At 39.3% G+C, this 51,457-nt stretch overlaps 3 protein-coding genes, 1 long non-coding RNA gene and 1 pseudogene across 4 annotated transcripts; 3 read left to right on the plus strand and 2 right to left on the minus strand.

Annotated features, from left to right (window-relative positions):
* Positions 1-2,697: 2,697 nt before the first annotated feature.
* LOC121748637 (remorin 4.2-like) lies at positions 2,698-4,828 on the minus strand. Its single transcript, XM_042143110.1, has 2 exons — positions 4,176-4,828; positions 2,698-3,151 (listed from the first exon to the last, which is right to left on the minus strand). Exons 1-2 carry the CDS (start codon positions 4,671-4,673, stop codon positions 2,960-2,962), a joined length of 690 nt encoding a protein of 229 aa, XP_041999044.1. The 5' UTR covers positions 4,674-4,828; the 3' UTR covers positions 2,698-2,959.
* A 7,378-nt stretch (positions 4,829-12,206) lies between these two features.
* On the plus strand, positions 12,207-16,112 carry LOC121748631 (calcium-dependent protein kinase 32-like). The gene is made up of 9 exons (XM_042143105.1): positions 12,207-12,465; positions 12,557-13,253; positions 13,725-13,848; positions 13,939-14,082; positions 14,283-14,435; positions 14,547-14,662; positions 14,755-14,922; positions 15,124-15,354; positions 15,606-16,112. Exons 2-9 carry the CDS (start codon positions 12,774-12,776, stop codon positions 15,750-15,752), a joined length of 1,563 nt encoding a protein of 520 aa, XP_041999039.1. The 5' UTR covers positions 12,207-12,465; positions 12,557-12,773; the 3' UTR covers positions 15,753-16,112.
* A 2,111-nt stretch (positions 16,113-18,223) lies between these two features.
* On the plus strand, positions 18,224-21,587 carry LOC121748640. The gene is made up of 2 exons (XR_006039501.1): positions 18,224-18,588; positions 21,398-21,587. It is a non-coding gene; the product is annotated as an uncharacterized LOC121748640 (long non-coding RNA).
* Positions 21,588-37,171: 15,584 nt separating this feature from the next.
* LOC121748639 (probable galactinol--sucrose galactosyltransferase 2) lies at positions 37,172-45,898 on the plus strand. The gene is made up of 12 exons (XM_042143111.1): positions 37,172-37,393; positions 37,511-37,755; positions 37,873-37,953; positions 42,245-42,254; positions 43,335-43,383; positions 43,482-43,573; positions 43,650-43,760; positions 43,895-44,017; positions 44,114-44,666; positions 44,749-44,951; positions 45,041-45,347; positions 45,436-45,898. Exons 1-12 carry the CDS (start codon positions 37,203-37,205, stop codon positions 45,766-45,768), a joined length of 2,298 nt encoding a protein of 765 aa, XP_041999045.1. The 5' UTR covers positions 37,172-37,202; the 3' UTR covers positions 45,769-45,898.
* Positions 45,899-47,004: 1,106 nt separating this feature from the next.
* LOC121748638 lies at positions 47,005-49,561 on the minus strand (annotated as a pseudogene).
* Between the last annotated feature and the right edge of the window lie 1,896 nt (positions 49,562-51,457).

Consider the following 51,457-nt stretch of genomic DNA (forward strand, 5'->3'; position numbering starts at 1 on the left):
GTGGCTATGGGTTGTGCCTGGATGAGCCCCGGTTAGGGTCGGGCCCTGAAGGACTCGGGTTAGAGTCGGGCCCAGGATGACCCAGGGGCCAGGGCTGGAACGACCCATGTTCGTGTCGACTGCGTTCCCGATGTGGTCTCGGTTTGAAGGGAGGTTTGTTGGGGTACAAACCCATCCCACATCGGATGAGGGTGGGAAGTTGGAATGTGTATATAATTCCTGTCCAACCCCAATTAGTTTGAGGCCTTTTGGGAGTGACCCAAAAACAAATCAGTGCGGGCTTGACCCAAAGCGGACAATATCAAACTAATGTTGCAGTCGGCGATCCTAGCAAGTGGTATCAGAGCCCAGGTGGCTATGGGTTGTGCCTGGATGAGCCCCGGTTAGGGTCGGGCCCTGAAGGACTCAAAGTTAGAGTCGGGCCCAAGATGACCCAGGGGCCAGGGCTGGAACGACTCATGTTCGAGTCGACTGCGTTCCCGATGTGGTCTCGGTTTGAGGGGAGGTTTGTTGGGTTACAAACCCATCCCACATCGGGTGAGGGAGGGAAGTTGGAAGGTGTATATAATTCCTGTCCAACCCCAATTAGTTTGAGGCCTTTTGGGAGTGACCCAAAAACAAATCCGTGCGGGCTTGACCCAAAGCGGACAATATCAAACTAATGTTGCAGTCGACGATCCTAACAAGTGGTATCAGAGCCCAGGTGGCTATGGGTTGTGCCTGGATGAGCCCCGGTTAGGGTCAGGCCCTGAAGGACTCGGGTTAGAGTCGGGCCCAGGATGACCCAGGGGCCAGGGTTGGAACGACCCATGTTTGTGTCGACTGCGTTCCCGATGTGGTCTCGGTTTGAGGGGAGGTTTGTTGGGTTACAAACCTATCCCACATCGGATGAGTGAGGGAAGTTGGAAGGTGCATATAATACATGTCCAACCCCAATTAGTTTGAGGCCTTTTGGGAGTGACCCAAAAACAAATCCGTGCGGGCTTGACCCAAAGCGGACAATGATGAGGAGGAGGCCGATCCTCCTCCTTCCGCAGGACTTAGTATGCCCATATTCCACGGGGTGTTTTGACTTCAAATGGCGATGGAGAGTACCATATCCCCCACCGATAACAAATGGATAGACTTTATCGCAATAGTTGCAATATGCTTTGAACTCACTTGTCTCCACGGTAGTGGTCATATCATTAGGATTTGAAATTACCACCGGGACCTTCTTGAAATATTTGGTGAAAATCTCGGATTTCAACTTGGGAGGCATCTTTTTCTTTTGTCGTCCTGCGGAAGGAGGAGGATCGGCCTCCTCCTCATCATTGTCGCCAACTTGGCCGGTGCTAGAAGAGGGGAATTGATGCGATCCATCATCGCCTTCGTCCGACGATAGATTTACATCATACTCGAAATGCGAAGCCGAATGTGAATGCCCCCTTGTTGGTCGTCGTCGGCGAGGGCAAGTAACAAGGCCGCATTTCGATCTTATTCCTCCTATGAAAATTATACAACTAAGTAAAAATACTAACACAAAAATAAAACACATAGACACATAGATGTTGAAAAATGAAATTATGAATTTAATAAAAATGAATTAACAAAAAATTAAAACATATTATAACTTACTTGAGCTCGAAGAGCGGCTAGCCTTCCCACCTCCTCCGCAACTTGTGCTCTAGAAGGGGCACGCCGACGACGAGTACCACTTTGACTTTGATCTTGGGCAATTCCCTTGCCCCGATCACCACCACGACGAGATGAAGACATGATATAAATATTTATGGAAACAGAAAGTGAAGAATAGAGAGTAGTGTGATTGTGTGAAGATGATAACGTGAACAACGTGAGAGTAAAGTATGAGCGCAAATAACGTAAACAACTTGAGAGAATGAGGATGGAGAATAGAGAAATTGAGATTGAGAGAGAAATTCTTATTAACACAAGAATGGGGTGAGTAGAAATGAAGAGGATGAGGGTATTTATAGGGGAAAATTGTGATTAAAAAAAATTAATTTTTGAAAAAAACGGTCGAACCGCCGGAACCGCCGGTTTTCGGTTGGAACCGACGGTTTTTCGACAAATTCAAAATTCAAAATTTTAAAAAAGCCGTTGGAACTGCCGGTTTACCGCCGGAACCGGCGGTTTCGTCAACGGTTTCTGACCAAACCGGCGGCCGTGGGAGCGATTTCTGAAAAGGCTAGGAAGTAGGCCTGAAAAGGTGTCGGGAGGTGTTAGAACCGCCGAACCGGCGGTTCCGGCGAGACCGGCGGTTCGGAACCGCCGGTTACGGTTCTTCAAATTCTGCAAACCTGAACCGGCCCGACGGTTCGGGCGGTTCCGGTCCCGGTTTGAACCGTCGCCGACGGTTCCGGTTCCGGTTCGGAACCGCCGGTGACGGTTCCGGGCCGGTTCGTCCGGTTCGGTTCGGTTTGGAGACCTCTACCCATTAATAATATATACTTCAATCACTTTTATTTCTATCTTTTTCCAACTTTACGAATTTCGTATTGAAACTCATGCCGGCCTCAAAGTTCTATTTTCGGAGGCGGAGGGAGTATCAAGCGAAGATCTTACTAATTTTATTCATGGAGGTTTTCAAAACATCGTATATATCAATAGAGGTTCATGTCCATTATTTCACACGCTAGCTAATGGTTAAAGAGTTAAAAAAAAGGTTACACATTTTACTATCTATATACTAGTTTGTTACGATGATAACAAAACTGAACGACTACGTACTATTGAACTAGTAGAACTTATACATTATTATATACATTCTATTAGTACTATTCTCATACCATGGTTTAGTATTGTATTATTATGTTGTACATGCGATATGCTAAGTAAAAGAAATAAGGAGTAGAATGAGCTGTATTTAATCAGTGTATAGACCAGTTGAAGACGAGTGCACTCAAAACCCTCGGGAGTTGGTTTGCTATCGCGCCATGGCATACATGCGAGACGATGCTCAGAAGAAAGAGCGTTTGGACGGAGCTCGTCCCATGGCTCTCATGAAAGTGGCTATTTCAAGAACCCTAGCAATTTTAGTGCCTCTTTTGCCCTCAGCAGATGCCCTTTTCTCTTCGGCTTTTCTGTGGGCTTTTGCTATGTCATTTCGCATCTTTTCCAACGCTTTTTCTCTCTTTTCCTCTATGTTTCTCTGCAAGTTTAATGAATTAATTAATTCATTTTTAATCAACCTCCAATTTTGCATTTATTTTGTTTAAGAGGTGGAAAACTACGCAACCATGCATATAAAAAAGTCTAGTGATTTATCTGCTATATATAAGTTGAAATTAGTAATTAATTATAATATATAGCTGGACTATATAAATAATAGAATACGTGCCGTTTTGAATTAAATTTGGACTAATAAAAATCATCAAAATGATAATGAAAATGGCATGTTCCACAATGAAATCTCAATATGGTTGAGCTACAATCTGAACATCAAAGAGAAAAAATAAGCTCTAACCCTATATTACAAATCACAAACTTAAATTAAATTGGTGAGTTATATGACGATTGTGCTACCTAGAAAATGAAGAAATAAGCTGTAACAAAAAAAAAAACACCTAAATTAATCTTGATTCACATATGAATTTTTTGTGGATTTTCTTCCAAAAATTCATCTACATCATGAACATAGCTAGGATTACTATTATGCTTTAAGAGGAAGACATTGACTAGTTTTTAAGTAGGACGCGCTACCTAAATTCATCTCAAATCTTATATACTAAGGGAGTGTTCGGTTTGTACGATTGTATACCGGATTAAATTAGTAGTGTGTTTGGTTCATGAGATTTAGTTCCTCAACTCAATCCTAGATGGATAATCATGGGATAATTAGTCATACCTAACCCCCTATGACTAAAATAATCTCATAACTCAATCCTAAATTAAGATACTATAATTTCTTGGTAGTTACATTTCTCACTCCTTAATTAAGTAGCAGTACTAAAATTTGAAGTTGATTGTATTCTTTTATGATTGTTCTATCATTTCTTTTTTGACAAATAATAATAAATTTCTTCTCTCTTCATCTCTCTATCGTTTCCCTTTCTACTTAATTCTCCCTTACTTAACTCTTTTAAAACGATTTTTCTTACATTCTAGGCCGAAAAGAAACACTTCTACTACTACATAATGACAATGACGACGGAGGGAGTAAGTAATAGTATTACCTCAACATGTTTCATCCACGAAGAAGACTTATGCACTTGCTTATCTTCCCAACCGTTGATTACGGTTTCCTCTCTCTTAAACCGGTTGTTTATTTTCGCTATCTTCGCATTCTGCCACGCATTAATCTTCGTCTCCGCTTCCTCCTTCTTCACTCGCTGCACCGTCGCCACCTCTCGCGGCGGCGGTGGCGACTGCAGCGGATTGGGATCGAGGACGATGGCTAAGGGGTTGGTCTCGAGCGGCTCGGCCGAGTGGCGGCCCAAGCCGGCCAGGTCGGGTCCGGTCTGGTTCTGGTCAGCTCGGAAGCGAGAGCCGGCCAGGACTAGGGCGTTGAACTCGCGGCTGATGGTGGTGAAATTCTCGCCGGAGGCTGACGACGCCATGGATAGAGATGACGACGGCGGCGGCGTCAAGGCGTGGATGTCTCTCATGGTCGATGATTCATCGGAGTTGTCTTGATTGTGAGTGTTGTTTCTCGCTCTTTGCTCGTTCAACATCGAGAGAGAGACAGAGTTTAGTCATGGAAGAATGATGATCAAGCTACTATATATGTGGTCTGTAAATAAATTTAATTAGATTTTAATATTTATTTTGATTTGGTTATTTTGTGTATGAGGACATAATATTAATGTTGATTGAAGAGATACTGATTGCAAATATGAGGGTGCTTGAATTGATTGCTAGTGTTGCGACTTCCACACTTGATAGATTGAAATTGACCAATATCTATATTATACAATATTTGTTGTACTAAACTTATGAATAATCGTAATATTTAGTTTGATACTTGAACTGAGAAATGATATGATGGTGAAATGAAGTTAAAAACGACTTTTCTTATGGGGATTAACGAGTCACTTTTTTTATGTCTCAACAAGAATTGATTTATTTTATCTTGATCCACGTACTATTATACCCTTTGAACATTTATTTCCATATTAGGTACGATTTGATTATTTTTTAATACAATTGAGTCGTTGTGATTCTAGTTACGTGTAATTAATGAGTATTTAGTTAGTAGTACTTGTATGAAATGCCTATTTCATACTTGTATATATTTTTGTTTGCTTGGATATATGGTCTACCCGTCCATGAAATATTGTCCAAGTTTGACTCACTGCGAGTTTTAAAAAAATATGAAGAAAAGTGAATTGAAAAAAATTAGTAAAATGAGTATTAGTTTTATAATAGAACGTGAGTGTAAAGAGTTAGTGGAAAGTGGATCCATTTAAAAAAACTAAACAACTTTTCATGGAAGGACCAAAATGGCAAAACTGGACAACATTTCACGAACAGATTGAGTAATTTGTACCAACTTGGCTATTGATCTGTGGACGAACTATTATCATATCGTATATTGAAAAAATATATATACGATTGAATGAGTTGATATAAAATAAACTAAATGTCACGTTCAACTTTTGTCAAATGGATGAGTTGTCCCTCTAATGATTTTATCGATGATTATGCTATTGGTGGTGGATTAGTCATAATCGGCATTCGTGGCACAACATCCATAAATACAACACCTTCCATTATTGAACCATCATCCAATAATTCATCATTTCCTTTTTTCAGAAAGATTTAATTCTTTTTTTATAAATAATCCTTATATGTATAATGTGGTTTGAAGACTCTCAGTCTATTAAATAATATCTAATAAGAACAATAAAAATGGTGTTACATATGATGTAGTATAATCTACATAATTTTAATACATTTGATTGACGATGTTACAATCACATATTGAAAGCGTACGCATGAATATATTATATATGTGGTGAAAAATATATGCAGTGCACATCAGACGAGTTTTAATTACATCTGGTTCCCATTCATCTATATCAATATCAATGGATACTACATTATTATGGTGTCCACCAATAATTTTATCATTTTTAATAAGTAGTAGTATTACTATAAAGTTAAAAATTAAGTAATCCTAATTAATTTGTCGACAAATAAAAATTAAAACAAGTTTATATATGACCTAATTATGAAAACTGAAAGGGTTAACTCAAATCAATCGTCAACTAAAAATATTAAATTTAACCAAACTAACAATTACAAAATCAAACTAATTAAATTTTTTCGTGTGCGGTGGAAACAAATAGCATGATTAACATCAAATTCAAACTCTGTTATGAAAACATAAAATGCAAATTTAAATTAGTCACTCCGTACTTGACACATTTGTTTGGACATTCATTTACGAATTGATGTTTAAAACTTTAATGAAGAGATACTAATAAAATAAAATAAAAATAAAGTTTTTTATTAAAAAGTGATGTACTAACTTAGAACAAAATGGAAGTATATCTCAAATAACTTGGGTTAGGGAGAGTTTGTTGTCACCCATGGTTTACCATACAGAAAAACGATCAGAATCAGTCGGCCCAATATAACCGGGCCTTGTATTGGGCTTTGAGAAACCCAGCTGATTAACAATACCATGCAAACTTCTTCTAAACTAGTAATAATTAATGTGTATTACTCCCTCCGTTCCATAGTAGTGCAGATATTTCTTTTCAGCACAAAGATTAAGAAAAATTGTGTTAAGTGAGTTAAGTAAAAGAAGAATAAAGTAGGAAATGAAAAAAATAGAGAGATAAAGAGAGAATAAAGTAAGTGAGAAGAAATGTGTTGATTTTTACTAAAAAAGAAAATGACTCTACTACTAAAAAAGAAAATGACCCATAAACTTCTGACTAGGGATGTCAATCGGGCCGGCCCGTCGGGTTTCGGGCCAACCCTACTCGGGTTGCGGGTCAATTGGGTGCTGGCTAATCGGGTTGTGATTTCTTTCGGGTTATAAAAGCTCAGCCCTAACCCTAAAAGCTCGGGTTTCGGGCTAGCCCAGCGGGTTAATCGGGTTGCTATCGATAATATTAACATGCGATCAATCCAATAAATAATTATTAAAATTACCAATATTCATACAATGTAAAACATTTAATTATGATATATTTGAGATATATGCTTAAACGCGATCATAAACATGATCAAATACTAATATTTGAGATATTTCGTAGAATTTTAATGTATGTTTTAGAAATTTAAATATTTTTCTAGTGAATTTGAAGTTTTTAATTTATTTATCAATTATTATATTAATAAAAATTCAATATATAATTTGTATATTTAATATAAAAATTGAAAGTTATTTTTTAGTTAAAATTAATCAATAAAATGTCGAATTAGGAGTAAAAAATAGAATAATAGAAACTTTACCGGGTTTTCGGGTCAGCCCATCGGGTTTTCGGGTCTGACCCTAATGGGTTGCGGGTTAATCGGGTGCGGGCTAATCGAGTTTTGATTTTATCGGGCTAGAAATTTCCAACTCTAACCCTATAAATTTGGCAGCTATTCGGGTCAGCCCACGGGTTACGGGCTACATTAACATCCCTACTTCTGACTCTATAATCTTATTGCAATTTGCATCCATTCTCTCTTTTGTAAGCTAAGTTTCCATAGACGATGCCACTCGTTCAAGGTACAAGAATCATTCGAATGAATAACAAGAACTTAGAAGACGAAATGATTTATATATGTGGTTTGACCTTTCGAGTTGAGCTCTTTATGTTGTACTAAATTCTCTCTCTTAGAGTAACCAATGTAAGTAGTATAATGTGTATAATTGAGCCTCCAATTTATGAGTCAATTCGCCGAGTTTGACTCGGTGGCCGCCGTTCTTAAAAAATTAAATTCCAAAATAAGCAGCCATCCATTTCATTTTTATTTGTCACGTGTTATATTACACCCACCCCATAATATCTTTATATATAGTACACGTAATTAATAAATAACAAAAAAGAAAAATATCAACAACTTTTTTAGTGTGAATTGAATTATTCAAACATAAAAGTCAAATCAATGGCTGGAAAGTTCATGCAACCAAACAAAAAACAGTTGAGCAAGTGGCTTGCTTAGTATGGTGTGGACAATTTAAATGCTGTAAGGATATTATTATTATTATTATTATTATTATTATTATTATTATTATTATTATTATTATTATTATTATTATTATTATTATTATTATTATTATTATTATTATTATCTATACATTTATAAAAGACGAATTTTGGCCATCTTTTTGAATATTTATAAATTTTGGGCAAGATTATAAATATGTACTACTTAGTTATGAATCTTTTCAATATTTGTAGATAATTGTGTATATAATTGATAATAAATATTTTCAGTTATAAGTAACTGTTATTGGATTAAATATTGGAGCCCATTAACACGCTTTTAACACATTTAAATGGTGTTGGCCGGGGGAAATAATTTTGCATGGTTGGGTTATAAACTTTATAAAATTTTGCCGTTACATAATTTCACATTCTTTAGACTGGCGTTGTAATTAAAAGTTTTTAGCTATTACTTTAAAATTAATTATAAATATATTACACTATTTAACTAAAGTAACGGAATCAAGAAAATTTGTGTCTAATTACATACTCCATATAAAAGAGGAATTTTGGGAGAACTAATGCTAATTAAAACTATTTTAATGCATAAAATGAAAAGTTTTTTTGGGTTGTCATCATAATTAAGAATTGAATCATGTATTTGTGAGTGATGAAAAATCATTAAATTGCATAATTACGATATATAACCGTTGCTAATTAATAGTAGTAAAATTTTAATGACACACAATAACGCCTATTGCTGCATTCACCTTATAACCTTTGTCTGCGCAATATAAATAAATCTCTTTCCAACAACCGTATCCTTTATTTTCTTTTCTTTTCTTTTCCAAAAATACGAAGGCTTTCTTAAAGAAGCTTCTTGCAGTGTGGTGATGTTAGCAAGAAAAATGAAGTGAAGTTTGAGCTTAGCAGCACAACTCAAAGTGGTGGAAGAGGGGCCTAGCACTTGCTGGTATGAGTCATCGGAACTTCAATCTTGCAGGGGAAGATGTGGTTATGTTCTTCCTCCGTCCTCGCAAGACCATGCATGTAAGAGTTGACGGTGAGAGCATCTCCAATGGTTTTAGGCCAGCCATAGGCTAGCCACAAACTTCTCCTACCACATCATCAGGACAAGCAATAGGCTAGCCATAATAAACAAAATTATAAAAAATAAATAATTAACAATCACACAAAATACGAAATTAAATTTACGACACAAATACGGGAAAATTCAATATAATATTTAAATTTTAAAAAAATACATTAATTAAAAAAACCCTCTTCCGCACACGAGCCCCCGCCTCCGCCTCACTCCTCGTGGCCGTCGTCGTCGCCGCTATCCGGGACCCCCAAATCTGCGGCATCTGAGCCCGCGTCTGAGCCCCCCAACTGTGTCGAGGCGGCATCCAAATCGACCTGCATACTCTCGAGCATTGAGTGAAGAAACCTCTTCTCCATGGGGTCAATTGCCGCCCTCCATTCAGCTAAGATCTTGTGCATCTGAGCCCGCATTTATTGACGCGCGAAGAAGGCGAGCTCGGTTGGCGACGTGCCAACAGGGGGGATGCCGACTGGACCTCCTGAGACCTCTGGGCGACCCCCCTCGCTACCCGTTGCGCCCGTCTTTGACAACCGGGCGAGTGCGGCTAGTAAACGATGGAGGGGACGGGAACTCCTGAACATCCTCGGGGAGGTCGTGAGAACCGCCGCTGCTGCCGCTATAATCACCGGTATAGTTCAGTCGCTGCTTCTTCGGCCAGCCAGCATCGACACCTGCCCGAAACTTCTCGGAGTCCATCAGCACCTCATAGCAGTTCCAGTAGGTGAACTCCATATAAAGCCCGAGCACGGGGAAGGCTTCTGTGCTATCCTCCTGCAGTCCTCGTCAGTTTGCCCACTGGTCTACATACTGAGGGCGTTGGTGTACAAGCCCAAAAATTGGGAGACCGCGACCCTGATTCGGTCCCACCCCTTCCGGCACTCCTCCCGCTGTGTGGCCTCCCCTCCGGGCAAAATGCCTTGTAGGCTGCTGATATTTTAGCCCACAAGTTGACGATCCTCTGATTGTTCGAATGGAGGGGATCATCGCAAACACTCACCCAAGCCTTGGACAGCGCGACGTTCTCCGCATCCGTCCACTTCCTCCGTGTTGGGCTATCGTCATCAGCCGACTACGACGACTCGCCGACCACCCTTTTGCCCTTCCCCTTGCCCTTCTTCTTCTTTGGTGCGCCCCAACCCCGCCCTACCCTCTCCCCCGTTTGAACAGGAGTGTCCGCATCCTCGAGATCTATCTCCAACTCCTTTAAGGAGAAAGTATCACACCCAGTGAACTGCATCTCCGATGGGGTCGATGTGTGCGAAGAAGCAGTCAAAAAATCAAGACTGGGGCGATAGACATTGTCCCCCCCCCGGCGTCCCCTGCATCCCGGGCTGCCACCCCCGCATCATCTGCATCCCAGGTTGCATCCCCGGTACCCCCTGCCCGCCCTGCATCCCCTGCCATCCCGGCATACTACCCCCGGCTGCCATCCCGGACATCATCTGCTGCCAAGGGTACATGTTGTAGTACCCAGCCATCGGACCCCATCCAGCTCCCACGGGTACCGTGGGAGTTTGAAACCCGCTCGTCACTGGAGTAGACTCGTTGTTGTTCTCCATTTTGCTTTATTGCTCTTGTACATAAATTAAGTGAGAGAGAAAACTCGTTAAAACAAGCGGTGTGAATGAAAATAACATGCAAATCGTGTATATATAGTGTTTCGAAAAATAAAAAAAAATTGAGCTGGCCGATCGCTTGCCGATCGGGAGCCTGCAATGGCGGCCAGCCGACCGGCAAGCGGATCGGCCAGCGCCCGAAAATCGGCGTCGGGTTCCAATGGTTCGGCGAGTGGACCGGCCAGCGCCGGAAATCGGCTAGCCTGTCTGCTCGCCGCCATTGGAGATGCTCTGACATTCGACATCACTACCCAAGAAGGGGACCTTCTCCACTGTTGACGGTGGCACAACAATTAAATCTTTTATTTAATTTTTGAAATGTTGGATCCAAGTCCTTTGTTGATTAAATAGATAAATAAGGGAAGAGAAATATCGTAATGAAGAAGAAGAGGCGTGGCGGTTCTGATCCGATTATATGGACTAATTATGATTTCAATAGAGGGAATGGAATTGAAATGGAAGATGCTTAAAGAAGAAGCCTCAGGGTGTCCTCCCCTTTACATTTAGCAAACTTCTTTTCTTTTTTTTCTTTCTTTCCTTTTCTTTTAGAATAAAATTTATTAACCTAATGGATTCATCATTAGGATAATAATCAGCAACACTTTTTTAGGTAATTTGACTTTTCAAAAATAAATAAAATAAAAATATACAACGAGCATATAAACTCATTATAAGTTTTAGTTTAATCATGCTACCAACTGTATAAATAAGTTATCAAAAACAACTTCTGAGCAATTACACTTTTTATTTAATTGGTTATTGTCATTGGTTTTATATCAAGTAATTTAATATTCAAACGTTATATTTTGTAGTTGTTTCATGTTTATTATGTTTTAATATTGATTTGTCTTTATTATATAGTACTCTATTTTTCGTTTATATTTTTCATATAATGATATTATTTTTAATATCATTTAATTAGTTTATAACTTCCAAGGCAATGTTTCAAAATATCTTAGTACGTGCATCGCATGGGGTGTGATACTAGTTATTTTAAATGCCCAAGATACCCTAATTAGAAATCTTCATGAAATTCGAGCATGACTTCACTTCTATGGATTATGGTGCAATTTTGTGGTGTGTCGTGTTCATGTCTATTTTTGCTGTAATTTTTTCTTTTCTTTTCAAATAATCATATTAGTATTAAGTAATATACTCTATATTTCGGATAATTACTCTAACTTCACGCTTCAAATGTAGTAAATCGGATTCCTAATCAAGCAATTCAAAATTGACAAGTCACAAGAATGAATACTCCAATTGATATGCAAGAATAAGTGAAAAGATTAAATTCAAATATGACTTCTAAAAAAGTAAGTTGACAAAAAAATAAATAAATACATAAATAAATAGTGAAGGAAAGTGTAGATGAAATTTCTTTGACTCAGCAGTTCATATATGTTGAATTTCCACACTCCCAATTTCAGTTTCAGGCATTTCTTCAATTTCGATTTCCGAACCCTCTAAAAAAGTTCTCCCGAATCGTAGCCCCCACCGTCCTACGACTCGGAGCAGTCCAAATTTATTCGTTTCAGATTCAAATTTCTCTTCACGTATTTATTGCATCAGCTCATTGGATTGAAAAGGATATCATCTCATTTTTTGGGTCAATAGAAATCGCCAGCTCTCTCATTCAACTTCGGATTTTGTTCAGGTGCGCTTTGAAGCTTCGTTATATTTGTGTATTTTAGATTTGAGAAGGATTGAATTTTCGCGGTTATTGACTTTTGTTTACTGCAATCCAGAAACTAACTCTACTGGCTCAGAGATCGGGATAGGATAGGTGAAGGAATCTGAGATTTGAAAATTTAGGTGTGAAAGTCATTAGCTTTATTAGATTGGGGTTTTGTACCTGTGGTTGATTTCACCGATCGATACTCGATCTCGTGTTTGTGATTTACATTTTGCTGGAGAAATTGGGGCTTTTTAGTCAAACAAGTCGATTTTGGTTCATTTTCCGTAATGGGTAATTGTTGTGCAACACCGCAAACCTCTGATGAGAAGAAGCCAAATCCTTACTTCGATGGGAAGCCTGTTCCAAATGGTGGGCATAAATCTTATGTGTTGGAGAATCCAACAGGGCATAATATAGAGGAGTTTTATGAGCTTGGACGGGAGCTTGGACGGGGTGAATTTGGGATCACGTATATGTGTACTGATAAAAGCAATGGAGAGATTCTTGCTTGTAAGTCGATATCAAAGAAGAAGTTGAGGACTAGAGTGGATATTGAGGATGTTAAGAGGGAGGTTGAGATCATGAAGCATCTGCCTAAGCATTCCAATATAGTGACGTTGAAGGACACTTATGAGGATGATAGTGCAGTCCATTTAGTCATGGAGTTGTGTGAGGGTGGTGAGTTGTTTGATAGGATTGTTGCTAGAGGTCATTATACCGAAAGGGCTGCTGCAGCTGTGACTCGCACGATTGTTGAAGTTATTCAGGTGAGGGTTTTTGTGATCGGGGAGTTTTGTGCTTGGATAATTTATATGGAGTGGTATTTACTTCTTTTACATGATTTAATTTTGTTCCAGCATTAGGGGCTGTGTAGTTTATTCAGTATGAAGTGTTAACATTTATCTTAAAGGATTGTTAGTAATTAGATAGGCTGGATTGATAAATGCTGATTCAGTTTAATAGTAATATAGCATGTAACTCATTTAGATCTTTGCACATCTAGGTTTTCAGGGAATCAGATTCTGTTTGGTGGTATATTTTCTTTATGTCACTGAAATGCAAAAATAGGAAGATGTATTAGCCTTATTGCTTGTGTGTCGGGTTTTGTTGCTATTAATTTGCTCATGCTTTTGACGTACTATAGAAACCCACATGGTTCTCCCTATCATTTATTTGATTCCACTGCATGGCATCTTGCCTCTGCAAGAGTGAATTAATTAAATTGGACTTCTCTGCAGAACTGTCACAAGCATGGAGTCATACATCGTGATCTCAAACCTGAAAATTTCTTGTTCAGCAATAAGAAGGAAACAGCACCCCTCAAAGCTATCGATTTTGGGCTGTCCGTCTTCTTCAAGCCTGGTAATGCCTTTGCACTTAGAGTACTCATTGTACAGCTAGATGTAAGGTTGATCATTTTCATCTGTAACTGATTCATTAGTAATTCAACAGGCCAGATATTTGATGAGATAGTCGGAAGTCCCTATTATATGGCTCCGGAGGTGCTGAAAAGGAACTACGGTCCAGAAATTGACGTCTGGAGTGCTGGTGTGATTCTCTACATTTTACTCTGTGGTGTTCCGCCATTTTGGGCTGGTAAGTTTCCATAATATCTGTTAATGCAATAACACCCGCACCCTAGCATGGTACAATACTACTATAATTTAAGAAATTGGCTGAATCTACATTTTCTTAAAACGGTCAGTGTATCTGGAAGTTTGAAATTGAGATCATGTCCTTTATTCAGTCTCTTATTTTTCATGTATTCCTTACATAAAATTGCCTGTGGCTTGCAGAAACCGAACAAGGAGTTGCCCAAGCGATCATTCGTTCTAATGTTGACTTCAAGAGAGAACCTTGGCCCAAAGTATCCGATAGAGCGAAGGATCTGGTGAAGAAGATGCTCAATCCTGATCCCAAACAGCGTCTTACAGCACAAGAAGTTCTCGGTAAATAGTACTCTATTTAATTAGTTTTCTGCATAAACTGCTCGATTCTGTCTTCCAATGCCCTTTAATCAAATATAAAGCTCTTGATATGTATAACTCTTCGACTTGCAGATCATCCCTGGTTACAAAATGCAAAGACTGCTCCTAATGTTTCTCTGGGTGAAACTGTCAGAGCTAAGCTCATGCAATTTTCGATGATGAATAAGTTGAAGAAAAGAGCTCTAAGGGTAATTTCCTGCTTTCTAAATCGCAAAAGAGTTAGATCCATTGACGGCGCTCTTGCAGTTTTCTTGTACTAAATTTCTCATTCAAATTTCAGGTGATTGCTGAGCATTTGTCGGTAGAGGAAGTGGCGGGAATAAAGGAGGGGTTCAAATTGATGGATACAGACAACAAGGGGAAGATTGACATCAATGAGTTGAGAGCTGGATTACATAAGCTTGGTCATCAAATCCCCGAATCTGATCTCGTAGCTCTCATGGAAGCGGTAAGTGTCTTTTTGACTTCGAACATTAGTATTTAGGATTTTGTATCTTTTCCGAAAGGTTAGAGATATCATAGAATCATTATCCTTCAAGCCGTGTTTTTTTCACAAAAAATCTCTTTCATTCCTGGTCAAACTATTTTTTCCCCTTTCCACTATGTGACTGTTCAGAAGTAATGACTCTTGCTGTCTCTCTTCTTGCAGGGCGATGTGGATAAGGATGGATATCTCGACTGTGCAGAGTTTGTTGCCATTTCTGTACACCTAAGGAAGTTGGGCAATGATGACCATCTGCACAAGGCCTTCGACTATTTTGATAAAAATGGAACTGGATACATAGAAATTGAAGAGCTGAGGGACGCCTTTGCTGATGAGCCAGAAGCTACCAGTGAAGAGATCATAAATGCCATCATTCAAGATGTTGACACGGACAAGGTTAGCAATACTAATTCTTCTAGTCCGGTTTCTATATGTTTCCTATGAGGTGGTTTAAAGTTGAGCTTGGGAACACGAGACTTGGTGGGCGTTTACTGTAGACTCTGAGTGACGAGTTAGATCGACATTAGATGGATTGGGTATTTGAAATATTACACGTCCAATCATAAAAATGTGATCTTTATTGTTTTACTCCAGCTAATCTATCATCCAAAGCAAAGTGAATGAATGTGTTTTCAATATTTCTGCAGGATGGTCGTATAAGTTACGAGGAGTTCACTGCAATGATGAAATCCGGCACAGATTGGAGAAAAGCATCGAGACAATATTCACGGGAACGATACAACAGTCTTAGCTTGAAATTGATGGAAGCTGGCTCCTTACAGAAGAACCAATGAGACTAGATAGGTGGGAAGAACACTGACTTGCATCGGCTTAAGCTGAAAAACTACGATGTTTCGTGATTCAGACCCAAGGACTTCAGGCAAAAACAAAGGATGAAATTCTTTTTTCTTTGATTATATTTATGTTAAATTTTGCTGGTTGCAAGATTCTTTTGGTTTAGGATGACAAAAAATAGGTCGTTGATCATGTTACTACGGTTTGTGGTTTGTTTGTTGGTTGGTTGCTATTCTGGGATATAGATTCGGATATGTATTAAGGATCTTTTAATGTGTATGTTTGTAATACCTTATCATTTGTATATAGACATATTCTTCAACTTTTAGATTTCTACATGAGCATTATAATTTTAGCTATTTAGAGCACTTTGTTATTCGAGAATAATTGATGCGGGTAGTTAACTGAGTGTCGAATGAAGCCAACCTTCGTAAATGTTTCCCCCTGAATTGAATCAGCATATAATACAGATGGAGAATCATTACTAAACTAATTTAAAATCAAGAAATAAAAAAAATTGAGAGAGGGAACGCTTATAAAAAAAATTGTACTACATGTATTTCTATGTCAACTTAAGCTAAATTTTTTACAAGGCTATTTAAGCGATTTTATGTGCTGGGAAAGTTTTATTTAGGGAGACATTTACATACTTTTTTAAAAATATTTTTGGATATTAATTGATTAATCGTATTTGAGAGAGCCATAGTTTTGGAACTGCAGCTTAATCATATTTTGTATTTTCAACTTTCCATGCTTTCATAAAATATCCCTAAGCCTAAGCCTTTGTCACGACCCAACTTTGCTAATTATAGCAAGGTTTGATATACAGTGACTGAGGTGGATATTAAGAATGTGGGCTGAGTACGAAAAGAAGGATTTAATGGTTGAACTTTCTGTTTGTAGAGTATAGACGGTGAATACATGAATAGAATGGCACAATCACAATGACTCGAGTCGGGGACCATACAATATACTAGCTAGTTATCGGAGTCTTTAGAGACATAAAGGATTTCACTTGCTTCAATGCACACCGGAAGGAACTGAACGCGGTTCCATGTATGAAGACACGAACCTCCGAGAGTATTGAATGGAAATAAAAGTAGGTCTGGTTTAATTAGCACCCTCCACTCCATCACAACTCAACCTGCACATTTAGAAATACGTCCAGGGCTAAGTACAAAGGTACTCAGTGAACACATTGCCAAAATCTACAATATATAAAAACAAATATTGTCAAGCCATCATACAAGTAATACTCAGTGTTTTTCTCAAAAAGATGCAAGCTTACTAAATTCTTTTACTTGAAAATTTGACTGATCAGTCTTAGTTTCTTCTGTAATTCGCCATATCTGAACATTCATTCTTGTGCCGGGAAAGTAGCCACTTTCCACGAGCACCGGACCGGCCAACCCTCTCGATGACACATGGTCCACGTGTACACTAGTTCGAGTAGGGACGCTCCCCTTGCTGAGACCCGAATTTGATTTCTTATTTTATTTGGCATAGCACATTTGGTATAACCAAACAGATAGGCATCATACATAAAACAAAACATTGGCATGACAACATTATTTTCATAATTAATCATCATAAAATAATACTTCATATATATATATATATATATATATATATATATATATATATATATATATATATATAGGGTTTTGATCTATGCAAAATCATTCTTAATACAAAAATGCAGAACCAAGCATACAAAAGTCATTTTTTGGTCATTGTAAGCTTATTTTTACGTCATTATAGTAAGGATGACATGAAATGATCTTAACACGACCTCAAACCCAAAGTTTATAATATGACCTAAAACTGCTTTACAATGACCCTCCGTGTTTTTGTTTAATTATTGACCATTGGATTGTCAAATCTCATGGTCAGGATTTGGTCTGGATTTTGTATTGAGATCAAGTTTTGTATTGATCATTTTCCTATATATATATATATATATATCCATTGTAGGATAGGAAAGTGCACCTCTTATGCTTCCGAACTCCGTAAAACAATATTAACTCACTTGGAGTTAAATTCCTTGCGATGGACCTTGTCCACTAAAAGATAATAAACTATTTAGCTTCAAGGAAATAACAATAGCGGATGATATGCTCTCAGGATTTGCATCCTATTTTCCTTCTCTCTTTCTTAAACTCATTCACTTTAATTAAATTCAAAGATTTAATTATTGGTAATAATTAATCGAGAGATTAATTAATTTAATAAATTTGAGAATTTACTTGAAAAACATACAAACTAAGTTACTTAAATTAATTTAAGAGAATTTTATCTCAAGCAATTAATTTATTCCTAATATTACAATTAATTAATCCCAAATGAAGAATTAATTGATTAGTTAAAAAAAAACTAACCCATCAAGCACTAGCAAAGTTAACCCATAAAGTATACGACCCAAATCAATTATATACTTGAAATGGCCCAACAACAAAGGAACTAAAAAAATATTAGTCCAAGTACTTAAATGATTCAAAAGAGGCTCCCACCCCCAGAAACTCTATACATGAAATCCACCTCTCTCTATGCTCAACATCTCTTTCTAAATCTCTCTCTTTCTTTTTCGCCTAATAAGACATAGCCTCGGATTTCTTCACAATCGAAAGTCTAAACAATGTCTGATCGTCCCGAAATTTTAACCAAAGGTAGATGACTCATAAAGCATCATTCCTACTGAAGAAAATTGAATTTTAACGGTTAGATCTTCTAAAATTAATTTTGGAAGTGGCTGCCGTTTTCTACAGTAGCAGTGTCGATTTTCTACACGATCGAGGGTACAAACGTTGTCCGATCGTTCTGAAATTTTAACGGAAGGTAAACAACTCTTCTACCTTCACGTTGACCGAAGGAAATTATATTTGAACGGTTAGATTTTCCGTTATAAATTTCCAAAGGTGCTTATCTTCCAAAGAGAAAATATTTTAGGAGTTTTTCCTACTTTCTAATTACTTTATTGATTCTAAGACTTTGCATTTGTTGTATGTAAATTAGGCTCAACATAGAATAAAATGGTTTCATACATGAATTTGAAAAGAAAGAGTTAGAAAGATTGTTTATGAAACATGCTTAGTTGTGATTCTATGTTCTATATGAATTCATGCTATGATGACATGCTTGATAAAATCATACTTGAAAAGATTTAACTTGTGGCTTGATAATCATTACCTCAAAAGAATTATAAAGATTTATTTAAATGTGCTCCTACTTGAAATTCTCCTTCTTGAAGAATGCTTGCTTGAAAACTTGCTAGGAAAGGTGGAAAACTTTTTCTGTCTACTCATTTAAAATTTTGGGTGAAAGGGGATTTTAGGTGTGTAGGATCTTGGTAGAAAAAAAAGAGAGCTGAGAGTGCGTCGAAGAAGTGTGAAACTGGATTTTGGTGTGTGTAGTAAAGCTATTTGTTGGAGAAGTTATGAAACTAAAATCTTTACAACTCTCATTCCTTATACTAATTTCTGCCGACACCCGCGTGAAACGAAAATAATAAAACGAGTGATGAAATCTTTTAATTCAATGCTCTTCCTGATTTTGGGGATATGTCATATGTCTTCCTTGAGCCAGATTCTTGTATGCAGATTTTGCAGAAAATAACTCGCCTTTACATACATATATATATGGTTGTGATCAATTGAGATTTTTAGCCTAATTGCGAATTGATATGCATTATTATCAGCTACTCATTTTTATTAAATGAGAGGTCCAGAATTTGCCACATGAAAAATATTTTTAGATTAATTAATTATAAAAGGGCAGAGTGGTAATTTCATGGTACATTTTATTCAATAAATACTTTTTTTAAAAAAAATTGATTTTTTTTTTAAAAAATTTAAATTTTAAAAATTTAAATTTTTTTTGTCAACTACATGTACAATTTATGCCAACTACATGTACAATTCATGTCAACTATGTGTACAATCCATGTTAACTACATGTACAATTCATGTCAACTACACACATGTCAACTATACATATATAATGTCAACTATAAGTTGTTGACATTTGATGTGCAAGCTATTGACATTTGATGTGCAGGCTATTGACGATAATACCTCCGAGTTGACATAATCTACTTGCAGTTGACATTTCAAAAATGTTGTGGATGAGTGACTGAAAATGCATCTCGATTCTCAATTAAGCTAAAAAATCTCAACTTATATATATATATATATATATATATATATATATATATATATATATGGATGCGTTATAATGATAACCCCAATTTCCGTAATAACCCTATAACTAAATCTGGACACAACATTTTTAAAATCACGTGGTCTAGATTCAAACTTAGCTTTCCTTCATAAAAAAAGCGCAGAGGGTAAATATGTCATTTCGCTTATTTAATTTCTGAATTTCGCTCATGATAAAATTTACGTATCCAGATTTCGCTCATTTAAATACATAAAATCTTATTTCCCATGATATACAGATGTATGAGGTTCAGTTACACGTATGTATGAGGTTCAGTTATAGGTAAAATCTTATTTCCCATGATATACAAATTTCGCTCATTTAAATATGTAAAATCTTATTTAAGTATCATTTTATCATTTTATCATTTTATCAGTCAGTCAAAAGTATCATTTTATCAACTCAGAGTATCATTCTATCCGGCAAAACTATCATTCTATGCAATAAGGAGTATCATTTTATCAGTCAGTCAAAAAGTATCATTTTATCAACTCAGAGTATCATTCTATCCGGCAAAACTATCATTCTATGCAATAAACCTAACATATATCATTTTATCATTTTATCAGTCAGTCAAAAGTATCATTTTATCAACTCAGAGTATCATTCTATGCAATAAACCTAACATATATCATTTTATCAGTCAGTCAAAAGTATTATTTTATCAACGCAGAGTATCATTCTATCCGGCAAAACTATCATTCAATGCAATAAACCTAACATATATCATTTTATCAGTCAGTCAAAAGTATCATTTTATCAACTCAGAGTATCATTCTATCTGGCAAAACTATCATTCTATGCAATAAACCTAACATATATCATTTTATCAGTCAGTCAAAAAGTATCATTTTATCAACTCAGAGTATCATTCTATCCGGCATAACTATCATTCTATGTAATAAACCTAACATATATCATTTTATCATTTTACGTGATATTTGGTGAAATTCAAAAATTAAATGAGGGAAATGACATATTATCATTTTATCAACTCAGAGTATCATTCTATCCGGCAAAACTATCATTCTATGCAATAATCCTAACATATATCATTTTATCATTTTACGTGATATTTGACGAAATTCAGAAATTAAATGAGGGAAATGACATATTTACCCCCGCGCTTTTTTTATGAAGTAAATCTAAGTTTGAATCTGAACCACAAGATTAGAAAATATGTGTGGTCCAGATTTGGTTATAGGGTTATTACGTGATTTGAGGGTTATTATATGATCACAACTCTATATATATATATACACTTTAATTATAAAACGTGACATATATACATAGGTGATGACTTCGGGTCGTTTTCAGTGAATAGTGTCGCACTATTCATATGTTGACTATGGTTAAAGATGGTAAAAAGATATTTTTGTTACAGTATTATTATTGCACTCTCGTTTCTGACTTGTCCTATCATTTGTAGGAAGTTGGGATTTCCTGAAGATATAATACTAGCTTTGCGAAGAAGCTTTAGCTCGTTTTTGTAACATCGTAAATTAAATAAAATTAGTACATTTCTCATTTGAAGCGAAATGACTATATTTTGCAAATGGACATTTAATATCCATCTGATTTATAAATGTACATGGATAATTATTTTATCGCTTCATGTATCTTCTTGCACATCAAAGTTTTTGATCAAGATTAGTTTTACATTGGCGCTTAACTATCAATTAAAACCCATCAAGGATTTTAATACGACGAAACATAGGAGTTTAAAATACTACTTGCTTTAATACATTCATTTACTCTTTAAACGTTTAATCACGTTAATTTGAGCGGGGTATTACAGCCTTCGAAAATCCTTAATTTTACTAAAAATCATGCAATGCCTTGTTTGACATATTTCTTAGGCGAATTATAATTTAATCGATATTGACTTTTTGAAAGGTTAGTCATGTTAATTTTTTTATTATGCATTAATAAAATTGGAGACTTGATTTATCATTCCGTTTTCGAATTATATCAAGGTAATTAAGCACAAATTTTAACTTAATGGCAAAATTGAGGGCTTTGAAGAAAAACGCAAAAAAATAACGATTGATCTTGGAGGACCAATCACCCAGTCTAAGTGCATCTAATATAAGGCGGACACTTCCAATAGCCTCGCCCCCTTTTTTGTCCACAGCCCCAATTTATTTATCCGCGCCCACAAAAAAAGTATCCGCAGCTATAAGGTGGACACTTCCAATTAGGGGTGGCAAATCGTGCGTGTCGGGTCGTTATCGTGTCGACACGATAACGACACGAACACGATAACAACAAACACGAACACGACCCGTTAAGAAAACCTCAAACACGAACACGAACACGACACGAAATCCTCAGACACAAACACGACACGAACCCATTAACGACACGAACCAATTCAGGTCAACACGACACGATAACAACACGTACACGAGATGACACGATAACGACTCGATAACAACACGACCTGATAACGGTTAATCCTATTAAAAATGAAAATAATAAGAATTAATAATATTAAAATATTTTTTGTTAACGGATAACACGAACACGACACGAACACGACACGAACACGTATTGTTAACGGATAACACGAACCCGACACGAACACGACACGAACACGACACGAAATTTTCGTGTCCTTAACGGGTCGACCCGATAAGGACACGAACCCAATAAGCTCCGACCCAAACCCATTATTTTCGTGCCGGTTCGTGTCGTGTTATCGTGTCGTGTCAAAAATTGACAGCCCTACTTCCAATAGCCCCAAAAATTTTAGCCACTTTTCATTTTATTTTTTTTATTTATTTTAAATCAATTATAATTAAAATTATTAGAATGTAAATAATTAGAAAATGAGGTAATTGGGACCGAATATTCATTGTATTGGAAACAGTAAAATTATACAACGAACATTAAAAAATAATACAAATAAAAACGCCGTCACCGCCTACTCGGTGGCGGAGTCGGATTCCTCCTCCACGAAGTGAACACGTTGTTCTCGTATATGCCCGCGAACCGCTTGGTGGCATGCAGAATCCTAGACCACTTTTTGCGGAGTTGTTCCCCGTCACGCGGTTTGGAGCCTCGAGGTTTGAACTCGTTGTATGCCAACAGGACGCGCTTCCAAAAGCTTCCCTCGGTCTTATCGGTGCCCACTATGGGGTCCGATGTGACGGCATCCCACGCCCGCGCCACAACAATGGACTCCGCTTTGGTGTAGTGCGTGGCCCGTCCACCGCCTGCTGCCGCCGCCAATGCCCTCACCGCCGCCGCTGCCACCGCGGCTGCCGCCTCTTCTGCCGCCCCCGCCGCCACTGCTTCCACCCGCCCCACCGGACCCGCCGACTCTCGTCGGAACGGGCCTATCCACGCGTGCTGCCAGCGTATCCGGTACGCTCGGACTGAGCAGACCCATCATCGTCTCCAGTGCGTCTCGATCTGCATCGGTGAAAGGAGATTGACTGGAATGGAAAGGGGTCTCCAGCCGCGGATGGTTAAGCGCGTCCAGGTTGAGTTTGTAATCTCCAAACGGTGAGCGGCTCAAATTCCTCTGAAAAGGTTGGGGCGTGGGACTCGACCTCCACAGCTGAGATGGAGGAGGAGTTGGACTCGATCCCCACGGAGGGGGAGTTTGACTCCAACCCCACGGCTGGGAAGGATAGCCGCCATATCCCGATTCGTCAGTGCCGGGTGATTCGTCGTCTACACCGTGCATTTTTTTAGAGTGAAAGTGTAGAGAGTGAATTAATGGAGAGTGTTTGAAAATGGTGTAAAATGGGTGGTGGAGGAGTGATATTTATAATACAATTTTCGGGAAAAAAATAATAATAATAATAATAATCTTAATTTGATCATGCTTGCTATCAGATTTTTTTTTATGCTTTTTTTGAAAAATATTAAATAAATTAGGTGGTGTGAGATGTGTAGGTGCGATACGATTTAGTCAATAATTAGATTTGAGCCAAGATTCGAGGCGTGTTACATGTGTACAAAACTACAAATTGTTGGCCAAATAGTCTAATGATTGTGAAATTAATTAAATTTCACTGAATTTGACAGCGAAGAATTTTATGCATATCGACAACTAATCCAAGAAATCTGCAAATTAAGATTGTTTATGTCGGAGCTATGTTTAAGAACTTAGTTACAAGGCTTAATAAAATTTTATTATACTTAGCTTACTTAACGTGTATTTTGTTGATGGACTTACTCTTAAAGATGGTAATCGAGAGAGGCATTGTATTGAATGTAGAATATGGTGGCAAAGATAGAGGAATAGCTAAGATTGTATTTTTTTGTTGTGTTTTGTTTGATACAAATCATTCCCTTTTATAGGAAGATTACAGCTCTTAGAAACTCCCACCAATTAATTGTATGCCTAGGTAAATACTACCTATTAAATGTAAATGTAATTACCAAGTGATGGGTACTTGGTACTAGCCGTTTCCTCATCTTGGTATTTGACACTCCCCCTCAAGTTGAGCGATGATATCCCCGATGTTCAACTTGGTCAAAACTTCTCTAAAAATTCTGGAATTCACTGCTTTGGTTAAGATGTCAGCCAATTGTTCCTCGGATCGAACAAACGGGAATTCTATGATTCCACCTTCCAATTTTTCTTTGATGAAGTGGCATCGACTTCAACGTGTTTGGTTCTGTCATGTTGTACTGGGTTCTCTGATATGCTAATTGCGGCTTTATTGTCGCATAATAACTTACTTTTTCGATTTGGGGGAAAACCGATCTCAGTAAGTAATCTCCTTAGCCATATGATCTCCATGAGTCCACTCTTGATACCTCAGAACTCTGCTTCAGCACTTGATAAGGCTACAACCTTTTGCTTCTTGCTTCTCCAAGTAACTAGGTTGCCTCCAATGAAGTTAAAGTATCCACCGGTTGATTTTCTATCGACTGGATTACTGGCCCAATCAGCATCTGTATAGCCATCTACTTCAAGGTCCTTCCATTTTCTTAAGAACACCCCATAATTTGTTGTGCCTTTGAGGTACCTTACTATTCGTAAGGCCGCATTCATGTGATCTTCTTGCGGTTGGTGCATGAACTGGCTGACAATCCCTACTGTATATGCGATGTCTGGCCTGGTGTGTGATAGATAGAGTAATTTCCCAACTAACCTTTGATATTTCTCTCGATCTGCAGGTTCAGCTCCCTCAACAATTTTTAGCCCATGATTCGGTATCATTGGTGTGTCAGCAGGCTTGCAGTCTAAGAGGCCAGTTTCTGCCAACAGGTCGAGGATATATTTTCTTTGTCTTAAGAATATTCCACGATTCGATCTGAGCACTTCTATTCCTAAGAAGTATTTTAGAGGGCCGAGATCTTTCATGTCAAATTCTTTAAACAGATTGGTCTTGAGGTTACTGATTTCTTCTGTGTCGTCCCCTGTGATGATCATGTCATCGACATAGATGATAAGACAAGTTATCTTATCTCCTCTCCTATTTGTGAAAAGTGTATAATCAGAAAGACTCTGTTTGAACCAATGCTTGACCATTGCTTGGCAAAATCTTCCAAACCAAATTCTTGGGGATTGTTTCAAGCCGTATAGAGTTTTCTTCAATCTGCACACTTGCTCGGAACCAAATTCGGTCTCGAATCCAGGTGGAACTTCCATATAGACCTCCTTGTCTTCACCTAATTCTCCATGGAGGAATGCATTAGTCACATCAAATTGATGTAGCGACCAATCCTTACATGCTGCAACTGACAGTAATGCCCGGATTGTGTCAAGTTTAGCAACCGGGGAGAAAGTCTCATTATAATCAATTCCATACACTTGAGTATATCCTTTGGCCACCAATCGTGCCTTATATCTCTCGATTGATCCATCTGCACGCCTTTTGATGGTGAAAACCCACCTACATCCGACTGGTTTCTTCCCTTCTGGTAGATTACATTTCTCCCACGTTCCATTCTTGATCAGGGCATCAACTTCCTTCTTCATGGCTTCTCTCCAATGTTTGTGCTTAACAGCTTCTTTGAAAGATTGAGGAATTTCTTCTTCTTCATATAGGGCCGCCTCAAATGCTCGGGCCATCACTGTGAGGTGCCTTTGAGCTATGTTTGCTTTTGAATATTTTGTCTTCCTTCCTTTCCAATCTGGAGAGTACCTTTTGGGAGGGATTCCCCTTGTACTCCTGTGTGGTAATTCATACCGATTTTCATTGTCCCCTTCTTGGCTTATCTTGTCAGTGTTAGTGATTTCTAATGTGTTGAGTTCAGGGGAATCGTTTACCTCAGGATTCGAAGACGGAGTTGATGGTTGGGTAATGTCTCCAAACTCTGCGGCATGACTAGTGGATTTTGATTGCTCGTTGGCATGGCTTGTTTCCTCGAATGGAACAATTTCTGTGCCAAGAATGGGTTCCTCTTCCCTTGACTCATCTTCCCCTTGCTCGGTTTCCCTTGGTATAGGTTCTGGATGATTGGTTGTGTCCTTTGGGATATATAGCCAATTTAGTGGGTCGTTAATTGGACTATGTGGTTGACGCTCCCCCTGACCGCTAGATTGGCTATAGTAGTATTCACCCTCAACAAAATCACAGTTCATGGTAGTAAACATGTGCTTAGTTATAGGGTCATAACACCGGTAACCTTTCTGATTGACCCTATACCCGAGAAAAACACATTTAATGGCACATGGAGAGAATTTGGTACGGACATGTTTTGGGATGTGGACAAAGACTGTACAACCAAAGACTTTCAGATCAAGGGTGAAATAGGTTGGTTTCTGTATGGCTTCATGGTTGATAAATGTATCAATGGGAGTTCTGAAGTTGAGGATACATGTTGGAAGACGGTTCATAAGGTACACCGAGGTGGCTATAGCTTCTGGCCAAAAAGATGTGGGCATTTTTGACTCGATAAGGAGAGCCCTAGTGATTTCTAGAATATTCCTATTTTTCCGTTCTGCTACCTCATTCTATTCAGGTGTATATACACAAGAAGTTTGGTGGATAAGCCATTTGTCCAGAAAAAAGGTTTTCATGTTGGCATTTATATATTCCCCTCCATTGTCGGACCGTAAGACTTGGATATTTTGTTTATACTGGATTTGGACCATACTGTAGAATTGGGTGAATTTTTCAAAAACCTTAGACTTATTTTTCAAGAAATAGACCCAAGTCATACAAGAAGAGTCATCGATAAACAGGAGAAAATAACGAAGACCCTGACCCCTAGTGATTGGAGCAGGAACCCAAACGTCAGAGTGAATCAAAGAAAACGGGGTAGACACTTGAGTATTATTCAATTTAAAAGAATGACGATGGCTTTTGGCCAAATGACAAGTTTCACAATCAAGAGAGTGCACACTAGAGATCATCGTAGGGAACATTAATTTAAGATATCCTAAAGAAGGGTGCCCTAACCGACGATGTAAAAGCCAAGCCTTTGTCGTAGTTGTTTCACGAGTTAGTAACGCAGCACTTTGTTGAGCTATCTCATCCACATAGTACAGTCCGCTTCGTTCAGTGCCACGCCCAACTATCGTCCCCGTCTTGGTATCCTGTAACACGCAAAAACAAGGTTGCATCAGTAATTTACAGTTTAACTCTTTTGTCACATGACTGACGGATAATAATTTGTGTGAGAAAGTTGGGACAAATAGGCAGTTAGAGAGCCGGAGAGTTGGAGAAATATTGATAGTACCTGCCCCCTCGACTCGAGCTAAATCCCCCGCGGCAGTTTGGACATAGGTTTTAGTCAGTTTGGACATTGTGAAGAAGTCATTTGGATCGAATGAGATCGTGTCAGTAGCTCCACAATAAAAAATCCATTGGTTCTCCTTTTGTTCGACTATGGTGGATGAGGTAAAAGCTAAGGCTTTAAAAGAGTTGTGACACGGGATATTAGGTTGAAATAACTGATCGTCTGGTTTGACGGGAAAATTTCTGGATTTTTCTGGGGTATTTTTAGGATTTTTGAAAGTGTTGGGGTTAAATTGGGATTTTTTGGAAGTTTGGGGGTGATTTCGAGTAGGTATACAAACGCGGGGGTTATGGGGAAATTTAGAAGAGTTCTGGGGGGGAGGGGAAAATTCGAATTGTTTTGATTTGGGGGTGTAAATCTGGTGTTCTCCCCCATGAACCCTAATCTCATCCGCCTCCACCCATTTCTCATCTCCAGCCCTCAATTCCGCCTCCCTCTCTGTCGATGTTCCGTCGGTGCCGGTGAAACTCGGCGCCGGGTTACCTTCTGACCAGACCCTGGCGACCGAGACCGAAGCAACGGCTTTCTCCTCGCCGCCGTTTCCCGCCGTGACAAAACCGTGGCGACCTGGACCGTTGATCTGCCCGCCGCCGTTCCCCGCCGTGTTGGGGTGACCGACGTTGCCCGCCGAGTTCTCGGTGTTGGTATCTCACTCCCCAATGGTCACCGCCGCTGTTGCTCTGCCTCCTCCGCTCTGATTCCTGTTCTGTCTGTTTTTCTTCATGTCTTCCCACCAATCGGGGAATCCGTGGAGGTGGAAGCAGGTATCCGCCGTGTGCTTCTTCCCACCACAATGGCTACACGTCATTCTGTTCTTGTCGGTCGGAGCTGCAGAGTATTTGGGTGGCGGTGGTGGTCGATTTCGGTTGATTGCTGCTAATCCGGCACCTATTCCGACTTCATGTGCATCGCCTGAGGGTTTGTAGACCCGCTCATTAGCCGACTCGCGTCTCACCAGTCCGTAAGCACTTTGTACAGTGGGCAGTGGATCTTTGTTTAAGATCTCTCTCTTTAATGTATCATATCTTTCATCCAAAGCCCATAGAAACTGATATAATCTATGCCTCTGAGTGTTGTTGTTGTATTTCTGAATAGTTGATGGAGTATCCATCGGATTTGGATCCATTTCGTCGATGGAAATCCAGAGCTTCTGGAACTTATTCCATAAGTTTTCGAGGCTCATATTCCCCTGCTTCATGTTGTATGCTTGCCTATGCATGTCTGAAACTTGGAATGGATCGGTTCCACTTCCGTATATAATGGCCAGTCCCTGCCATAGGTCTCGGGCCGTTGCATACTGTGATACTTCGTTGACAAGATTGGCTTTGATGTTGTTTATAATCCAGTTAAAGCAACAATGATCTCTCTGTTTCCATTTCGGGTAACCGGGATCACTAGTTGGAGGAGGATCTGTAACTCCATCGATGTGAGACGACAGACCCTTCCCTCCGATTGCGTGTTCTATTAGGGTTGTCCATAGGGAGTAATTGTCGCCATTCAGTTTGCTTTGGAGATGTACCTCCCCCAATGATTCAAGATGATTTGAGGGTGGAGGGGGCTGTTCTTGAGCTTTTGGTGGTATATTGATTTGCCTAAGGAATTCGGCCAATTGGGCCGCGAACTCTCCTGAGAAATTCATCAGTGGCTGATTGGTGTTTGTAGCTTCTGAGTCAGATTCTGACATGGCTATTTTTCTGATTTTGCAAGTTTAAAAAAGGGCCGAAAAAGGTATATCTGGGGCGGTGATGAGAATTTTCTGAGTCCCACACCGTTGCAACCTGCTCTGATACCATCTTAAAGATGGTAATCGAGAGAGGCATTGTATTGAAGATAGAACATGGTGGCAAAGATAGAGGAATAGCTAAGATTGTATTTTTTTGTTGTGTTTTGTTTGATACAAGTCATTCCCTTTTATAGGAAGATTACAGCTCTTAGAAACTCCCACCAATTAATTGTATGCCTAGGTAAATACTACCTATTAAATGTAAATGTAATTACCAAATGATTGGTTGGTACTAGCCGTTTCCTCATCTTGGTATTTGACACTTACATATTATTATTATTTGCATTATCTTGCAACTCCAAAAAAAAACTAATGTTCCATGAGTTCAATTAATCAAAAAAATAATTAATGCAAAATTCGTTAGTTCATTATCAAAGCCTACGCAATCAAGATTAGGACACGAGACCACAATATATATAGTAGTTCAATTTTATTTTTTTAGTTTTTTAGTGATGGAGAGAGAGAGATTAACAATCTTGTTAATTATTATTGACTGGTATAATAAAACATCGGTTTCACCCTTAAACAACATTAATTATTGTGATATAAATTGAAAGATTACTTATTTGAGATTCTTTTTTAAGATGAAGAAAAAGATTCTTGTCATAGTAGTATTATTTAAATTTCATCATCGTTATATTGTGTTATCATTATTAATTTAGACATGTGTAGTGATCTTGCATGCATTGAGACCTTTTGTTGATAAATCATCATAAGTTTGTCTGTTAAAAGAATCCTCCACAAATTAGGAAGAAATAGATGATTTTTCACTATTAAATCGTTAGTGGTAAATGCATGAGATCATTATTGATGAACCTTGTATAATTTTCTTCCTTGTCCCCATTTTGTGAAGTGTATATCACTGATATGACTATGAAGATATATCACATTTCATCTTCTATATTTTCGACAAATTGATGCTATATGTCAGACGATAATACAAAATGAAACATGACCTGTAATTGAGAAATTGTACTGTATTATTTATTTATATAGATACTTTTTTTTTTAATTTCTATGATTCTAATGATTGAATATTAATTCATTTATCTATATCCAAAAGAATACATTAGTCAAAATATAGTTATATAAAAAAAAGGAGTATTATTACACAGCGAATTCATATCAAACGGGGAACATTCATTCACTACCAAAAAAGAAGAATAATAAATTTTGTTGTAATTAAGAAAATGAATCAAGCTTAATTTTAACCTAAACGGAACCAAATCGAAACGTATCAAACCGAACAAACTATAATTAAGTTTAACTTAATAATTCATCTAAATTCGATTTTGTTCACTCCTATTATTGATATCTCATAATAAAATTGGAAAATAAAATCATACTACTATTATTGATGACAACTTACACGTACAACACAACTTATTAATTATTATGCTTTACGGAGTTGTACCGTCGCAATTCTGCATCATATCCTCAATTGAAGAGAAAAAAAACAAACACACACGTGTACACTCATAAATTTTTGGTACAACATTTTATGTTTAGACAGATTGCTGGCAACGTGGAGGAATTTCGTGCAAAAAAAACACCTTATTCTTCAATAATTTTTTCATTTTCTGAAAGTATATTTATATATCATGAGATGATAAATTATATTATTGCGCCTAATTAACTTTATTTAATTCTAATTTAACATATAAAATAAAAATTAATTTCCTTCAGTTATTCTGATTGTTATACTACTACTGTCAATTTCCCAACTAATATTACTCATAACTAGCGGAAGTGGAAAACCATTATCATAATTAGTTGAAGTCTAGAAGAGTTGATGTAAATACTCAGTATACATGTGTTGATACATCTATTGATTAAATCATATACACATGTAATTCTATGTAAAAATTTAAAATGATTGAAATATTGTATATGTAGATCGATGAGGAATTTTAATCCTATTGCAAAATCAAATTTGGTGAAACTTTGTGTTTAAGAGCACTTAGCCCTTTATACAAATCATGTTATACGTATATAAAATTAGACATAACATTTAAACATAAAAAAATTAAACTGCTTTAAACATATAAATATTTATTTGATTAGGAGCCACATATAATTTGCTTAATATACTACTCGAACTAAATTATGTAATACTAATTGAAAGCCACTATCATAACCATGCCTTTTAATAAAATTTACACTTTTTGAGATTGACTCTAATATTAATTTGATGGAGAAACATTTTACTCTGAATTGCATTTTTGTTAAACAACAAAATTGTGCAAGGTCAAATTTAGAAAAAGAAATAAGTTTTGGAAAACATAACTTGGTACGAAATTCAATCGTTTTAATGTGAAACTGGATATGAAAGTTGAGTTAAATTTTAATGTTAACAGACTAAGAAATCACGTACCACGGCACAATAGCTCAATGGTATTCCTTGCCTTTTTGTAAAGTCGAGAGGCGAGAGTATGAATCTCAAGCCTACCAAATTAAAAAAAAGGACTGAGAAATCACATGCTTGAAGAAATAAATCAATTTTCAAAATGTGTACTAGTATAGCTCTTTTAGTAAGTAGTAATTCCTCTATTCATTGTTAATTGAGCCGTTTCTTTTCGGTACGGAGTTTTAAAATTGTGTGTTAAGAGCATCAACAATGGCGCCCGTCCCGGGCGGAATTCCGACCGGCGTGCCGGAAGTCCGCGCGGGACGTCCGCCATTGTGCAAGGGAGGTACGGATACGGACATCCGCTGCGGACACCGGAGTTCCGCGGCGTTCCACGGATATCCCTCGCGACGTCCGTGCGGACGTCCGCCATTGCGTTGACTCTCACGGACGTCCGTGCGGACGTCCCGATTATTGCATTAATTTTTTTTATTGTGGGAAGTCCGTCGGGATGTCCACCACTGTGCAATGGGATATCCGTATGACGTGGCATCCGCAGTGGGATGTCCGTATGACGTGGCAGGAGGTGTTTTTAGGATGTTCGCGGGGATGTCCGCCTGGACATCCGCACCACTGCTAAAATGCTCTAAGTGGATGGTGAATAAAGTAAAAGAGATTGGTACTTTTTGCCAAAAATAGAAATGACTCAATTAACTTGGAACTTTCCAAAATAGTAAATGACTCTATTAACCTGGAACGGGTTCGCAGGAGAAATGATATGTTGGTCATCTTTTGTTAACATTGCTCTCTTTTAGTTTATATTACCATTTTCTTATTTTATATAGTACCTCAAATATATTCATATTTTACTTTCAATGAGATTTTTCTATATTATAGGGAAAATATTGGAATTTCACCAACAATAAATATTAGTAAAGTTATGTGTTTTAATATACCATTAGTAGAGTATGAGAGATAGAAAAAAAAAGTTATTAAAGTATTGTTAATAAAGAATGAAGCTTGACTTACCTTATTAAGAGAAAACAATTTTTAAAATTAGAAAGTTTATAATTTTGTGGGTCAGATTAAAAAAGATATTCATATTTCTTAGGATGAATGAAGTAATTGTTTGAAACTCCACTATGAAATCCCTCCGCCCTACGATACAAGTCATATTTGGTGTGAGCACAAATTTTAAGAAATATAAAGAATAGTGGGTTAGAAAAGTTAATAGAATATGAAGTCCATTTTTTTATATAAGTTTTAGAAAATGTGAGTGAAGTGATTTAGTGGAATGTGAAACCTACTTATCATTTATGGTAAAAGTGAAATATGATTTTTATTGTGGAACAGATCGAAATGGAAAAAATGTGACTTTTATTGTGGGACGGAGAATAAAATAATACTGATTCTAAATTATTAAAATACAAACACATCGGTCGTATTCATAGTCTCGAACACCTCAACTCAATAATAAAGTCATACCAGGACAGCAATAATACAATTGATACAAGTAATATTATATATTGGAAATCTATCTAAATCGAACAAGTGTACAACAATGTTTTGGTGACTACGTTGATCCCATCATATTAATAAAATTATACGCAATCATTGCTTTATTAAAGGTAGATTTCAGCTTAAAAGTGACTTTCCAAAACATTCATATTGTCAAATTAATTGAGTAACCCAACCTAATTAATTTGATATTATTGGGAATTATTGGATGAACTTGATCGATACTTCAGTGTAACTTCTACAGTATTGGGAATTGTATGGTACGAGGCCGTATGTCAAATGTTTTTATTTTTTACTAATAAAATAGTGTAATAATATGAAGACATTTCTTTTTACTCCTATTTTAATTTTTTATTTTTGTTAGATCATGTACTCATTTGTTAATTTTACAAGATTTATTACTTCATTCGTCTCAAACTACTTGCATCATTATTTTTGGTACGAAAGAATAAACTATGAAAGAGAATAAAGTATGGAAATGGAAGAAAGAATAAAATAGATGAGATAATAAAATTTTTAATAAAAATATAAGTAATGCAAGTAGTCTAGAATGATAAAAAAAATGGAATAAATGCAAGGTTACTAGTAACTTGGAATAGAGTGAGTACGTACAATAGTAATGGTATTGGTTTTGCATTGGAAGATATCAGAGGTGTTGTAAACTGTGGTCTTTACGGTGATGGAGGGCTGAATTACAACAAAGATATTGATTCTGTATTGGGAGACAATATGTTTGTAGGAATGCTCGTTGTCTCGTCAATTGGACTCTCAACAGGAAAGGGTTGTGACATGAATGTTGGCGTATCATGCCCCAAGGCGTCGCGGCATGCACTTGAGGATTGCCTGCAACGACCGGAGGAATGCACATTCATCTGTGGATGGAATCCCAGCCGGCTGCCGCCTTTTTCGATCTGACAATTTTGCTTTCGGGATACCATATTCATCGCATCAATTGATATGGAGTGAAGGCTTGAAGTTATCAACCTATTCTACCAAATTACATTGAAAATAAAAAAACAAAATCTGTTCACCACAAAAAAAAGGACTCCGTATTTTAGAAAATAATATTATTGGACACCTGTAAAATCAGAGGGAAAAAATTCTAGATTTTCCTGTGAATCGAGAGATCAGCGGTGCATTGTCGACGGGATTGGACCCATTTGCTACAATATAAAAATCAAATAAAACAAAAAAATCTGGGAAAAAAGAGAGATATGATGTGGGGCCATGTGACATGGCAATTTCTCAGACATGATCTGACGTGGACAATTTCTACACGGAACGATTTGACGGCTCTACCGGCAGCATCTGACGTGGTAGCATGTACACGTCGGCACTCCATGCATTAAAATTATTTATTTAATTCACATTATTGCCTAAATTTGAAAATTCGTTTACATTAAATAATTAGGATCTAGTTCCTACTACTTTTGTGTTTTGTTTTATTTACCACGCAAAGTTCAGGACAAATGCATTTGCGTGATGACCGTGTTCATCTTGATTTGTATACAGGGCCAGATCTACACTATAAGAGGGTAGGGCTTAAGCCCTTACCCATTTTTTTTATTTTTTTATTTTGTATTTATAAATTTTTAAAAAATTTTAAAAATCATGTTAAGCCCTTATTAAGGTGATGCTAATGTAGAACAAATTATCTTGAAATAATTAATAGAAAGGGCTGAGATTAATGAAAGGAGTAAAAATTTGCAGAGCATTAACCATGGTGGATGATTATTGTGAGGAAGAAGATGACTTTAAAGTTAAATAATACATATATAGTTACATAAAATTAAGCCCATCACAGGAAATAAATAAAATTCAGCCCAAGAAGTGTTAGACAAGTGAGTATAAATAAAATTCAGCCCATAAAAAGGTCCAAAATAAAATTTGTTTTCAGCCCAAAATAAAAAATACTACTCAAAATAACTAATTAAAAATAACTCAGTAACAAAAAGTAAATAAAAAACGAGAAAAGCAGCAAAACTGAAAAATCCCCAATTCCAAAATATCTCTGAAACGTCTCTTCGCCGGCGGTGCCGCATCGCTCTATCGAGGCGAGGCACGACGCTGCGGACAGCCGCCGCCCGCGCCATCCGAAGGCCGGAACGCCGCTTCTCTGTTCTACACGGCGACACCAGCGTTGCTGCCTGCTGCACGGAGACACGGCGACACCAACACGACAACGCTCCTCTGCTCGACTGCACCTCAAGCCCTAGTGGAGCCTTTACTGGCAATTTTTTATGGATCCGCCCCTGTTTGTATATACTACAATTTGATTTATAGAAATAAGGAAGATTCAAGTATATACACCGTATCATTAATGTGATACCCCCATCATATCATATGTCATCATTATTTAATACTATCCCAAATTATTCGTATGGCACAAGCTAGTTAACCATTACCCACTTAATTGTACTACAAAATTTTGACTAAATTGGCCTCCCCATGATTTGGTGACGGTGGCTTTACAAAACAATTTATGCAACTGCTCTCTCCGTCGCATAGTAAGAGTCATATTTCACTTTTACCATAAATGGTAAGTAGGCCCCAACATTCCACTATCTTATTATAATCACATTTTATTATAAAACTAATATACATATATTTAAGTAAGTGAGACTCATATTCCATTAACTTATTCAACTCACTTTTTTTATTTTTCTTAAAACTCGTGTCATAACTAAATAGGGCTCCTAATCCGGGACGGAGAGGTATTTTTTTATATATACACTTCCGAAATTTTGATTAGCCAATGGTCCATACCCCTGGATTTTGTGAATGCGGATTTTACAAAATAATTTGTAACCCGAATTTTCTAATTTATACAATCAAAATTTCGATGACAATTGATTTTGTGACGGTGGTATTTATAAATTAATAATTCATACTAATTGAGTAGAGAGGTTTACGTGGATTTGGCGATTAGTTTAAAATATGAAGATGCATTTTGCTTCTACAAGTTACTTAGAGCTCACGTGTCAGTTTCTGGTTGGCCTTCTCTGACGAAGTGTTCGACCTTTAACCCCTCGCCCCATATATAAAGCACCAGGTGGTTTCGTCTTCAAACTCGCGCACAATTTTTGGGCAATTCAGCTCAACCTTTCCCCTCACGTGAACTTGCCTTTCCTCACTCACTTCTCTTCACTTCCTTTTCTCTCCTCGTCTCTCTCTCTCTACCTATTTACACGTACGCGTTTGCATTTGCGGATAAATCGAGCTTCTGAAAGCTACTGTTTGAGGTATAAAAATCTGCTATTTTCAAAGGTTTATGCGTGTTTTCATGCCTTTAAATAATTACATCATTCCAGTTGAATCGTAGTAGATCGATGTTTTGAAGCGTGCAAGCAGAGTTTTGTTTTTTGGAGGTGTATGTATTGCTTCGACTTTTAGCTGAATTTGAAATATTTGAAGTCTAGTTTACAGGTTTTGGGGAATTGGTTTTGAGCTGTGATTTTTTCATATATTTTTTTTTCTGGTGATTTGTGTGGATTTTTGGGGGAATGTATAAGAAAATGATAGTGCGTTCGACGTTTGTTTTGCCTGCGTGTCGATATTTTCCTCCGTTTGTGCGTTTGCGGGAGAGTATATGGTTGTACGTTGAGCGTGTGTTGTACCTTCTACCCCATCGCTGAGTTCGTCGAAGCTCCGTGGAGGTGATTTCCTCGAATTGTGTTAGAGGCGTTGTCTGTTTTCATTCTCTTTCCCTATTTGATCGGAAACTGGAGATTTTCGGTGAATATTCTTCCGATCGCTGATTGCGCTTATCTCAATCCGCAGAGGCGTTTTTGTATGCATTTGTGCATCGGAACTATGCTTTACTAACTCTCCGATTATGCAGTTGGTTCTCGACCATTTCTAGAGAGTGGAAGAAAGATGACAGTGACGCCGAAGATCTCTCTCAATGAAGGGAACCTTGTGGTTCATGGGAAAACCATACTCACAGGCGTGGCTGACAACATTGTGCTGACTCCGGGATCAGGTGCCGGCCTTGTTGCCGGTGCATTCATTGGCGCAACGGCTTCACACAGCAAGAGCCTTCACGTCTTCCCAGTTGGCGTTCTAGAGTAAGCTCCTCTGTCCGTCTTGATTATAAAACTGTTTCTCGATTATGTTCTTTGACAAACAGAGTTTATCTTATTTTATTTTATTTTATTTTATTATTATTATTTTTTGTGGAAAAGGGGTGTGCGGTTTATGTGCTTATTCCGATTCAAGCTGTGGTGGATGACGCAAAGAATGGGAACCTGCGGGCAGGATATTCCATTGGAGACGCAGTTCATGCTTGTCGAGAGTAAAGACGCATGTGAAGGCGAGCACGAAGACAGGCCGACTATATACACTGTCTTCCTGCCTCTTCTCGAAGGGCAGTTTCGTGCTGTTCTTCAGGGGAATGAGAAGAATGAGCTCGAGATTTGTCTCGAGAGTGGTGAGTTCGAATTTTGTCAATATATATGGTGAAGAGTTATTTAATTTTAACGATACCAAATTCATACTACACGATTGGAGTTGATTGGAGTTTTTGTTTGATATACTCCTGTTGCAGGAGATAACGCTGTTGAAACCAATCAAGGAAATTACCTTGTTTACATGCATGCTGGGACCAACCCTTTTGAAGTGATCAACTGTTAAGAACAGAATTGAAAGGAAAACAGTTGTAGAAATTCTTTATTCAATCGGCAGTGCCGCCCAAGCCCCAGGCTTTCCCTTGATACAGTCTATATCCCTTTCAATCATAATCTCCTAAACTATTAATAGGGAAAAAATCATAACCGACTCTCCCCCCAACAGACGCATCATACCCCAACAGGCGCATCATAACCGCCCCTTATTCTATTTACAAGATACACACTCCTATTTACAAAATACACACTATTTACAATATTTATACTAATTACACAGCCCACGAATGTAGACTCAATCCCGATCCTCACGCTTCTTCCTCCTTTGATACACTATCAAGGGCTTTCCCTGGTTGTCACCCTTTCGCTTCATATCAATTCCATCCCCCTTAGAATCGACCTTGTCCTCAAGGTCAAAATCTGGAAATTGCCCCATAAAATGTTGCAAGTCGATCCACGTAGCCCCATCTTCACCCTCACCTTTCCATTTCACCAATAGTTGCTCAACTTCACGTTCCCCCATTGGAATCACCCGCAATGCCAAGATTTGTTCTGGCTCGAGCATTGGCAAGACCGGCAGTTCTATAGATTCCGGAAATTCAGTTGTAACTTCATGATTTCCCACCACCTTCTTTAGTTGAGAGATATGAAACACCGGATGTACCTTGCTGCCTTCCGGAAGGCGCAGCTTGTATGCTCTGCTCCCAACCCGAGCAAGAATTTCGAAAGGCCCATAAAACTTAGCCGACAGCTTATGATCCTTACCATCCCGCAACGAGGCTCGCCGAAACGGTCGGACCTTCAGAAACACCTTATCACCAATCATAAACTCTACGTCTCGACGGTGCTTGTTGGCCTGAATGCTCATCTCCTGCTGTGCTTGCATTAGATTTTCCCGAAGTCGCTGCAAAACTTCATCTCGGCTGGCCAAAGTTTCAACCACTGCCGGCATTTTACACTCCCCGGGCAGAAAACGGCGAAGAGTTGGAGCCGGCCGACCATATACCACCTCGAAGGGAGTCATTCGCGCCGCGGTTTGGTATGAAGTATTGTACCAAAATTCTGCCCATGCCAACCATCTCACCCACTGCTTGGGCTGCTCGCTAGTGAAACAACGGAGGTATGTCTCCAACACTCGATTCGTCACCTCCGTTTGACCATCCGTTTCAGGATGGTAGGCTGTAGAGAACTTGAGGCGAGTACCGGACTGCGCGAATAATTCTTTCCAAAAAACACTTATGAACATGGAATCACGATCGCTAACAATGGAGTTGGGAATTCCATGCAAGCGGACCACTTCTTTCATGAAGATTTCCGCCACCGAGCGAGCAGTGATCGGAGGCTTTAATGGTAAGAAATGAGCATACTTAGATAACCTATCAACCACCACCAATATCACAGAAAATCCTTTCGACTTAGGCAAGCATGTGATGAAATCCATAGAAATATCTTCCCAAATTTGTTGCGGAATAGGCAACGGCTGTAGCAACCCGGCTGGTGACATTGCCTCGTATTTCATCTTTTGACAAATCAAACATTTAGCAACATATTCTTTAACAGTACGGAACATACCTTTCCAATAAACGTTGGTTGCGATCCGTCGATATGTTCGCAATACTCCTGCGTGTCCCCCAGACGGGGTATCATGGAACTCATGAAGAAGTTCGGGAATCCATCGCGATGCTGCCGGTAGCGTGATGCGATCGTGAAAGAATAATTTCGTTCCCACCAACCGAAAACCCGGTCTACTGTCCGGCTGCCGCTGAATTGATTCGATGATGGCCTTGAGATACTCGTCACTCCGTTGCTCGCTCTCAATCCCCTCGAAGCCCAGCCACTCCGCCTTACTTAATGCTGACAACTCGGCATCACCGTCCCGTCGTGATAGAGCGTCCGCCGCAGCATTAGAAATTCCAGTTTTATACTCAATATCAAAGTCATATCCCATCAACTTAGCAATCCAAACTTGCTGCGCGGGAGTAACAATCTTCTGATATAGCAAATGCTTCAAGCTCCGGTGATCGGTTCGCACCACAAACTTCCTTCCCAGTAGATAAGGTCGCCAATGCTGAACGGCTAAAGCGAGGCCCATCATTTCCCGTTCATACGCCGATTTTGTCAAGGTACGATCAGCCAAAGATTTGCTGAAATAGGCAATCGGTCGATGCTCCTGCATTAGTACCGCCCCTATGCCCGTTCCGGAAGCATCGCATTCGATAACAAAGGGGCGATCAAATTGGGGCAATGCCAACACCGGTGCCTCCGTAAGAGCCCTCTTTAAGCGACAGAAGCCCTCTTCCGCTTTAACAGTCCACTCAAAGCCTTTGGGAGCGTCTTTCTTTAATAACATCGTTAATGGCCTCGCAATCAAGCCATACTCCCTGACAAAACGGCGGTAGTACCCAGTCAAACCCAAGAATCCTCGTACCTCGCGTATACTCGAAGGTCTCGGCCACTCTAGCACAGCCTTAATTTTATCCGGATCCATTGCTACTCCATCCTTCGAAATTATGTGACCCAAGTATTCGACTTGCCGACAACCAAATGTACACTTCTTGTGATTTGCCAAAAACTGATTTTCTTGTAAAATCCAAAGCACAGTTTCCAAGTGCACTCGATGCTGCTCCCACGAACGGCTGTAGATGAGTATGTCGTCGAAGAAAACTAACACAAACTTACGCAAATAGGGCCTGAACATGTCATTCATAGTGGATTGGAAAGTCGCCGGTGCATTCGTGAGGCCGAAAGGCATGACCAAGAATTCATAGTGACCACTGTGAGTTCGGAATGCGGTTTTGGGTACGTCCTCGGATGCAACACGGATTTGGTGATATCCGGATCGAAGATCAATTTTGGAGAAAACAACCGCCCCAGCCAGCTCGTCAAGCATCTCTTGAATCACCGGAATGGGGTATTTATCCGGTACCGTCACCTTATTTAATTCTCGATAATCGACACAAAATCGCCAACTCCCGTCTTTCTTTTTAACCAACAATACTGGGCTTGAGAAGGCGCTCGAACTCGGTCTTATAATCCCTGCCAATAACATGTCCTTCACCAATCGTTCAATCTCGTCCTTCTGGTGATGCCCATAACGATACGGTCGCACAGAAACTGGTCGAGTACCATCTTCCAAGGTAATGCGATGGTCTGTCACTCGCTCAGGTGGTAAGGATTTCGGATCCCCAAATACTTCGTGAAATTGTTGCAGCACTTCTTGTACCCCTTCTTGCTCGTGTATTTCAGCGTCCCCCTTTTCTTCTAGTACTATCGCCCATACTTGTGCATCGCGAGAGTTGATTAATGATTTTAGTCCGATAGGTCCCCGGCACAATTGAGGATCGCCCCGCAGCTTGATGCAGCGACCTTCCTTTTCGAACTTCATTATCATTTTGTCGTAGTAGTGCTTCACCTCTCCCAAGGTCGAAAGCCATGTCATACCCAAGATCATATCTACACCACCTAGCGGAAACACAAAACAATCTAATAGGAACTGACATCCCGCCAATGTTACCTCAATTTTCCGGCATGCCCCCTCCGCTTCTTGGCGTAAACCGTTTCCCAAGAGAACGCCGAATCGCTCTTCTCGATCGGGCTGTAGTTGCAGCCGGTCCACGAGTGCCCTTGATATAAAATTGTGGCTTGCTCCGCTATCTATAAGAACTATGATAGTGTGTTCTCCCAACTTTGCATGCAGGCGCATAGTCCGAGCGGTATCAATGCCCGCCATTGAATATAATGGCAACTCAACGTCTCCTTCGCCAGACTCTTCATGCTCCTCGTTCATCTCCTCAAGTCCCGTTGGCTGATAAAATTCATACTGCTGCAGGTCTATCTTCTCTCCTTCGGTGATCATTACTCGCAACTGTTTGAGGCTACACTCATGCCCCGGAGAATAGGGTTTTCGACACCGGAAGCACAGCCCTTTAGCCTTTAATTCCGCCAATTCTTGCGAAGAGATCCTCGTAAAACGAGGTCGTTGTGGATGCTGCATCGCTTCACTGGCCCTTGACATAGAAGATTTCTCACCCGGACGTGAGTTACTACTAGTGAAATTCTGACTTGGCCTTCCTATCGAGTCAGTCCAAGCCATTGAACCGCTTCGACTCCAGCCGCTTCTCCTTGGCGTCGAATTATTCCAATTCAAACTTGTACGTCCTCCCCCCTGGATTGCCAAATTATCTTCTACATCACGTGCTAATTCCATTGCCGATTCCAGTTCAGTCGGCCTGAATAGGCGTAGGAATCCTCGTATTGGATCCTTAAGACCCTTCATGAAATAGCCGAGATAATGAGCGTCGGTTAAGCCCGGTACTTGACTTGAGAGTTGAACAAACAAATTGACGTAATCCTCGACTCCCTTAATTTGTTTAATATCAGCCAATCTCTCAAATGCGTCCCCTTGGAAACGAGTATCGAACCGAGAAACCAATGCTTCCGAAAATCCCTTCCATGTGAGGGAGGGCTTACGAGAACGCAGCCAAGTCATCCAATACAAAGCCGGTCCCTCCATTGCCACCACCGCCGCTGCAACTCGGGATTCCGTCGCAGTTCCGGTTATCTCGAACTGTTGGTTGGCACGGGCTAGCCAACCGATGGGGTCCATTCCGTCGAACGACGGCAATTGCAAACCCCCTTTGTTCTTCCCCTGGTCGGGTTTCTCGCCCGTGTCGCTACCTTCCTCTGATTTGTTACCATCGTCGTCGTTGGACCCTCCTCCGCCGGAGTGAGATTCCGACTTAGTTTTGACGGCGACCGATAATTCGGTGAGGGTAGCAGTAATTATCTCCAGACTTTCTTTCATCGCTCTCTGATCTTCTCGAATCCCTTGCTGCTCTTTTTCCAACGCTTCCATCCTTTCCGTTTGCGATCTCGTCATTTTCAAGTGAGGACGGGATCCGGCAGGTCGGACCAATTGTTAAGAACAGAATTGAAAGGAAAACAGTTGTAGAAATTCTTTATTCAATCGGCAGTGCCGCCCAAGCCCCAGGCTTTCCCTTGATACAGTCTATATCCCTTTCAATCATAATCTCCTAAACTATTAATAGGGAAAAAATCATAACCGACTCTCCCCCCAACAGACGCATCATACCCCAACAGGCGCATCATAACCGCCCCTTATTCTATTTACAAGATACACACTCCTATTTACAAAATACACACTATTTACAATATTTATACTAATTACACAGCCCACGAATGTAGACTCAATCCCGATCCTCACGCTTCTTCCTCCTTTGATACACTATCAAGGGCTTTCCCTGGTTGTCACCCTTTCGCTTCATATCATCAACCAGGCTGTGAAGTAAGTACTCTTTTTTTCCCCTTCGTTTCAACCTCTTACCAATTCACACGAATATAATATGGCAAAAATTTTCTGAAACAGAGCTGTGGAGAAACACTTGCAAACATTTCAGCACAGAGAGAAGAAGAAGGTGAGAATATGTTGCTTGATTGTTTTTTGTAACTGCTGGAGTGTAGAGGGATTTTGAAATATTACAGAGTATGCTTATATTAAATTCCGACTCTATAGTTGCCCTCGTTCATCGACTGGTTTGGCTGGTGCACCTGGGACGCTTTCTACACTGATGTCACTGCAGAAGGTGTCGAAGAAGGTCTCAAGAGGTAAGTTCTAGTTGGCTCTGATTGTAACTAGTAGAACGCAAACTAAGCCGCTTACCTCATGTATTTAATCTGTCAGCTTGTCGGAGGGAAATACGCCTCCTCGTTTTCTCATCATAGATGATGGCTGGCAACAAATCGGGAGTGAGGTGAAGGACGCTGCAAATGCTGTTGTACAAGAAGGAGCTCAGTAAGACAACTAACTATATTACTCCTATAATGGACTTTGTTATACTTGAAAATAATCTGCTTTTACCTCCTACTTTTTTTTTTTTTACCTACTTTCTGTCTCTAGCATTTACCTATTCGACATTTGATCTACAGGTTTGCAAACAGGCTAACAGGAATAAAAGAGAACGAAAAATTCAAGAAAAACAGCGAAAGTGATGAACAAGAATCAGGTCTTAAGCAGGTGGTGAAAACATCAAAGCAGCAGCACAATGTCAAGTAAGACCCTACAAAGTTGTGGTTTTTCATGGTTTAACAGATCAAATCTACCAATAATATATAATTAACTTACTTTTTATTGCTGTATACTTTCAGGTATGTCTATGTTTGGCATGCTTTAGCAGGTTACTGGGGTGGAGTGCAACCATCCGGTCCTGGTATGGAACACTATGAGACATCTTTGGCATACCCGGTGCAGTCTCCTGGGGTTCTAGGCAACCAGCCAGACATTGTTATGGACAGTCTTGCTGTTCATGGCTTGGGCCTGGTACACCCTAAGAAGGTCTTCAACTTCTACAACGAGCTTCACACCTATCTGGCTTCATGTGGTGTGGATGGAGTCAAAGTCGACGTGCAGAACATCATTGAGACTCTAGGTGCTGGCCATGGTGGTAGAGTATCCCTCACTCGTAGCTATCATCAGGCCCTTGAAGCCTCCATCTCTCGGAACTTTCCAGACAATGGGTGTATCGCTTGCATGTGCCACAACACTGATGGACTCTATAGCGCCAAGCAGACTGCTATAGTTAGAGCCTCAGACGATTTCTACCCCCGCGATCCTGCTTCACACACCATTCACATTTCTTCAGTAGCTTACAACACTGTATTCTTGGGTGAATTCATGCAGCCTGACTGGGATATGTTCCATGTGAGTACTGCTCGACTTTAGCTCTTTGAATTTATCAAATGTTCCTGTTGTGAGAAGCTGACTAGCATACTTGTTTTTACAGAGCCTGCATCCAGCTGCTGAGTATCATGCTGCAGCTCGATCCGTGGGAGGGTGTGCTATATATGTTAGTGACAAGCCTGGTAACCACAACTTCGAGCTTCTGAAGAAGTTGGTTCTCCCCGACGGATCAATTCTCAGAGCACAGTCGCCCGGACGACCCACACTAGATTGCCTCTTTGTCGACCCAGCCAGAGATGGGACAAGGTTTGTTGAATCCTCTCCTTCTAATGCCTTATATCTTCTGCATCATCAACCAACAAACTAACGTCAACTTACCACCATGAACCTTGCAGCTTGCTTAAAATCTGGAACACGAACAAGTGCTCTGGAGTGGTTGGCGTATTCAATTGCCAGGGTGCAGGGTGGTGCAAAGTAACTAAGAAGACGCGTATTCATAATGCCTCCCCTGGCACTCTCACTGGCTCTGTTCGAGCCACTGATGTCAACTCAATTGCTCAAATTGCTCGACCGGACTGGAAGGGAGAGACTGTAGCCTATGCTTATAGATCAGGAGAGGTAGTTCGGTTGCCAGAAGGAGCTTCATTGCCTGTCACTCTCAAGGTTCTAGAATATGAACTCTTCCACTTCTGTCCTGTGAAGGTAAGTTTTCCATCACACTCCATTTTATACCTGCCATGACACTTATTACTTACTCTAACTGACAACCTACCTCAACCTACGAAAACAGAATGTGACGGACAGCATTGCCTTTGCTCCCATTGGCTTGCTAGACATGTTCAACTCCGGTGCTGCTGTCGAGCAGTTTGAAGTCTACAATACCTCCATAACCAACGATGACACCGAGACTTCAATTGAAAACAGATCGCCTGTCGCTAAAATAGCGCTCAGGGCTAGAGGATGTGGGCGCTTCGGTGTCTACTGCTCTCAACGGCCACTGAGCTGCACCGTGGACAACGTTGAAACTGAGTTTAACTATGAAGCAGCAAGCGGATTGGCAACCCTGATTATCACAGTTCCCAAAGAGGAAATGTATAGATGGTGCATTGAAATCCAAGTTTAAGTAGTGAATACTTACTATCTACATACAAATCCAAGTCCGAGACAGCTTCATGTCATTCGGAGAGTGTAGCTTTTGCCCTGACTTTCGCCTTTTTTCTCTAATAAAATTATCTATGTTTTTCTCGTCGTCATATAACTATATCTCTCATGTTTATTTCATTGAGTTTATATAGATATACGCTAAAAGATACTCTAGTGAATAATTAAAGATGAAGCAAATAATGTAAGTATGAGAAAAAGGGCTTAATTCAAGACAGTAGTTGTATGTGAAGGAACTCACCTCATTGGATGTGATCCAAAACTTCCACTCTGAATCAGGAGCCAAGAATCGTGACATCAAACAACGATTGTATCATGGCATCACACGATGAATGAAGTTCACCAGAAGTCTTGGCAAGAGCAGACTCCATTGAAAAACTTGTGGAACCAAATTCTGTAGTCTGAAGTAACTTTGCAATCCCTAAGGTTCTTCTTCACTACTCTAATAGTTACAGCACCTTCGTCTTCATCAGACCGTATGCAATGGCCAACCTCTCGTTGTGCTCCTAGAGAGAGTACACTTCTCCCTGTTACCAACATTATGCAAGATAGACATGATCCAGGCTTCATGCCCGCTGGTTTGAACCCTCTCTGAAACTTCCCATATAAACTCAGTTATATCCTTAGCAATCTCCCATCACAAGATCTCGCATGTGTCTGGTCGATCTCAATGGAGCTGCATCCAGGCACAGCTTTGATTCCCCACTCTCTCATAGACCATGTTGCTGGATTAAATAGTGTACGAATCAAGACATGGCAGTTACCTCTCTTTCTCACACACACGCACGCAATCAAATCAATCTTGAAACATCCATGCACTGATGCACACGTAGGATGATGAAACTGCAAACATGAAACAACATCAAATTCCAGAATGCACAGATGCGTAATGTGAAAAATCCCCCCTTAATCATAGGCCAAAACTATTGTGATCAAGATGATCCATGCTAAGAATATCAACTAGGGAAGGAGCGCGACAGACGTCATTTTTTTTATTACAGTAAGAGCTGAGCTAACCGTGCCAAGAAAGTGTGCTGCAAAATTTGAGCTTGGTGTAGGCTACATTTATAATAGGAAGTTGCATTCATCACAACGAATCAAATGTTTCTGCTAGCGTTGCTACTCGTGGTGTGTTCTGAATAACTCAACTTGTGACGTGTCAAGAACAAGTTTCTTACACAGTTTCATCCAGAGTCCGTAAATCAAGATAACTGGAATATCTATTATTGAGATAGAGTTACATAAGTAACATAACCATCAGTTCTCTCTTATGTAGCACACATATGAAGATACAAGACTCAGCCAAAAATAAAGCACAAATAGCTCATGCCTGAAATTTGGCTATGGAGCCAAGAAATACTAAAACATGTCACAATTTAGCATATTTTTTTAGGTTTTTAGCAGCATCCCTGGCAGATTCTGGCACGGACATGTTGCAAAGAAGGGTGACTCTTGAGGATGCAATAAGCGTTTGAATCTCAGAGTTGGAAGGATCGCGTTTTGAGAGGCGAACTTCCCAGACCTGCTTAAAATGCAGGGAGATCTTTGTTAGAAGCAGATGATTTGAGGAAAACCTATATATCGTCATTTCAGATCCAATCACTAGACACTAATTATATGCATGTGCTATAATAACTAGAGTATATGCCATTGTCAACCAATCTCTTTGCTGCCTACCATCAGACGTATTTGAGCACCACTAGTCGCAGCTTTCGGATTGTATTTATGCATTTGTAAACTATAACCCTAAAACGAGAAGTTCGATTGTGATCTTGCAAGGTCTTTTCATCCGCAATTTCAGTAAAGGTGCTATCAGATGAAGATTTATAGGATAGCGCATCGTTAAAAAAGAGAATACAACGAATTGTTGCTAATTGAAATCACAATTCAAGCGTGAGCATCTGTGAACGAGCTATATTGTGCATCCCGTTGCCATTAAACATATAATCTAAATCAAAATAGTTTTTTTTGGACTTGGAGAAAAATAGAGCATTGTAAAGGATAACCTGAATGGATTTGCCAACATTTACTGGTGTAGCCTCAGCAACTACTAAATCACCTTCCTGTGCTCTTTTTAGATGATTGGTAATTAGGTGTATACCAGCTACCCTTGTAAAACCTCAAGCAATATGAGCTCCTATGCTTGCCAAAGCCTCGGCTATCAAAGCTGAGATCCCTCCGTGCAAAACTTTGAATGGCTGCACATTTATAAACGTTAGTTTTTTTGTAAAGCCGGAGATGGAATCAAGATAAATGAGTAAGGGGAGTAACACCAGACAGCACTGCGGGGTAATCAGGACGCGGCCTGAAACTTTCTTAGCTGAGAATTCATCAAATTTAAAGCCAATCATGTGAAGTGGAGCATCCAAACTCTCAGTCTCTGATGCTGGTAGAGCCAGAGAATTCTTTCCAGTATCCGGTGGTTGGTTCATAGTTTTCCCTTTTAGCTGACCAATTATTCTTCTCAACTGAGTTTGATAGAGATGTTATCCAGGTCCTTTGAGGTGTGCACTACCTGGTCACTAACTTCACCAGTAACGAATTGACAGAGGTCGCCTGGGATTCTCAGGATCAGATCAATAGACGGGGTGGCGAAATTCATCACCAAAGGAAAAAAAAAAGATGAGAGCCATATTTGATTAGATAAGAATAAATTTATATATGCAGTGTGTTTAACAAAGAAAACATGTACTTATATTCGGTTAATGCTAAAAAGCACTCATGGATTTTATTCTCTTGAGCTGGGCATCATCGTCAGTATTAAACTTACAAGTTCAATTAAAATGGCAATTGCTCCTACCTAATTCATTGTTTCTTCAAAATCAACTATCACGGCCGTCAATTAAACTTAAGAAGTTTCTCAAAGGAGCATGGAAACAGGAAAAGTAAAAATTGAAAGAACAGAAAACCCAAACCTTAAGTCACTGGAGCAAATTAATTACTAATATGTCAAATTTTAGTTTACCCATGAAACAATAACAAGAAGCTAATTCGACAAAACCACATATCGAAGCTCACACCTCCAAATAAGCATAAGATAGGAAGACCAGAGAGATCATAATTTATTTTTGCATGCAAAACAGCACAAAAGAACTACACTCCATTTTCCAGATTGCAAAGGAAGAAATTAGATAAATGAACCATCAAGAAATTGGTGGTCCTTGGAGATATGAGATGATTGAAGCATGTGAGTTCACGTTTTCTTTAAATGTCCAGCTACCTAACGCAGCACACCGAAAAAACTACTCCTACGATTATACCGAAAGAAACACGACAAAACCCAATAACTTTTTTTGGGGGAAAAAATCATTAAAATGAATATTGAGCAAGAAAAAACAAGCCAGGGAAACAACACCAAACTAAACAATACAGGATTAGGCAAACAAATTAATGACGATCCAACACTCGGATATTTATTTTATTTATGTATTTTTCGAAAAGGACAGCCAAAAGTCTCACTTCTTCCACGGCGAAGCATAATATATGAAGAATTTAAGCTAATCAGAGAAAAAAAATCACAGATAACACTAATGAACAGATGATAAATAAAAAATTATCCAAAATAAACGCATCAAACTGTCTCAGATAGTAAATCCTCAGCTAATCAATCACACAAACGCATTGTTTGAGCATAATTTGCATAAATTACAGCAGAATCGATATAAATGTTGAGATGCCATGAACCAGGAGACGAATACAGAGTAACAGACCAGAAAACTATCATTTCCGATATTCACAAAGATTCGAGCAAGCGGAAAACTCACCGGCAATCTGCATCTGAAAACGTATAGATCTTTAAGTCAGTGCGTGAGTCGTGATTGAATGGTGTAAGAGCATCCGCAGCGGTGGCGGTTGGCGCCACCGCCGTCCGTGCCAGCGGCAAGGCGAAGGACCGCCACCGCTGCAACCGCGCCGCTGGCACGGCGCTGCTCGATGTATCGAGCACGTCCGTGCCAGCGGACGCACACGTGGCGGTCTCCCATTCGCCAACGGCATAGCCGTTGGTTTCAAACATTTTTTTATTTTTTTTTAAAAAAAATCGGATTTTTATTAAAAAAATCGATAAAAAATAAAAAAAAAAAATTTTCACTTCCCCAAAAAATTATAACCGTTTTTCCCCACTTGCTCCCGAACCCGCACCCTATGTTCCACCTCCACCCCCGAACAACTCGTTGTGGGCCCTTTTGGCCCAACTCAATATGGCCGATAGGTCAACTATGACCCCCACGCAACTTCAAACGCACGAGTCCATGATATTGGGTCTCCAAAAACAATTGGGGTTGGTGCCGCCGGATGCGTAGTCTTCCTCGGGTTATATTAGCCAATAATTATGTAATTTTTAATTTTTAGGAGTTTAATTATGTAATTTTTAATTTTTAGTATTTTAATTATGTAATTTTTAATTTTTAGGATTTTAATTATGTCTTTTTATTTTATTTGTAATTTGTTATTTTTATTGTGGTTTTTTTAATGAATTTTAGTATTATGAAAATGTTTTTGTGTAATTGAATTTTATATTAATTGTGTTCGTCCTTGCGGAAGAGCACAGTTGTGGGTGTTGTGCTCTTGCCAGAGAGCAGGCATGAATAGTACCGCCCGGGCCCACAACCGTGCCGCTGGCAAGAGCACGGTTGTGGATGCTCTAAACTCTTTGAATGCCATTGCATTTATGATATACTAGCTGAATATTGGGGCTAGGGCAGGCAATTAAACGTCAAGTTTATTGGGTTCGTGTCTTTACCGTGTCGACACGATAACAACACGAAAATTTCGTGTCGTGTTCGTGTTACACGTTAAGAAATAATATTAATATATTATTCAATAATATATTTTTTTTTTAAAATTTAAATTAGGTTTAGTCTAATGCAGCACTTAGTGTTAGTATAAGGTCGTGTTCGTGTTCGTGTTATACGTTAAGAAATAATATTAATATAGTGCATAGTGCAGTTATTGTGTCGTCTCATATATGTGTTATTATTGTATCGTGTTGACCCGAAGTGGTTCGTGTCGTGTTTGTGTCTGAGGGTAGCGGGTCGTGTTCGTGTTTGGAGTTTGGAGTTTTCTTAACGGGCCGTGTTCGTGTTTGGTGTTATCGTGTCGTGTCGTCATCGTGTCGACACGATAACAACACAACATGCACGATTTGTCACCCCAATTGGGCCCCTAATAAAATAGAGGGGTCTAAAATTCCATCCATCCAAAAATCAAATCGTAGAAAACGGTTACATTTATGATGATTTAAAAATTAAGATGTGATAGTTGCCTAATTTTAAAGTAATTAAGATTTAATAATCGTGTAGATTAAGAGTGTCCACTATAATGTGGACGCGGCGGACGGCGCGTTTGGGGCGAAAGCGGGGTGGAAGCGGGGCGCCTTATAGTGGCGGAGTTGTCCTCCCCGGAGGCGGACGCGGCGAGGGGGAGGGAGGCGGCGGACGCGGGATAGCCGCCTGCGGAGCGAGGACGCAGCTGAGGGTGGCAGAGAGAGAAGGAGTGGGGCTATAGCCGCGGCTGTCTATTGCAGTAGCTGCGGCTGACGCAGCGGCGCGCCGGTTCGAGAAGGGGGGCGGCGGTGGGAGGGGCTGTCCGCCCCTATAGTGGACACCCTAACGGGCGTGGTCGGTCCTCCGCCGGAAATGAACTGTTCAAAT

Source organism: Salvia splendens, chromosome 9, assembly GCF_004379255.2.
Source record: "Salvia splendens isolate huo1 chromosome 9, SspV2, whole genome shotgun sequence".
In the NCBI taxonomy this organism is placed as follows: domain Eukaryota; kingdom Viridiplantae; phylum Streptophyta; class Magnoliopsida; order Lamiales; family Lamiaceae; genus Salvia; species Salvia splendens.

What these genes read in the sequence shown, in the direction of transcription:
- LOC121748631 (XM_042143105.1), top strand. Translation starts at nt 12,774, where the DNA reads ATGGGTAATTGTTGTGCAACACCGCAAACCTCTGATGAGAAGAAGCCA. An exon ending in TGTTCCGCCATTTTGGGCTG is followed by an intron (nt 14,083 to 14,282) that starts GTAAGTTTCCAT and finishes TGTGGCTTGCAG; the next exon opens with AAACCGAACAAGGAGTTGCC. An exon ending in TCGTAGCTCTCATGGAAGCG is followed by an intron (nt 14,923 to 15,123) that starts GTAAGTGTCTTT and finishes CTCTTCTTGCAG; the next exon opens with GGCGATGTGGATAAGGATGG.
- LOC121748637 (XM_042143110.1), bottom strand. Translation starts at nt 4,673, where the DNA reads ATGTTGAACGAGCAAAGAGCGAGAAACAACACTCACAATCAAGACAAC. An exon ending in CGTGGATGAAACATGTTGAG is followed by an intron (nt 3,152 to 4,175) that starts GTAATACTATTA and finishes TTAAACTTGCAG; the next exon opens with AGAAACATAGAGGAAAAGAG.
- LOC121748639 (XM_042143111.1), top strand. Translation starts at nt 37,203, where the DNA reads ATGACAGTGACGCCGAAGATCTCTCTCAATGAAGGGAACCTTGTGGTT. An exon ending in GTTGTACAAGAAGGAGCTCA is followed by an intron (nt 43,761 to 43,894) that starts GTAAGACAACTA and finishes TTTGATCTACAG; the next exon opens with GTTTGCAAACAGGCTAACAG. An exon ending in TCCACTTCTGTCCTGTGAAG is followed by an intron (nt 45,348 to 45,435) that starts GTAAGTTTTCCA and finishes CTACGAAAACAG; the next exon opens with AATGTGACGGACAGCATTGC.